Raw genomic sequence first — 71708 nt, 5'->3', positions numbered from 1 at the left:
GTCATTGGTGTGCCTGCTGTCATTTGTGAGTCTGCTGTCCCCGTGTCAGGCGCGTCACCTCCGAGCTCTGGGGTGGCTGCAGGGGCTCTTCTGCACAGCTTGGCAGGAAAGGAAGGGCTGCAGCCCTGGGGGACATGTGGGAGGAGAAGGCTGATAACCTTGAAGGCTGACTTGCCCTTAGTCCAGCCACTAAACAAATGCTGCCACATCTGGGCTGTAGTCATTCGTGCCCCTGCTTTGAGGATTAAGACTGCTGATGGAAAAATGTGTGCTGTGCTTTGTTTGGAAGGCACCCTGCATGTTAAGGTTGTGATGTATAGCCCCCATCCTCCCCTGAAGTGTGTGCCTGGAGTGGTGAACATGCAGAAATGCTCTGGGTGGGGGAAGAGTTCAGGCTCCGTACGGAAAGAGGAGATTTCTAACAATAAACATATTTTGTGTGGGAGTGTGGTGAGTTGTTTGTTTGCTGGATTGTTCACGGGCTTTTAAAACAATTTTTGGTGAAAGATCCTCAGTACACGTCCTCAGTGCACACTGGTCATTGAATGCTTGAGATAAGCTGTCCTGTGGGCAGGATTCAGGAAAAGGGGCTCTCCCAGTGCTCAGAACTGTCCTTGCCATCACCTCATGCAGAAATGAATGCTGATGGCTGCAGTGTGCCCCAGAAAAGTGCAGTTGCAGAAGTTGGGGCATGACAACAGCCTGGCATCTGTGGTGACTCCTAGAGCCCGAGTCCCTGTCTGGGTCAAGCAGTCTGATCCTTCAACCTCTGCAGCAGCTGCATCTGCAAGGCCACTTTTCTGTCCCCTGTTTTCACTTCAGGAACCCTTTCCTCCACTGCTCTGTCTCTTTATTTGCCTCCTGGGATGCCCTTGCGAGCATTTTGAGCATTTTGAACATGTCGTCATCTCTGGAGCTCTGCTTTTCCCTACGTAGATTGGACAGGAATTTGCTTAACGACAATAGCAGCCCTGTCCTTAGCTGCCATGAGTTGTCAGCTGTTGGGGGGAAGGAGAAAATGAGCTATTGTAAGAATGATTCTTTCATGCCAACTGGAACAAAGAGCTTGGGTTGCTTCCCCTTCCCCCTTTGTTTCAGCTTTCTGGTTCTTCCCAGTCTTGGAGACAGCAAGACATTTTCCAAATGTTTTTTGCCTTTAAAGAATGAGGGGCATCAGTCTACCTTGAGGAGAGGAGTTTAGTAAAATTCAGCACAAATCAGACTAATGTCTGCATCTGTTCTTCCAGAGCTTGTTGTGGCAAAGGGAAGCAGTTTTGCCTGCAGAGGCACGGTGGTGTTTGTTTGCACTTTGGTACTGTCTGTGCTCACTTCAGCAGGTATCTCTTTTCCAAAAGACAAGGGACAAACAGAGCTTTGCACTGGAGTGGAAGGACACTGCTGGCTCTGAATGGTACTGCCTGTTGTGAGTCACTTTGAGAACTGCACTGCTGTGCAATTCTCTCCCCTAAATTAGATTTCCTTAAGGTTGCTTTTATTGTTTGGGTCTCTTACCTTTCCCAACCACTGCAGTCAGCACGAATTGCACAACAGTTAAGTGACCCAACAGCCCAGGGAGAGGTATGTGAAACCCTACTGGTGCCTTGAATCATTTGTATTTTTGCAGTCTCTGGCTGGTTTTTTCTAACCCTGCTTTGCCACTGCAATGAGAGCTTGTTCCCGTGCCCAGTTACTGCAGCGCCGCAGCCTTCAGCCAGGCAGGTGGCTGTGGAGGGTGGGGGCAGAGGAAGGCTTAAGGGAAGGTGGTGTGAGCAGCTGGATTGTACTGGATGTGAGCAAGTGAAGGGGTCATTCCCATCATTAGGAGGAATCCAGAGCCTGAAGTTTCTCCAGTCTGGCCTCCACTTGGAGCAAGTTAGAGATGCCACCTTTAGTTAAAGCAGAGGGTGGGGGACAGTGTAGATGAGCACCTGCAACAAAGCTGCTTTAGTGACACAGCTGGTAAGGCAAGAGGAGCTCTGACACAGCTGAAACATTCCCATGTTCAGCTCTGTGTCCATCCTGTTCCAGTGCTCAGCACCTGTGCTCTGGCTGAACGTGCTGAGGCTTTCACTGCTGCATGGGTCCTGCTTGGCTCCCTAATGCCCGGCAGCAGGGACAGGGGTGCCCACAATGGGGTTTACTGGAGGTGTTTCCCAGTTCAGGAAGCAGGAAGGGTTTGGGTTTCTGTGAGCACTGGGGTCACCTGTGCTCTGTTCATCCTGCTGGCACTGCCATCAGGGTGTCTGCTTTTGGGCATTTGTTCCTCACAGTGGTTGGTGCCTGGCAAAAATCACACAGGTGCTTGGGGTGGGAACTAGCCTCCAGCTTCACTGCAAGAAAACTGAGCTCCCATCTCCTTGTGCACTACTGTGAGAAAGCTCCTCAGCAGCAGAATTTGTATTCACAAACAGCTTTGGGGTGTTTGGGGTATTTGTTATACTTCTTTGGAGTTTGTTTCTATTTAAAGAGAAAGAGCATGGTAAATTACAGCTCCAGCTAAGTCCTAACACAGGATACAGCGTAAGTCACACAGCCTGCTGATAGAATCCTGGCATGGGGTCATGCTGAGGATTTGTCAGAGACTCATCATAATTTAGACTTTATCCACTACAGGTTTAGGTCTGACTCCTAAAACTGTAACTTGTACATGTCATGTACTAACATGTACATCCTTTCCTTCCCTGAAGCCTCATTAAATGTACACTCTGCTAAATTGCTTTATGTTTCTGATACAGTTGAGTGACCCCTAGTGCTTAATGGAATTTACCAGGAGAGCTGGAGCTGCAGAGGGTGATGGATATCATCAAACTCCAGGACAGATGAGAGATGCAGCAAATGTGAGCTCAAAATGTGTGCACGTACAGGGGACAAATGGACTCCAGCAGCAGAAATAGTTCCCTAATGCCATATGAGTTACTATGTCACAGGAGCATTAATCAATAAACTTACTCCAGGAATTATTCTGAGGCTGAAGGGCAATCCAATCAACAGCAGAAGGATATTGGTGCTGCCAGAAACAAAGCTGCAAACAGCATAGGAATTCGAGAAAATGCATTCAATGCTGTATTTGTAATGGATTTACATATTTGTATAACTGCAGAGTGAATTAATTTTATTCCCACTGCTTATGATACAAGGAAATCTGGGAAGATAATATTTTCCACTGATGGTGATAATAAATGTGATCTGTACTAAGTAGTTAAAATTTATTTGAGCCAAAATTCCATAAAAATTGGCAAGTCGTGTATGGGCAGTTTTTCCTGAAAACTGGCAAGAAAGTGAGCTCAAGGAGTGTTGATGGAAATCTGCATGTTTATCTACGCTCCTAATGCTGTTGGAAAAAGCCAAGAGGTTTTATACTGGCTTATGTAAAAATATGTAAAATTATGAAACCCTCCAGGAAACTGAAACTATTTCCCCACCACCTTTACATTGCTCAATGCAGCTGCTGTGCCACCCACCTCGTCACTGGGGCCAGGGGGCACGGCCGCTTTGTCACTTTGTCACCCCTGGGTTCCTGTGCGCCAGGGCTGGGCAGGGGGCTCTGGCTGCCTTGGCTCTGCCCTGCAGACCCTGGCACATGGGAATAGCTCCTCAAGGACTCTCTGGATGCTTTTGAGTTGGGAGGCAGGGATATTTCTTCCAAACTCCTGGGAGAATTTTTGTATGTCCAAAACAAGTTGTTTTTCCCTCGTTGTTTGAGAGGGGAAGATTTCAAAACCTTGTGAGTATTTATGTGGATATAAAATCAAAAGTATCTCTTAATATATAGATATATTTACAGCAATATAAAGATATCTCTGACCATACATATTTAGAGATGAGTCTGAAGCCAAATCCACCTTCTAAGCCCCAGACTGGCCCTGTCCCTCTGCAGTCAGCAGACAGGCAGCAGAGCCAGCTGCAGAGATAAGGGGCAGGGTGATTAAACCCTCCTGATCTGGACTCCCATCCCAGCACTCCTGCTGCAGACCTGAGCCTGGTGGCACAGGCAGCCTGCAGCAGCAGGGCAGATAGCTGAGCCACTCCAGCAATCACAGCTGAGCCCTGGAAAATGGAAGGGGTGACTCACATGAGGGAGATGAAAGCCAGCACTAAGTGCTGTGATTATTCTATCAAAACCAGTGCTATAAACATGCAGTTTAAAAAAAAATACATATATATCCCTAGCTAAACAATGCCATCAGGTGACATTAACTGGTGACACTTTCTAATCTGGGATTCTGAACTGGCTGTAAGCTTTGCTTTGCTTTGCTTTGCAGCAGATGGGAGCAGAGGGGTAGCTGTGCTCGCCAGGCTGGGCCCACTGAGGTTCAGAGCCCAAAATGGGGCAGTTTTGGGACCTTGATGGGCTTGGTTTTGTATTGCTTGTAGTTAGAAAGCTGTTGGTGCACTTCTGCACCCACTGCACTGCCACGGCTGGAGCTGTGCTGTCACTGTCACAGGCAAAGCCAGGGTCCTGCTGTGGTTTGGGTCAGCAGCCGTGGCTCTCACAGTTACAGCCACGGCAAAGGCAAAAACTCCAATTGCTGCAGGGTTTGAAGGGTGGAGGAAAGCCCCTCTCCTTGGCTGTGGTGGCTGCACTTGCAGCTCTCCTGGAGCCCTCTGTGCTGTGCAGGAAGGGTCTGTGTGTCACCAGACACTGGCTGTGCCCCTCACAGAGCTCCAGGAGAGAAAAGGAGAGGTTTCTCTCACACCACTGACTCTCTTCAGGAGACCAGGAGAGCTAAACCATAAAAAGTCCTTTTAAATGTCAGGATGATGTAAGGTACCTGTGTCCCACCCTTCTTGGGTGTTCTTGGCTCCACTGTCCTTGACCCCAGTAATTTCAGTACTATTTGTTTTGAGTAATTTTGGGTTTGCTGCTGCATGTCCCTGTGAATAAGAAACAATGTTTCTATTGGCAGCAGTCAGTCCTCCATCCACCCATGTCTCCTCACAAGCACAATAAAAGTGCAGCACAGGCTCTCAGTCCCTGACCTGCCCAGTGAGTTGCACTTTGTCACCCAAGTGCACTGAGAGCAGCATTCCCTCCTCTGAGTGTTTATCCATGCACTGGCAGGAGGTGCAAGGTCTGTGTTTAGGCTTTGAAGGCACCTCAGGACCTGGGTTTGGAGGTTTGCTTGATGCCACTTGTAAATCCAGCTTCTGTAATTTGAGAGCTGCCTGTGTGAAGTCACTGGGAGCTCTGCCATGCTTATTTGGGCATGGCAGCTTCACACTCATAATTTCCTGGGTTTGGGATTCAGTGTTTCTATCCCAACCAGCTTTAAGCAGGGGGAAGAGGATTATTAATAAGGTTAGCTCTCCAGGGCTCGGTGTTTTTTTTTCTTCGCACGTTGCCATTTCTGGGAACTCCACACTGCAAAGCTTTGGACCAAAGGTCTTCTCAGGTTTTAAAAAGCTAGAAGGTTCCTGCAAGTCTGTGGGAGGCATCTTTCTGGCATCCTCATGTGCTTGGCTGCAGCCTTCAAACCTCCTGGGAAATGAGTGAGAGCCCAGCCTTCTGCAGGCAGGGTCAGAATGCCTGCTGGCTTTAAGGTTAAGGGGCTTTTAAATGGCTGAAATGTTTTCTGCCTAGGAAGAATGAGTCTCCCAAGAAGGATGTCTGCTGCAAAGGAGAGGACTGCACTTCCCATAAGCTCCTCCAAAGCCTGGTGGAAGTTCCCTGCTAGATCTGTAAGCACACCCTATCAAGTTCTAAGAAAATATCTCTGAGTTCAGATTTCAGGACCATTTGTTCACCATCATTTGTTTACGCTTCACTGAAATGTTGGATTGCTAAATTCATAACATCTGCTGATGCCACTGGCTGCAAAAGGTAGAAGCTGTCACTTACTAGAGTGTGAACAGACATGTTGGATGACTTTGTGGGATGCCTAGTTTATTTTTCTTTGGTACTGCTCAGCAGGCAATGGTTTTGCAATGCTCCTAGAACCAAAAGCAAGACCAGCCCTTGCATCTCCCTCTTGGCCTAGAAAGGGAAGTGTGGTGCTGCTGCTGACAGGGGAGCACAGCTCTGTGGTAACAGGGGTGCAGGGGGACTAAAAGTCCTCCTGGACTGGGTGTCTGCCCCATGGCATCCTCAATCCCAAGCCCTGGTTTCCTTCTCCTTGATGGGATACTCCCAGTCCATGCTAGAGTAGCTGCTTCCTGGTGCACAACTGTAGCAACATAATTCTAATGTGAGATTCTTGCTTGGGCTGTGCCCTGAACAGAGATTATTATTATTCCAGAATAGAGAAGTATGAAGTTTATACCTCTACAATGTATATAAAAAACACAAATACCTGAACAGAAAATTACTGATGCTGTTTGCAAGTGAAATGAAGTGAGGCTGGAGGAATTGCTTTGTTGTTGTATGCTTACCTAGGTCTTGTTTCCTTTGTTTCCTCCCCTTAAGAAAGGCATAAGAGCCTACACTAGAGAAAAGAACCCTCTGAACTTCTTGTCAGGGTCACACAGTGGTTACATGATAAAAAAGGAATGTATATCCTTGAGCAGACCATGACTTGACCTGGTGAAATGTTAGGGCCTGTGATCCCATGAGAATCAGACAAATTTTGGAATTTGGAATTTTTCCTATGCATCCACATTGTTTTGGTCAGGTGTTCCTTTCACAGTGCTGTTGCTTCCATGTGATCCTGCACAAATCCCCAAATTTCTCTAGTTCTTCCCTCTCCTGCTTGGTGTGAAATACAGCAAAGGTTCATTTATTGCTGCCTTAGAGGGCTGAGAGTGGCTGGTTTGCAGTGTGTGCTGTGATGCCCTGATGAAAGCTGCCATGTAAACCCTGATAGTGCAGCATGCCCACACTGAAAAGCATGCAGCCTGGAGAGCTAGACAAACTTTCTTCTCACTTGCAGAGAAGACAAGTCTTTCAACATGTTTTGGTTTTGGATTTTGATCTTTAACCTCGATACTTATGATGGTTGGAAGAGGGAGAGGGTTGGCAAGAGTGTTTTTGTAGAGATTAAGCAGAGCAGGAGCAGTGGAGCAGCTGGGGGGGGATCCCAGCTCCTTCCTGCACAGCACACCTAGCCCAAGAGCAAAGCCTGTGTCATGTCAGGCAGAAAAGATCTGCCTCCACTTGGCAACACAGCCTGTAACACTAAACTTGCTTTCTTGCTGTTCTTTCTCTCAGCACTGCTGGTATTTTCCTCACCTTCCTATGACAGCTCTGTTCTCCAGACACAGGGGGGTCACCACTGTGTCCTCTTAACAAACTGGAGATGAGGAAGTGATGCCAAAAGTTCATCCTTTAACAGCACTTAAAAATCCTTCTTTACCCCCTTGTGAGAGGGGAGAAAATGATGTGAAGACATTTTGGGGTTTTGTTTTGCCCTTGATTTGCCAAGGTGTAGAAACTACATGAAGCAGCCCAGGGTTTAGTTTCATTTGTTCTGTCCTCTGGTTTCATCATTTTGGAAATGTAAACAATGCACAGAGGATCTTGTTGCAACATCTTCCAATAAGAGCAGCATAAAATCACCCTGGCTACGTGACTCTCTCAGGTCCCTGCTGCCTGTAATATTCCTTCTGATGAAGTAATTCAGAAGTGTATGGGCAAATCAAGAGGTTCTTGATCTCTGCTGGTGCTATAGTGGCATCTACTGTAGGAAAGACCAAGCCTTGGCTCTTTCTGCAGTGGTCACCTGCAGAATGTCCATGCAGGGTTTTGAGTGCAGCTGATACCTTCGTAACTGTGGGGAAGGGCTGGGGAAGGGCTGCTCCTCTCCTTGGCTCCAGGGCAGTTCAGGGTGCACAGGCAGGGTCCATCCCTCCCAGGCTGGCTCCTGGATGTTCAGAGGAATGCTCCCCAGGCATGCTGTGAATGATTTACACCTCCATTCCTCCAAGGCTCTTTCTGGGAGAGGTTTTGCCCGAGTCTCAGCAATTTCCTGGGCAAAGCCCTTCCACTGTAAATCTGGTACGTGGTCTTTGCACCAGCAGTGCTGCAGTCATAAAGCAGTGACAGCTCTCACAATTAATGCCAGCACATGACTGGACTCCTTCAGTCTGAAATAAGTGATTCCATGGTCCTGTGAGGGCCAATATGAGGAAAGAGATTCCAAAATACTGAATACTTGAGGGAATTAGCAAAAAATGCAACCGTTTGTCTTTCAGGTTAATAGCCTGTGTGGATGCTGTCATCCTGCCCCTGGGAACCTGTGGGTTGGCATCAGGGCTCTCTCTGAGCGTGTTGAGAGTAGTTAAAGTATTATTAACACAGGCCACATTCCATGGATGTGCAGTTCTGAGGTGCTGAGGACACCCTTGTTAAAACCTTGGCAGATCATCACAAGCATCTTCCCTGCTTTTGGCCTGAGGGAGGTGTTCCTTTATGGGCTGCATTAGTCAGGAGAAAAACGGGAAGGTTTCAAAACAAAACCAAAGTTCAAACTCTGAGAAAAAAAACCACCCCAAAAACTTTTTAAACTAGGATATTGTTCTGGGGCATGTAGTTGCAGGCATGTGCAAAGGCACAGAGAGTGCTGGGGAAGGTGTGAGCTTTGCTGGGAAGGGAGCTCTCGAGCTTCCAGCATGGCTGACAAGCACTGACTCCTCTGCTAAAGACCTGCACTCTGCCAGGAAGCTTTCCAGCTGAAGTGGACATGTTCCTGCCACTGAGATAAAACAGCTTACTGAACTTCAATGAACTTGCAGAAAGTATCTGAATTAGAGCATTTTTTTGCTCTAAAAGCCTTTTCACCATGCAAGTGAATGGAATGCGTGGGACTTATGACTAATGGCAAGAAACTCCAGAGCAAAATGAGGGCATCACACAGTCAGGAGTCACAAGTCTGTTCCTCAGCACCTGGCCTGCCCAGAAGGCTGCTCAGGGGCTGTCCTCTGGCTGCAGCTGCATGAGGAACCTGCTGAGAAGCGTTCATGTAACAGGTTCTGCCCTCAGGGACTGCAGGAGCACACCAGGAGCGGTGTCCTGGGCAGCCTTACCCTCCCTGTCCCCTCCTGCCAGCACAGGTTAAACAGGTGGATGTTAATCCTCTGGAAAGGGAACAGACAGGACAGCAATTTAGAAAGCATTGTCCAGTTACACTAAAACTTTATCTCTGTTGTGGATTTATTTTGAGCAAGAGTGATGGAGGCTGGTTTAAATAAGAGCATGCTTTAGGTTCCTCTGTACTTTGTAATAAGTGCTTTCAACCCCAGCTCTCATGTATGAAAAAGAAGTCTAAATAAAATGTAATTATAACAAAGTTAGCTTTTCTTCTCACTCCAAAGCTTGGAACATGGTTGTTTTTACAGTTTGTAAAAATTCATAATGTTGTCAGGCTTGGTGAAGCAATACCCACTTCTGTGTAGCTGAGGACCTTCATTCCACACTGTTTTCTTCAGAGGAGGGAATTCCTGTCCTCTGTCAGGACTGCAAAGACTCAAGTGGTCCTTGGAGTTCTCACCAGTTCAAGCAGGGCTGAAGTTTGAATATTGGTGTGGGTTTTATGCCAAAACCTCCTGGTGGTGACAGGGAGAGCAGCAGAACCTGTGGCTCTGCTCTGGTGTTGGTGACAGCCCTGCTTCAAGCAGGAGGCTGGGCTCAGTGACACCCACTGGAGCTGAGCTTTGTGGCAGCCCTGAGGCTCAGCAAGATGCAGAGCCAAGCAGGCAGGGTGCAGAAACAGAAGGAATAATTACAGCAGCATCAGGCCACAAAGGGGTGTTGAGGGGTGGACTTGGGCTCACGTGCCTGTGCAGATGCTGGGGTTTGCCTGCTTGCACCATGCTGAGCTGGAAGTGAAAAGATGCAATGCTCCATCTCAGGAGATATCCAGCCTCCTGGAAATATTTATAGCTGTTAATGTTTCTCTGTTCAGAACAAGCCAAAAATATTGGTGTGCTTTGCATGAGTGTGTTTCTATTCATATTTCCAAAAATGCCTACCTCCTGAATTACCTTCTGCAGGCTACTAGAAAGTGCCAGGGAAGGGCCTTTATACATTTGTATAAATTACATATTTTATATATGTAATAGAAAAACATATAAATACAACATTGTTGATGTTGTATCCGCCATCTGATTTTGAAAAAAAAAAAAAAAAAACAGCACAAACAGAGGAGAAAATGTTTCCTATTTTAAATCTCTTTGATTACTTGCCTATGAGCAGTTGATGAATCCAGTTGGCCTGATGTAAATCTGGGAGGGATTCTTTGGACATAGTACCTAGTGTATTTTTTACTGTTTTAGCTGAAAACAACTCATCTTTCTAATTATCTCTTTGAAAAGATGTCCACTGGCTAAATTCAGCCCAATTTTACATGTGTGTTGGGAGGTGTTAAGAGCAGCCTGAAAACAACACTGTTTGCTCTGAAGAGAAAACTTTCATCAGGGTAAAGGGAAATTATTTGGGATTGATATTGACCTCTAGTTAGTTATTTCTGGAGAGCAAATGAAGTGGGGAAAAATCAATTCTGCCCCACAGCCTGTGAGTAGGGGATAGTCAGCTCAGAAAAACTACAGAACATGGGCTCCCTTGTTCTCTCTGATGCATTTGCAGGGGAACTTGGTGGCTCACCACATGAAGTCTGAGAAGCTTGGTCATCACCCCCATTCTCTTCCCTGGCCCTCAGGTGGGTGCAATGCTGTGCCCCCAACCATTGTCCAGCACCCCATGACCATCCTGGGCCTGGGGGAGGGAACGAGCTGCCCTGCATGGCAAGCAGTGCCACATTTGCAGCTTTCAGCCTGCCAGAGCAGCCAGGGGCAGCACAAATGTCCCCAGCAGCTGTGACACCACTTTGGCAGGGCAGGAAGCCACAGCTCAGCCCAGCCTGGCTGGAGGAAGCCCAGCCCAGGGGAGGAGGGTGCTGGGCTGGCGGGAAGGGATGTGCAAGGAGCAGTGGTCTGAGCAAGGCATGTCCCACAGGAAGCCTAGGGCACTCTCAGAGTGGATTTGTTCAGCCTCTGCCACAGGCAGCCCAGGGACCTGGCTGTTCCCCTGGGGTTTTGCTCAGACAGGGCAGTGGATGCTCAGGGCTCTGCTGGAGCGGAGCTGAGCCCAACAGCTCACAGCTGTTTGACCATCGTGGAAAGCCTAGCTACGGAGAGGAATTTTTCCTTGTTGATTTGTATGATTTTCTTTGGAGAGCAATGGTCCTTTGGGCTCTCTGCTTTTTCACTCATCTGTTTAAAAAGCCCCATTTTGGGACATCCCAATTCCTTCAGCCAAGAAAAGCTGGATTCTGCTCCTGGCTTGCTCAGAAATGGTTGCTCAAGAGCAAAATGAAGCATTCCTGTCAGGAATTGGATGCACAGCATCCAATGTGCTCCTGGGGTCAGAGGAATAGGTCCTAGGCTCGTGGAGAAATCCTCCTCATGGCCGTGCATGACGTCAGGGCAGGAAGGGCCCATCCAGCTCTGCATTCCGACAGCAAACACAGCAGCCAGGTGAAATGTCCAGCAGCAGGCCAGCTTAATACACTTCCTGCTCAGCCTGAGGACAGGATAAATAGCTCCATGATGTCTGCTTCACAAAGCCAAATTGCACACCTCTCTGTATTGCAGAGCTGCTCTGGTTAAGGAACTGTCAACATTTCCCATCTGGATGGATGATTTAGCTGCTTCCCTTCTCATCAGGGCGTTTGACTTACCCAGTTCTGCTGCAAGACTGTTTTTATGGAATATAATTTTCATCCACAGGCTATGTCACCCTTGGGCTTGAAAAAGAAGTTTTAAGCAGTGTTAGAGTGGAAGGATAATGAATATTTAAACACATAATTTTACAAACCCCTGGAGAATAAGAGGAAACTTAGAGGCAGACACACACACAGTCTGGAGATGGCAAACACTCTTCCCTCCTTGCCTTTACTTTTAGAAGGATCCATGGATTGAACTATTACTCATTAGGATCTGCCCCCCAGCTTTGTGCTCCACGCCAGATGCTCAATGTTTGTAGAGAAAGCAAACTTATTGCACTGTGTAATGAGATTTGAATGCAAACATTTAATTAGCATTATCTGTTCAGAAGCACTGTTTAAACACCAGTTAACCTTTCTGTGCCAAAGCTGAATGAAACTTTGAAACTGGAGGTTGGGTTTTGTGTCCTGCTGACCAGTGCCATGGATTGATGTGCTGTTGATACAACCGCTTTCTCGGGTTTCACCCATGGAAGTCTATGATGGAGCAGTAACTTCATTAATTTGGCCCATACTGATTCAGTTGAACGCTAATATTTTGACCTTATTCCCTAGGAAATATTATTCCTGCTGCACAGATTTGGAAAGCATGGCCATCCCTGCGTTCTGAGCCACATTTATGACAAACTTTCAGAAAGATAATATTTCACACGTAAATACGCGAGTGTTGGTTGTTAACACTTTCTGTATTACCACAAATAGGTGAGTCCTCATTGCTCTGTAGCTTTTGGGTGTTCCTTTGTATTTTTCAGCACCCTGAGGTGTACAGTTCTGCCTGCCCTCTAACCCAGGAGGCACAAGAATGTGAGTCCTGTGTGCAGCTGATCTCACCTGGGCTTGACACAGTTGTGAACCTCACGCCCCAGCACAGAGGATAAAGATGCAGAGGTACTTAGGAAAAAACCCTTAAATACAACGGTGTTTAAGCAAAGAGCTCCTTTAATGGCTTTGTGCAGCCAAAGCCCCGTGGTGGATCCAGCAGGCTCTGTTAAGGAGGAGTGTGGAGAAGCTTGGTTACACATTGACTGACCCACATAGTCTAACTCAGTGATCACTGAGGTGGAATCTGCCTGGTTATCTCAAGGAGGAGGAAGAAACTGGGCTAGGAATTGTGTTTTGTGAAAATACAATACAAATTCCTAACCCAGTTTTCAGCTGGGAGAACATGTTATTGTTGAACAATTGATACCACTTCATGGAAGCTTATTTTCTGTGCCTTAAGGGAAATTCAATTAAGTGAACTGCTATTTTAGAACACTGCTCTTTCCTGTCACTGATGAAGCAATAACAGTTGCAGAACATGGGATTTTCTGGGAGTATTGGTTGTTACTCTCATTTATATTAATTTTTCAGCCTCTATTTGAATCTTATCTATAATACCCTCTGAGAGAGCCCACTAGAGACCTGACTGATGTCACAGGTGCCTCCAGGCTGCTGTGTGCTTGCTGCCACAAGGCAAGGAGAAAGGCATGTCCCACAGCTGCAGGAGGCAGTGCTAGAGGTGCTGTGGCCCCAGTGAATAGGGCTGTACATGACAGCAACTGAGCTTTGTGGCATGCTCTACCCATAGGCTCTTGCTGACAGCCAGAGGAGCCTGTTCCTCCACATAGTGAACTGCTTTTGTCACTATCCAGCCCAGAAACCAAAATGTTCAGAGTGGTGCAAGTCCATTGTCTAGTCTTTGCATTTGCTGAGCTGTAATGAGCATGGAAAGGCAGAGATTTGAATCTCACATGACAAGAAGTGTCAGGGTTGGGGATTAATTCTCTGTGAAATAATTTTGGTGATGGGATGCTGCCAGGACGCCTGACTCTGCATTCTTCAGACACCCCAGATTCCCAAACTGCAAGGAGAGGACTGTCTAGGCAAGGAATGCAGCATGAACTTGTAAACTTTTCAGAGATATCTCAGCACCTTAGTGGGATGGTCTCAAGAGCCTGCTGTACCAAAAAGGTGATCCTTCTAGGACTGGGGCCATTTCTAGAATGCTTGGCTTTAGTGAAGGGCACATTTTTATAACTATCTCCTATAAAAGGCTAAATACCAGGTTAATTAGGCTTGACCGTGCTGACAGACTCCTAATTAAATCACCGTGAACAATATCAGTGTTGCATAACTCTATTTCCATCAAAATTGCCAGGAATGAGGATATTTTTGTTGTTCCTTGTAAGAGATGAAGGTCTGACAGCTTGTTGCCATTTCCAATACTGCTGGTTCATTAATTTGCCCATAATTCTGATCTTTCTACTCCATTCCCATCTCTCTTTGGTTCTCTGTTGTGCTTGTTTAGCACTGACATTTTGGCTCATTCCATATCATGCTGTATTGTGCCTTTTCTGTATCCTTGTGTCCCTCCATCCAGCCACAGAGGTACAAATGTGCAGTCCCTCAGCAGGGGTGGGTCCTGCAGAACACCACCTACCACGAGCTTCTATCTGGTGTATGTGGTGTGTCTGGTGTCCAGCACCTGTTTTTTGGGGTTTTTTATTGGAGACTGAGTCCCTGGGCAGAAGTCATTTAAGCAGAGTGGAAATGCAGCCTGAGCCAGGGCTGCTCGGGGATGTTGGCAATCCATGCGACTCCTGGATGCTGATTAATTGCTGTAAGGGTTAAAGGCAATGTAATGCCTGGTCTTGCTGCCAGTCTCCTGCCTGCCTGTCTGTCTGTCTGTCTGTCTGTCTGTCTGTCTGTAAAAGGGGGGCCAGCCATGCCAGCCTTTGAGTCATGCCAGGAGCACAAGCCAGGGCAAAGCCCTCTGTTTGCTGCACAAACCCTGGGAGCAGCTCACTGCTCTCTCCTTTTCAGCTCCTGTGCTTCAAACCACACTGCAGCAGCTCTCAGCAGAGCTGAAGGCAAGAAATGCTCATGTGAGTTTTGGAACTTCAGCCTGCTGAGCTCCTAGCCAGGGACAGCAGCAGTGGATGCCTGTTGTCCCCTCCTGTCACCAGGGATCTGGGGACACCCTGCTTTCCCAGCGGGGAGCAGGCAGCACAAGTCTGGCTTTGCCTGGCCTTGTGCCACCTGTGGGTCCCCTCAGGATCAGGAAATTCCCAGCTGCTCCCCAAGACTGGAAATGGTGCAAGGGGAACTTAACCTGGACATGGGATCTGGCCTGAAATGTCCTCTTCAACTCCAGAAACAGTTCGCTGTCTCTGTCTAAATGTTTTTGTCTATCTCTGCTTAAAAGCTTTAAATAATGTCATGAAAATACTCACACATCCCACACTGCAAAATATATAAACAGAGAGGAGCTGAGCATGTTTAACAAGCTGGAGCACAACCAAAAAAGACTTAAAGCCTGTGATCAGCTTGGTAGCACACAGGAGCCACCAGAGGGTGATCACAAGGACTCAAGTTCTGCTCCCTCTTCTGCTTTCCTATCCCATTGTGCATCCATGACCTCCAAGTTATTCATTTTCTGATGACTTGGGCTCAATCAAGCCTTCAGCTCTTGTTGCTGCCATTTCAGGGAACAAGTTCTCAGGACCTTGAAAGGGCCACCATGTCTTGAAATCCCATTTCTTAGCTGCAGTTCATCTTGTCGGTTCTCTCCCTCTTGCCCCCTTGCTTTGTGCTCATACTCAGCCCTTGTGAGGTAGAATGCAAATAAAAAGGTTTGTGGGAGACTACCAGAAGATTGCAATCTTCTTATCTCTCACTCCAGACTTATCCTGAAATGACTCGTTCTTTCTTCTCTTTTTATTTCACAATATAAGCATTTCACAGAGGAGGTGACATCTTTCAGTGCTTTAGCATTTCATCTCTCTATGTCTTCACATTTTTTTCCACTTTCTCATCTGCATGTTACCAACTTAATTATGCTGCACAATGACTTTAAAAAGGCAAACTCTAACAAAGGCTAAGGAGGATGTTTCTTGGCAGCTGGTCATGGTTTCGCCTTGGGCCCATAACTTTGCCACTCTCCAGTGGGTGCTGAAGCTGCTCTTGTGTTTAAAGATAATTGCTCCAAGCAAGATTATATCATATTTTCTGTCTGTGCTTTCAGGAGGGTTTAATGCTGTATAATCTGCTCACTATAACCACATCTCCAGACAATAGCAGCCTGCAGAATACAGTGTGATAAAGTGTTAGCAAATCTTGTTCGTGCTCACTCCCTGTCATTATATTTAGGTTCTGATGGTTCAAGAGCACACAGAAATTTTATAAAAATGGGGTTTAAATTAAGGGCTGCAGATGTACCCAGTTTTCTTCACACACAGCCAAAGATGACATGGACTCCAGAAGAGGTGCATCATATTTCTCTGAATCAGTCTCTCAAAGCAGCTTAAAAGCTTAATTAAGATCTTTGTATCTAATGATGCATATTGACTAATCATGTTGATGTGACTGAACCAGCCTTCAGTAAAGGCACTGGAGAATAACTGCAGCAGCTACCATCTTCTCCAGGGAATTCCAGGTAAATTTCTGAAGCTCAGCATGTCCTTGCTTTTTATGGCCCATTTTCCACAAGCAGTACCATGATGCTCATTCCAATTGCAGCAGAACAATTTCTTGTGATTTACTTGCTTTTCTCTGAGAATAGGTGGTAGCTGAAGTAGCCAAATTCCATTCAAGATTGAGGAGAAGTGACTTTGCCTCAGTTTCCTGTCTTGTTAAAGATATATCCAATATTTAAAGACTTGGGAAGTTGTGTTTCTTGAAAGACCAGTTCCTTTAAATTCCTGCATACATATTTAATTTCTGAGTGCCACGTGTCAGTTAAGTCCTGAAAACATGGTGAAGACACGTTATTTCCATATGGGTCAGAACCATCTTTTGCAAGACTAGAAAGGATCTGATCTTGTCTCAAATTGTACTCCTGGTTCCTAGAAATACTCTTGCTGGGAGATAAGGAATATGATGTAACCATGGATGTCCCCTGAGTATTCTGGATTGAATGAAATCCTCCTGCTCTACCATGAGAGTGGTCGTAGAATAAAAATTCCAGATGGGCTAATCATAACACAAACATTTACTGAGGTTTCAAGCTGGGACATCTGGGAGAACAGCTATGGAGCAAAATGCAAAAAAGAAAAGGTGCATTTATCGTAACTGGGACCATTTTTACCCCAGAGTGGCCAGGGGAAGTGCTGTCTTCATTTGGCCAGCAATAATTAAAAATGGCAGGAATTCCCAGCCAGTGCCACCTTGGACTTGAAGGTGAGCTCATGAAGGTGAGGGTGGGGGTGAGGAAGGGTCTCCTGGGGAGCCTTGTCCCTGGAGAAGGGCACTGTGGAAATATCTGGTGCTTGGGTGAAGCTTTACAGTGACATTCCCTGTTTGTCTTCATTAATGTTTAAATTTATCTTGTGGGGAATTGAGCCGGCCTTGAGTTTGCTTTATGTGCCATCTACAGGTAGGGGAGTGAGAGAGGCTTCTCCTCCTGCTGAAACCATCCTCATGCTTTGTGTTTAATGTAAACAGTGTGTTTAGAAATGTATTGTCTGTGGCAGACCTGACATCACAACCAAATTCTTTAAAATAAAATGTTCAGGGGGAATCGTGTGTCAGCTGCCCAGCGCTGAAATGTATGGAATGGAATTAAGCAAACCTTTTCTTAATTAAAAAAATGAAAACGGATTCTGAACTTTATCTAAGGGTCACTTTGGGATGATTTTTAGACAGAAAAAATCTTGGCTTTCTGGCAGGACAGCTGTGAGGGAGTGTTCTATTCATTAGAACACAATTTGTCCAAGAAAATACGTTCCAAGTCCTAATCAATTTAGATGAAAACTTGCTGGACAGGGTTCAAGCAGGCCAGTTATGAGTCTTATAAAGCCAAACCCACATGTCTCAGTGGGCAGGAGGCAAGATAATCTTAGCTTACAATGGAATGTTTAAATGTATACAGCTAAGACACTGACATAGGCACAAGGGCTGGTTCTTTTGTGATTTTTTTTTTTTCTCCCATCACAAAGATGGGTTAGAATTTTTAAGAAGGATTGGAATTTTTGAAGAGAGGGAATATCCCTTTAAGATATAATCACTCATGCTGAATGGACTGTGGCCATATCCATCCTTTCTTGAGCATCTATAGAAAGATTTTTGGAAAAGGTCAGCTCCCAAAGCACTGGGAACAGAGGTGTGCCTCTGAATAAGGGTCCTTGGCATCACAGGCTCTTGCAGAGTTTTATAATTTCCAGCTGTATGAGGATATTTTTGTTTAATGAGCTGCTTCAGCAGTGGAAATGGAGCAGTTTGGAGAAGCTGTTGCACAGTGAGCCCCTGGGAAGGTGACAGCATGCACAGCATTGTTCTGCTGTTAAATGCAGGCTCTTTATGATGACACATCACTACCGAGCACAGAAAACCACAGCTCAACACACCCCCAGCCCTCCTGGGGTTAATGGTGACTATTTTAGGGTTTGCTTTTCTGTCATTCACTTAATTTCTCCATTCTTGCAGCTGGTAGCTTTAAAACAATGTATTTGCAGATCCTTGCAAATTCCCATAGGGATGAGATATACAGCCTGAGCAGTCTTTAGCCTGGGGAATATTTCATTTCTTAATCTGAAATAGTTTTCTAACTTGCAGAGTCTCAGCTAAGGTTAATCTCCATCACAAACATGAATCAAGGGTGCTTTTCACAGTAACTCTCAATGCCTGGTAGAAAGCCACAGCAACAAGTTGGTCTCTGAAGCGCCAGTTCACATTCACCTCTTGGCTAGTGGATCCTCTGCTCTCCTGCATCCGTCGCTGGGAAGGGACAAACACAAATTTCTCTTCTCTCCTGACTCTCTTCTGGCACTGGAAGGCCTTCACTGACTTCAGGGGGGAAAAAATTCTTTCTAGTTGTACGTGGCCCTGTCTGCACCACAGGGCAGCCCCTCAATCCCAAACTTGTTACTCACCAGCCTTCTCCTATCCAGGGCCTGAGACCGGAGCCAGGAGCTGTCTTTCCTCATCACGACTCCTGTAATTTCAGGGGGCAGTGAAACACCCCTTCTGCCAGTCCTCCTCCTTCTCCTTTGTCCAACGCCACCACCCTGCACCTGCATCCCCCCCTCTTGACTCAGAGAGGGATTTACCAGCGTGGCTGGGGCTGGATGTGAAGGAGAAGGATCATACAGTATTATTAAGCAACTTGTGGTTAGAGTCACAAACTCTGGAGACTTCTTGACTACTGTAAACGCCAGCGGCTCCTTGTCCCACAGCCTCTTCCTTCCTTCACGCCCCGCTCTGCCAAGTCAGCCACCTGAGACTCTGCTCATTGCTCTTGTTTTCCCTGGCTCTTCTCACTTGTTTACTTTAAAATCTCTTTCCCTCCCCTTCCCTTCATTTGAATTTCTTGCAGGAGGGTCTTGTAAGGACACCTACTTTAATCAGAATTTCCTGTGAATTAATAGGCAGGGTTTTGGGGTTTTTTGAGTTTTACATGTTTTAAAATAAAAATGGGATCATTTCTTCATTGCCCCTTCCCCAAACTATGCTTTCAACAAACCCTCTCCTTACGGAAAGCCGTGGTTTTACAGGCCCAGTTTGAAAGGCAGACTCTGTCCCACAGAGGAAGAGGAGGAGGAGGAGGAGGAGGAGGGGTACTTTGGATGCAGCAGGACAGCCTGTCACCCAAGGGAAAACAGCCGACACGCTGCTGAGGCTGGCTGCATACTTTTGTTTCAGAAAGCACTCCAGACTCAAACCACCTGTGAGTGAGTCTGGCTGGCTGATTTAGTAGGGCCTAGTGCAGGGTGTCCTGTCAAAAGCCACACTTATTTTCACAGAGGCAAATGAATCAGGCTTTATGTGGCAGGGCCACAGCTCGCTGGGACAGGCTCATTAAAGCTTTGTCAAACAAAGTGTAAGCGAGAGGTGCAACATTTCCTTCTCCAAACCCGGAGAATAGACAGGCGTCCTATGGAAAAGTGAGTCATCATCTCTGTGGTACATTCTGTTCATTCTGCTACAATAACATGAGTGTTTGTTTGCTGAGTCCATCAGCATGCAGACCCAAGCTTGATCAGGAGGACGAGCTCCTCGGCCGCTGCCGGGCTCGCGTGTGCGCTGCTGTTTGCTTGCTCGGTTGTATAACAGCACCAGTCATGTCAGCCTGCCATTCCAAGAGGAAATAACAGCACTTCCCTCATTTCTTTCAAATCCATCCCAAATTTCCATAAAAGACATCAAAGCAATTACTCTGCTGCTTCCCGTGCTTTCCAAATGACTCATCATTTAAAGAAACTGCTGGAAAATAAGGCTCAAGCAAGGTTCCTTAATTCCAGGGCTTGAGACTTTTAAGAATCTCATGGAAACAAGTCAAAATAAGAAGCCACAAACCCACCTTCTCATAAAACCCTTCTCCGTGTTTTATATATTTCTCTGCTACCAGTTGGAGTTGGTTTTACAGCTACACTGCCAGGAGATAAAAGCAGGTTGTGAGTCCAGCTCCGCGACTGCAGAAGGTGAATTTGCTGGCCAAATGTGTTCATTGCTGCTGCTGTTGGAAGATGACTTTTAAATAGGATGATGCTTGGCTGCATCTAGAGCTAGCAGTGAAATAAGGGATTGTCTGCTGGAAACAAGGGGACTTCTGGGAAGGAAGTTTCCATGCAGCATGAGTAGCATTTTGGAAATCTGACTCGTGCCCTGTTATAAGAATGGGCAAGGTGTCCACAATTTTAAATGCTCACTGCATTTCTAGGAACTGTAGATGGGCAGGAGGGATTGCTTCTGACTTCACTGGGAAGAGAGTTGGAGATTGGACATGGGTTAGAAATTTGTTGGGCTATAGCTTGAAGCATTTCAGCTATTCCCATGGAATCACTTGCTAATTACAATTGTATGTCTAATGCAGTGCTCAGGTTACTGTCCTGCAAAATCTGAAAGGAAGGGCTGGGGACAATGAGCATCCCTGCCTGGCTCTGACAGGTAGGCATTCCCAGCTTCTGGAGGTACCCTTTAGAGTGCTCATTCTGCTGACTTTTTTCTTCCACCTTTACCCACATGTGGAAGGAACAGTCGCATTGCCATTGCAGACTCTCTCATGCAAAAGGACCATGCACCAAAAAGCTTTGGGGTACCAAACATAAGACTGCAGGTAACTACAGTAGTGGCTACTTCACTCCTCAACCTGAACCTACTTGGGGCACTCATGTTGGAAATAAAAACTCCTTTGCCTTTTTGCTCTGGCAAATATCTGCTGTGGGGTGTCTTTTTGGGGTGTTTTCTGCCTCAATAATTTTTTTTTAAAAATTTCTCTGCAAGTTATCCAATCACTGAAGTCTATTCATCCTTTCCAGTCCTGTATTCCAGGTATTTTTAGCAGCTGAGGAAAACTCTGCATTGTCCCTCCTCAAAGTCTCCTTGTGCCACTTGTGAGGTGGGGAAGTGCTTCAGAGGCATGTGAGACACTCTCAGCATGAACAAGCCAGCTCCAGGAGCCAGTCCAACTCCAGGTTTCCAGAAAGAGCCCAGAGAGGTCTCCCATCCCACAGGGAAGCAGCATCCAAAGGCTCTTCTCACCCACTGCAGTGTCCCAGCTTCTCTCTGTGAGTCAGGCATCACAGGAGGGCTTCTCCTGACCATAAGTGAGATGTTTAATAAACCTGAGGATTTTAATCTTTAGATGTTCACAGCTGTTCACAAAAACATGAAATACACAGTCCAGCATGAGCAGCTGCATGCTGCGAGAAAAAATACATAGCATTGTACTTGATCAGGGGTCAGGATGTCTCCTGATCAAGTGGGTTCTCTGGCAGGAATGAGTGGTTGCCACTGTATTTTTATAGGTAAAATACAAGAGGTTTGCCCGGTAATAGAGCCTGTTGAGTCCAGAGCAGCCTGGCTTCTTGTAACACCCCCTGCATGTCCATGCCTGTGTTGCAGGTGGAAACACCACATTTAAGAAGAGAGGAATGACTTAGAGGTCTTCACAACATAAACTATTCTATGAATCTAAGATCACTGAGTTGAACTGACTTGATTTCTGCTTTTTATCCCTATCAGTGACTGTCTTCTTTCCATTGTGGAAATTATGTGACCACACCACTGAAGGGATTATTTTAATTTTTTTTTTTAAACCTGCTGGTTAGGGGTTTTAAACAGTATTTTTTAATATTTCATGTGTGTGTGTGCTTAGACAAAAGCAGGGGCTGTTGGAAGCTGCAGGTCTTTGCTTTGCTGGCTCCTGGTGAGGCATGGATGCGTAAAGCTGTTTGGTATGTGCTGCTGCAAGAAATACATGTGCAAGCAGGATGAGGTATCTGGGTGCAGGAGCATCTCCCTGGGAGCTCTGTTTGCTTTGCTGACAGTACCATTCCACTGAAGCAGCTCTCAGTTGCTCTCTACCTCGGCTTGTTTATCTGTAAAATGGAAATGGGGAACTTCCTAGAGAACCCAGAGCCATATTTTTAATTATTCATAGCTTTTGCATACTCTTGAGGCGAGTATAAGCTGTAAATCTCTGAAGCTGCATACCAACATTTCTGTGGTTTGAGCATCAGGGGAGCCCCTTTTCCACAGACACCACTGTATTCTCCTGGCTGTGTGCTTCATGGCAAGCCTGTGTTCAGCCCTTGGCATGCAGACCAAGCACTGGGACCCCTGACCCCTTTCTGTGTGCAGAGCCAGGTGTTTTCCTGCTGAGCCTGTCCTGCTGGGGCTGAAGGCTGGAGCTGGGAAGGTGCCTGTGGTGTGTGCTGTGCCTTTGAGGTCCTGAGAGCGGCGTGAGGCACACCTGGGCTCCACAATCTGTGGGGGCATGGGGCAGTGATCCCCTCCCAGCACCAGCACGGCCCTTCCCCAAGCCCCAGCCACACTCTGCCAGGGCCCAGCCCTGCCTGGGCTGTGGGCACACACAGTGCATCCCAAACAGGATGGAAGGTTGCTCAGGTCACCTTGTGCCTCTTGGTAAGCGGCCCTGTGCTTTACCATCAGCTCCCTGGAGGCTGTGACATTTGAGCTTGCACTGGCTGCCCCAGCACGGGGAGGTCAAACAAATTGAATTTCTCTTCTAATTAGCTGTCTGTGGCTTTGATCCATTGGAGGCCTTGTGTGTTTCAGCTGGAAGAAGGCACCGCACGTTCCAGCCCCCTCCCACAGCGGGGAATCAGCGATGCCCTGGCAAACGCGTGTGCTCAGCTGAGAGCCACCGCTGAAGCCTGGCCTCTGTGGAGAAGGATCCCAGCTTCCCTGGGCCTCCCTCTCACAGGAGTCAATTCCCTCCTATTGTCTTTGCAAGCTCTAACAGAACGGTAAGCTGCAGTAAAGAGAGGGGATATGTTCAATTTGAGCGGTGAGATTACGATGTTCCAAATAAAGCCGTATTTATTAATAATTACCTCTCTGCCATGACTTTAAATTCAAGCAGCTGGACAGCCTCTGCTCTTTATTAATTTCCTTGGATCCTTGGCACGAAGCCCTCAATTCCTGTGATGTAATGGTATAAAAAGTTGGCTCCTGACCGAGCTCCCACCCACAAGTTCTAAATTTGGAGCATGGCAAATTTCTGCAGATTCCAGAGACAGGCTATGCTCAAGACGTGCTGATGCCTTCAGTCCCATCCTATTGCACCAAACAACAAGGTTGTGTGCTTTTTATAACGGGGATCATAAATATGACTCAGACGCACATGTTGTCTATGTAAGCACTTGGGGTTGGCTATCACTTTATGGCACTGGGAAGAAGCCAAGCCAAATAAAAATTGTTTTGAGTAAATATTACATTTCTAGAGCATGAATAAGTTTTCTCTGCAGCCAACGTGTCACTAATGGGAATAAAGAAGAAGACGGGGTGGGGGGAAAGCAGCAACTAAATCACCCCTCTGAACACAGACAGTCTGCAGCAAGACCTGTTGTTTGGACTCGTCTGGGGTGTGATATCCCAGATAATAGCAGGTCTCAGCAAGGCCACGAGAGATGGAAATAAAAATAGCTGTATAGCTCAGCGCCGTCCTGCTGCGCCGCTCTCGTTTGGGTGGGATCTCCAGGAGTGGTATGTAAAACAGGCAAGCAGAGAACCCAGTGTCCTCCTCTCCCCCGCTCCCAAATGTGCAGAGGCTCAAGCATGTGGATTGCTCCGTGGAGGTCGGTGTTGCTACTCACATGCTTAGCACAAAGCGTGTGCACATGTCTGCCCGGGATCTGGGCCAGGAGGAAGGATGAGTTTTTCATCCTGCAGTTTTGGGACACCGGGGGACGTCTGCACTGCAGGGGGGCAGCAGAAAATGAGCCCACGTGCAGCTCTGCATCCAGAAGGAAGCAGCTCCCTGGCAGCTCTGTGGGGCAGGGATGTGCCATCCCACCACGGGCACAGGGCTGGTTCCTCACAGCTGCTGGCTCTGCTCCAGCTCCTCCAGCAAGCTGATAAGTCTCAGCATCCCCCAAAATCCCAATTACTCCCACCCTTGAGCAGTACTCAGAGAACAGGTTATGAAGTGCTTCATGTACCTGAAATGCAAAGGGATTTTAAAAAAAAGCTCTTTAGAGTGAGAGTCTAGATTTGAAAATCATTAATGTCTTTTCCATTTTCCTGACGGGCATGTGCATTCCTTCCTGTTGCACCTGTGAGCTTCTAAATGTCAGATAAGAGCTTTCCTGAGCTTTACTGTCTTCTCCTTTTATATAGGCTTCTTTCAGATAGCAGGCAGAAAACCTGGCTTTAAAGGAGGAGCTCAGACAGGAAGCAGCAGTCTTCCAGGAGGATTTCTGAGTCAATCGGGAGAGCAACTTGAGGTGTGAATTTCAAAGATCCCTAAAACCCTTGGCTGCACAGTTGGAGCAGGTGAGCGGGGAGAGCACTCGACATTCCCATATCCCAGCCGTGTCCCTATCGGAAGCTTTTGAAGAGCTTCTGTGTGCAGTGGGCTGGACTGGGGCTTGCAGCTAGAATGTTTGAAGGGCTGTGAGCCCTGCAATAACCACAGCAGCCCTGACGTCAGCAGACCTGCACCTCCAGGGATTAGTGCTGAGAAATCAGGGCCGGTTTGCCCAGCTAAGGCGGTTTTGACTCTTTGAAGGATCTGGGTGATAAGTCCTTTTTCCATGCCTTGAATGCTGCCAGTGGTCATTTTCTGCCAGAAGAGCAGCCCAAACAGTGTACATGGGGCTGGCTCCCTCCCTTTTGTAATGCATTTTACAATTTGGAGAAACTTTTGTAACACAAGAAAGTGTTTTTACATATTAGAGTTTCTAAATTGTTAGAACAGTTGGAAAATCCTAATTGCCTTTAAAAGTCAAGAAAAAAAAAGCAGCAAACATTTTGAATTGCAGAATTAACAAAACTGGGAGCTGAAGTTCAGTTTCCTGGACCAAAAATTTATTCAGGGAGTCCTGTTGTACTTGTGACTTTAAAACAAATACTTGAACCTTCAACAAGGAATTTGCACCTACCCCCAAACTTGCTCTGAGATGCAGAGCTTAAGCTTTGAAAACTCTCCAGAGATGCATTGTTGAGGTTGGTCATGTTTAGATTTACCCCAGCACATTTTCAGGGCTCCACATACACAGGGGAGGGGAAAACCTACCTGGAATTGATGCAGCAGCTTGAATGAGAGATGACAAAAGAGGGCTTGGCTGGAGTGCTGGCCTAATTTCCATGAAACTTTGGGGGTAGCTGAGCGTTGATTAGAGTTAATTAGAGGCTAAAGGCTGCTTCAATTTGTGGTTGTTACCCAAGAGCTCCAAGGAGGTTTTCTGGCTGCCAGGGGTCAGGAATAAAGGTGGAGGAGCTGGAGGTGACACTGCAAGGAGCTGGTGCCACAGAGCTCTGATTGTGCCCTGGTGTAAGTTGGGCTTTGCAGGCCTCACTCAGCAATCTCTGATTTGCACCTGGTGAACACAGGTTCAGAGTATCACTTAAAGAGCCCTCCCTTCAGGGACAGTTTGCTGTTTTGCAGATGTCTGTGTGCTTCTTTAATGGGTAAAGATCACCCATCTTTCATCAGTGCCCAGCAGAGGCACAAGGAGGTTAAGGGACCTGACGAAGGTGATAGTAAGTCAAATTGTTTGGAATTTTGTAGCTCTGAAAGATCATCTTTCTAAAACAGGAAACCCTCTCAGGAGTAGTAGGTTTTCATTAAAACAACAGTTCAAACCTGTCGATCTTGATCTATCAGGAAAAAGAGGAATGTAGAAAATGCGAGAGTTAGCTTAGCCTCCCTTAAACTAAACCACCAGGTTCACGTTCCTATGGAGAAACAAATACCCTGCAGGCATTGTGGTGTCTTTGATTTATTTTTGGAAGTTGAAAACTCTCCCTCTTGGTGTCTGAGCTAAGAAAAAAACAAGGATTTTTTTGGCCAACAAAAGGTTTCTGGAGAAAGAAACCCTCCAGTCCCCCTCCTCAAGGGCTTATGACACGAGCAGTTGAGCTAAGGTAATGCAACTTAGCCTCCCCTACATTTCAAAATTGGGTTAAAGTTCCTAAGTCATTGAGGGAAAATGTTACTCAACAGAGTAATGACTCTCTAACTGGCGTGTCAGGCCTTGCCAGCGGTGGGTGCAGACCCTGCTGTCTGTGCCCCGAGCAGTTCGGGTGCCCAGCGTGTCCCCAGGATGGAGGGGGCACCGCGGCCGCCCGGCTTTGGGTGAATCCCGGGGCTGCGGTGCCCAGCTGTGCCGGCAGCCCGGGCAGCAACTGCCCGCTCCTCTCCCTCCTTGCTCCGGAGGTTTTGGCCGCTGTGGAGTGTGGGTTTGCGGCGAGGCAGCAGCGCTGTGGTGCTGCACGTACACGGGTGACGCGGCCTGGAGCGTGGGGCCGGCCCGCGGTGAAAGCCCGGCGGTGCCGCATCCCCGGCTCTGCCTCCCCGGGCGGGATCCGCACATGTGATTCATTAGGAGCCTGCCGGGCAGGGCCCTGCTCCCCGGGCTCTGCGGGGCCGTGCGGCGGTGTCCGGCTGCCATCTGCTGTCCGGCGCCCGGGGGGGCCGCGCATCCCCCGAGAATCTCCCGAGCACCCCTCGAGCACCTCCCACTCATCCCCCGCTCATTCCGCGTGCATCCCCCGCGCATCCCCCGAGCATCCCCCGAGAATCCCCCGCGCTTCCTCCGATCATCTCCAGAGAATCCCCCGCCACCGCGGCCGGGGACAGCGCGGCCCGAGTGCCATCCCCTGGGCTGCGGCCAAGCCGTGAGCAAGCTCTGCCCAGACTCCCAGGGCCCCCCGCCACGGTATCTCCCGCATTCCTGCGGCAGATCTGGTATTCCTTATTGTTCTCCCCGTCTCTGGGGGAGCAGCTGCCGCTGCCTGGCCGGCCTGCCGGGGCAGGAGCTGGCGGGGCCCTGGGCTGCGGGTCCCACGGCTCGCCGGGGGCTTTGGAAAAATCGTGTCAGTCTTCTCACCCTGCTTCGGCACGTAGGGACTTGGGGCTCGATGAAAATGAGAAAAGAATGGAAAACTGGAAGAGCAGCGAGTGCGGCTCCGCTCCCCTGGAGGTGCTGTGGGCTCAGCAGGCCCGGCCCGGGCTCGGCCTCAGCCGGGAGCTTTCAGTGCCAGCCCGAGTGCAGCACACAGCACCTGGGCCTTGCTGGCAGCCCCGGGGACACCAGGGGCAAGGACTGGTCAGAGGGGGCTGAGGGGCAGAGACAGAGCTGCCCTGGAGCTGGGCAGGGCTGGTCTCTGCTCTGCAGCCAGGGCACAGCTGCTCTGAGCAGCCTGGCCCAGCACATGGTGGAGTTTCCTGGTCCCTTCCCCTCTGACTGGTTCTTGTACCCCATGCCTGCGCCCTTTCTTGAAGTATGATTTCAAGGAATGCACCCTCTGGATTTTCTGCTGCTGGCAGGAAGGATTTGCTGGCTGGAGGTGGCTGAGGGCCACTGCAGGCTGGGCACCTGCCATCCGTAATGGTGACAGCAAGGAGCTTGTGCTGGAGCACGGGCGGGCGGCTCTCCTTCACCACAGGGGCCATGCCCAGCTGTCCTGTGTTGGTTATTTTGGGCAAGCCATCTCCCCAGGAAGCTCCACTAAACAGCAGAGACTCCCCTGGACATGGTGCAGCCCTCACAGGCAGGCAATGGCCACACTAAAGCAAACCAACAAACACAGAAAGTGCCACCTCCATCCCCACAGGGAGCAGTGCCACAACACTCAGCTTTTGGGGGTGTGAGCAGGCTGTACCCTGCTCCCATCATTTCCCACCTCCTGTCTAGGAATAAGCATGGCCACGTGGATGTTTCTTCCAGGGAGGAAAGCCTGGCTGGAGATGGCATGTTCCACCTTCACAAGAGAGATGTGGTGGTTGTCTTCATGGTATGGGGAGAGTAAGCAACCCAAAGCATCACTGGCAAAGGAAATGGTTCTGAGAACACAACCTTGCACTGCTCCAAATGCAAAAAATCAGCCCCAGTGTGAGAGGCACTTTCTGAAAATGTCTAAGCAAAGTGTGACCATAAATAAAATTTTTTAAGTATGGCTTGTTTTGGTTTTTTTTCCTTTTTTTTTTCACTCAGGACTGAAGAACCAGCACCCCAGAGGACCTGCATGTCCCCAGCATGTCCCTTTGAGTCCTGGCTGAGCTGCACAAGCCTCCTCAGAGTGAGAAGAGAAATCTCCATGCTGGAGCAGCCATTGAAACAGCTAATTTGTGTCAACACCAAGTCCAGGCTGCTTTTGAAATTGCCTCATGTCTATGCCTGATCTCTCAATCCCATCTGAGATATCGAGGTGTGCTCAGAAATAGTGCAACAACAGGAGTGACAGCAGGTGAGGAGTGTTTGCATGAGGACATTGTTGTGCCTGGATCCTGTTAAAGGCACAGCAAGCACCTCTATTAATTAGCAATTACTTTAACAACTGTGTGCAAAGCTGGTGTAGATCAAGCCCCTTTGGTGGGCAGAAGAGTGATGTGAGCTGTGAGAACACTGAGTAAGGTAGAAAGGGTTTTTTTGGTTTTATTCACTAAGGGATTGATAGCCTACTCAGTAAAGGCTTATGGGGGAGAGTGAGTGCATTTGTGCTGGAGATTGTGATTTCTTTTTTCCTTGTTATCAATATTTTGTCCAGTATACATGGGCTTTCCTCTGACCCTGCTGCTCATATCATTTTACATTTCCTCTGTCAATTAGGCTAAAATATGAGAAAAAAGGCAAGAGAAGGACTCCTGTAAAGTGGTTCTCCTAGGGCTGTGCACACAGGTGTTAAAAACTGCCTCATTGAATCTCCCTCTCAAGGCCTTTCAGGATGTTGAACTGTTTTGCATTGCACCATTCCAATTTTAATTTCTTCTGGAGGTGAGATGCAGCTACATTTGCCAAACATCATTTCATCTTATGTGTTAAAACAACCACTGGCCTTTCCTTTTTTTTTAAAGGATGGTACTTTTGGCACACCCAGGAAGCCAGTCCATAGGACAGAGCTTTTCTTCACTTTTGAGTGTAGCCTCACATTTCTTTTCACAGAGAAAAGCAAGGCACAGTTCTTCCCAAGAATATTTCTGGGTTTCACATTGTCTGAATATCAGAGAAAGAAAACACAATTCTTATCATTTGCTGTGCCTGTGTTTGTGCAAAAGTAGAATGCAACATGGAGATTGTTTACCCAAAGTCATGGTGTTTTGTTTCCTTGACCTATCAGTGCCAAGAGTGTGTGTTGGGACTGTTGGGTGACAGTCACAAGATTCAGTGCAGTGTGTGCAGTTGGTGTGCAGAGCTGAGTGCTTGGCAGGTTCAGCTTTAGATGTATAGAATAATATAGTATAATAAAGTAATTAACTAGCCTTCTATTTTCAATGGAGTCCTCCATATCATCCCTCCTTTGTGAGGGCCCTCACAGCACAGCTATATTTGAATCCTGCCATTTCCAGGTAGTTGGAGTTCATTGTGAGAGTAAGTGTGGAAGCCACAAAGTTTCTATTTGTATTTTATATATATATATATATATATATATAATTTTTTTTATTTTATATATTAAAATTTATTTTATATTTATTTATATCTATTTTATTTTATTTTGTCCCTCACGGTCACATGAATGAGCTGATATCCTCTCCCCACACACGCCCACCCCGTTCGTGGCTGGAAGGGGCGAGCCCGAGTCCCGCTCCCAAAGGGGAGTACGTGATGCTGAGCACGTCCTCGGCTCGGCCCCGCTCCTGCAGCCTCGGGGCGCGCCCACAGCACCTGGGCAGAGGCGGTGTGCAGGGAAGGAACCTCCCTCGCACGTTTTTCCTTGTTCTGCTTTCAGAGAAGCCGCTCGGCAGCCCGAGCTGCGCCTGCAGATGCGAGATTGCGGGATGCTGCATCCCACTGCGCACATTGTCCACGGGTTGTTCGGAAAATATGTCTGAATTAGCTCACAGCCCCGTAGTAACAGCAACAACAACAAAAGATCCATTTTTCCCAGGCTGACGGGATGTCTGTGGGCACGCTGAGCTAGCAGAGGAACTCCGGGCTCCTGGAGCAGGGTCAGGGCTGCGGTGGCCAGGGCAGGGAGGCGGTGGCGGTGCGGCAGCCGCGGCGTTTTTCCCAGGGTGGCTGTCCCGGGACACCGCCACGGCCGGGAGCACCGCGGGATCACCATCGAGGGACGCTGGGCTGCTCCACCACGAGGTGGCAGCCGGAGCCCAGCGATGAGGCAGCCCCGGGGCCGGCCCGGAGCGCTCCCGCTGTCCCCGCTCGGTGTCCCGGCGTGGGCAGCCGGGTGGGCGGCGCGGGGGCTGCCACAGTGACCCCAAATGATTTGTTAAACAAACAAAAAAAACCCACCCCAAAAAAGCCAAACAAAAACCCCCAAACAACAAAAATGCAAAAAAACAAAACAAAGGCAGAGACAAAATTCTCAAGTCACGAGACTAGGAAAGCCCCTAAAAATCTTGTTAAGTGTGAAAGGAATTTGCCATTCTCAGAGGACAAGTGCACGGCACACCTGCCGCCCTTCAGCACCGCTTCCTTTGGGAACAAATCATGACCTCTCGCCCCAAGGCAGCTGAAAGGCCTTGTGGATATCCCCTTCCTGGCCCTGCACCGGTTTGCTCAGAAATTACTTACAAACTGCTTCGCATATTTGAGATAAAAATCAGAGCAGTTATTTTCTGTTCGGTTTCACTGAGAGGGATGGTGGAGCTCCTGTTCCAGGTGTCCTGCGTGACTGAGACACAGCACCACAGGACGGCTAGGGTTGGAAGGGACCTCAATGATCACCTGCTTCCAATCTCTCTACCATTAACAGGGCTTCTTTTGGACCTCAATGATCACCTGCTTCCAATTCCCCTGCCAATAACAGGACCAAACAGGTGCTTCTTTTGGACCTTAATGGTCACCTGCTTCCAATTCCCCACCTTCCCAGGATACAGATTCTGTCCCAAGACACTGTTCCCCATAGAGGCTTAGCTTTTGTGGCTGCTCATGCAGGACCGTGAAACAGGAGTAACATGAGCTGCTGGAAGCCAGCCTGTTACAGTTTGGGAATGTGTGATCCAGTGAGCACGGCTCATAAATCAGCCCCATAAAATGGTCACAGGGAAAAGAAAACAAAAACAAACAAAAACCCTAAACAAAACCCCATCCTGTTTGTAGAGGGAACAGCACGGTACTGGGGCTGTGGTTTGCAGGACTGTTCCAGCAGCAGCAAGTAAATGAAACCTCAGTCTGGCAGAGAAAAACAAGTGCACAGCTTTCCCTTGGCCTCTGTGTAAGCCTGAGGTGTAGTTAGGGCTTCTTGGGCAGAGCAGTGGCATCCCTAACCCCAGAGTTCAGCGGGATATCCTGACCAGGAGCAGGCTCGTTGCTTTGTGGGAGCAGGAGATGCCGGCACAGCAGGATGCAGATTTCCATGCCCCGGCAGTGACTCATTGCTCTGGGCTCCCTTGGGATGCTGCTCAGTGCCGCTCTAAGGGGCTCATTCTCAAGTGGTATTTTTGCTCGGCTTGCAAATGGTTTAATTTTTAAGCCAACCACACCCCCCAGCTTTACCGAGCAAGGCTTCACACAAAGCTTTTTTGATTTGCCAGAGCAAGCAGAAACGACGAAACTAAAAGGAACGTTATCTCATTTCCTCTTCTGCCAGACAGACAGACAGACAGATAGGGCTGACACATTGTGAGGGGCTGCTGTGTGTCTGCCCCTACAGCTCCCTGCTGAGCCTGCTCTGCCCTTGCCCCATCCTGCAGCAAGGAGTACTGAATATGAACATTTAAGAGCAGGAGTGCTGCTAAAACAAAGGCTGTTTGTGTTACCGTGTGACCACTGCCTTTATTATGCCTTTAACATCCCATTGATCCGACCATTAAACTTCCTCCACACAACAGTCACTGGATTTTGAACTCCAACAGGCCAAAAGAAACCCAGCAATAAGACATCCATTAATTCCAAAATGTAAATGACTTTATATTACTTTATTAAACAGCCATTTCTAAAGAACAGTAAAAAATATGATTACATGCAGCATTTGGTGTTCTTAAAAAAACATTGTCCAAAATAAAGACTGTTAGAAAAATTAAACAAGTTTAGCCCCAATACCCCTTCTGCTCTCCACATAAGATGTTTGGTAGTTACAAATACTATTCCAGCTCCTTTAGCAAAGTTTAGCCTTGTGTACATTAGTAATTCTGTTACAGGTGGGTGGGTTTTTTATTCACATTGCTTCTGTAAATGTGATCAATTTAAAAAAATGCACTGTTATCAAGTTTAAGGAACTACTGTTTTCCTGTACAGTGAGTATAAATAGGAAGATCCTGGATTTTCCTGCCATTCTAATCAGCACTCCATTTACTGAAACATTAAAGATTTCAATTAGTACAAAAATACAACCAGAGAATAAATGTCTGCAAAGATTCAGTATTTGAGTGAGTTCTTAGTTAATAGGCAAATAAAATGCTATTCATGACTTCCAAATCTGGACACCACTTCTGTACAGCTTCTGCTCTTCCAAGACCCAAGTATCACAGTGCTGCACAGCAAGGCACTGCTTATCCTCCTGAAAAATTCACTTATTTACTACAAATAATTTAACATGTAGCTGAACTAACAAGCAGGTGAGGGATGGATGGCCGGGGTACAGTCAAAGCCGCTCACAAGCCACACCAGTGGGCACCTGCTCCTCGAGGGGGCATCTCAAAATGTCTGTACAAGCTGGCAGGAATCCTGTTTTACTGAGCAATGCTGCTGTGGGAGAGCTGCAAAGCAAAGTCACAGCCTTGTTCCTTTCCCCTACAAAAACAAATAACTGGCTTTGTCCCAGGAGAGAATGGTAAGGCACAACAGCAGGCTCTTTGGGAAGCCTTGGTACTAGAAAGAGTGAAGTTATTTTATTGACAGGAATTACTTTTTTTTTTTTTCTAAAGCAGTATCACTACACATTTATCACTTTTATTTAAAGAACATTTCTTCTTACATTTTTTAATCTGGCCTCCAATTAAAAGTAAGACAGTGCTCCATCTAAAAATGGTGGGATGTTATAATCAGATTTCCTGCACAAACACAGCCTTGACACAAAAGCTATCTGCCCTGTGTGTGCTACTACCTTCCATTGATCTGCTTCAGAAATCTGAGCCAAAACTTCATCTTTCATACTATGAAGAGAACTCTCAAGGCTTAATTTAGCTCTTCTCAGGTATAAGACAGTACAGAAACTGTCTTGCATAACTACTTTTTCCAAATGTCTTACAGCAGTGTTTTCTACATACCTATCTCCAGTTCTTTTGTTTGGATTCCTGCAAAGAGAGGGAAACAGGACACCAAATCCAAGCAGGCAGCAGGCACCCAGTGATGGCAGCCCCCCCTTGCCAAGGGAAGCACTATGCAGAGAGCAACAGAGGGACAGCAAAAGTAAATGGAGGAAAGAAAGGTAATGCTCCATCTCAGAGTTGGACACAACCTCCAGGACTGATTTACCTTGGGCTGAAATGACACTAAACTGAACCAGCAGAACAACTGCTTCCCTGACCTTCTGGAATGAAAGTGATGCTGCCTGACTGGTTAGCTGCTGTCAGATACAGGCTACTATAGGAACAACTCTGTCTGTCACAAGCTATGTTTCAATACAAACTTTCAGTTGCAAAGTCTTGGAAAAGTGAGGGAAAACAGCACTCCTGTCAGACTCCACCACTGGAACGGCTGAGCTCTGAGCAGACCCTCCAGCGTGGCAAACAGCATTTCATGAGCAGAGAGGCCCAACCTGCTGAGCAAACTAAACTCTGTAAGCAAGAGGCTGCTCTGTGCAAAGCAGAACGAGGGAGGTGGGCTCCTGTTCCGGGCCATGTGTCAGCTGCCACTGTCACTCTGAAGTGGAAGTGGCTTTCTTCCCTTTCCAGCTCCTTTGTCTCTCCTCCAGTTCTGCTTCAGTGAAGGCAGCTGGGCCCCAGTTTGTGATTAAGTGAGGATTCTTGGAGCCTGGAAGACAGAGAGCAAGACCTGAGACAGGCAGTTCTGACAGGGACATCACACTCCCGCAATGCAGTGTTCAGGCTGATCCTTGCTTTGTTTTAAACATAAAAGAAACAAACAATAATGATAATAAAATCATTATAGTAGGGCCAATAGAGGGAAAGACTTGGAAGCTCCCATCAGCAGTTGTCACAAAGGCTGGTACTTAGAGGCTGCTATGAACCAGTAAACTACAGGAAAAGGCAGACTTCAGTAAGCCACCAAGTGGTATCAGTGCATGAGACAGAATAAATACATATTTTTGTAACTCTTCTGCTGATAACTCACCTGGCTCTATTAGTCGAATCAATCCCTCATGATGAGCTACTTTATCTTTCCAACTCTTGGTGTTGTTAGCTGCTGTTTCCAACTTCTTCTTAACCTCCTAAAATAAGACAGAGCCCACTTGAAAACAACAGCTTTACTCTGTTTTTATATGAAGATACAACACCTTTCAAACCAAAAGCCAGAACCATGCTAATTCCCCCAGCTCTCTGTTTAATGTGGAACCATCCTAAGTAATTTGGTCATCACCACACTCCACAAAAAAAAAAAAAAAGTTGACAAACCAGAATCCTAAAATAACAAGGTTTTACAATATTGTGTAGCTGTGTAATGAAGCTAGTCTTCATTCTTCAGCCTAGACTGGTCTTTTGGGCAATTCTAAATGGAAGGCTAGAATTTATGTTTAATTATTTCTAAAATAATTGTTTCGTGGATTTGTTTTTTGTGGTTTATATGTCTACTGCATTCAGCAATTCCTCTGGAGTAGTAAATGATGCTTCACATACAAAAAGCCTGAGATGTCACCTAAAAAAGAGCCAAGTACTGGCCAGAAGCAATCTTGTAATGCTGTGAGATGTAACACCACCCTGGGAAGTTGTAAAGTGGCCACAGCCACCTCAGCTGGGCCCTTGCTTGCAGTGAGTGCAGCACTTGTGTTCTGTGCCAGGCGAGACAGGCTTGTCCTTCAGAGCTCACCCCATAAACACCCTCCCCTGCTAAACACAAACCCAGCCAGGCTTTCTTTCCTGACCTAAATAAATGCAGGATCAACACACTCTCTAGCCCTGGGAAGTGTGCAGCACTTCAGCCTCTGTACTTGCTGGACTCTGGCTCTTATTTCTTCCATGAACAGCTACTGACCTTCCCCAGAAACACTCAGTGGAGCAGAGAGCAGGCCTGGCTTTATGGGACTCAAGGCTGCACACTGAGAATCTGAGCTAATTCCTACCTATCCTTAACTTCCATCCAGGGCTGAAATACATTTTGGAGGAGTAGGTGCCTACAGTAACACATTGACTTTTCATCTGCAGAAGACAATGCAGTGCCATGACATAATCCAAACACTGCGAGAATTACTACATCAGAAGCAAAATGCACCCAGCTATGGCAGCAGTGGGACTGCATATGAAGTGAGACTGCAGTAGAAAACAAATGTACACAGAGTATTTCAGGATGTGACTGAGCTGGCCTGCATGCAAATTGTGACAAAAATAAATAAAAGAGGTTCAGAGGTGTGTCTGAAACAGATCCTCTTCTTCAAATGTATCTACTGGGCTAGAAATAGAGTAAAAACTAGAAACAAAACCAACAAAAACAAAAACTCAACCAACCCAACTATCCTACCTCTTATAACTTTTGTGCCATGCTAACCCTTAAAGAAGTATAATACTGAAGAGCTTCAAATTCAATCTATGGATAGGGATGAGAGGTTGATGACCAGAGCAGCTCACCTCATACTGCTCAAGGGCCTCCTTCCTTTCCAACTCAAGTTGTTTCAGTTGCTCCATGGCCACTTGAAGAGCCTGTTCCTTCATCATTCTCTGGTTTTCCAGCTCTTGCTTCTCTGCTTCTGTCATCTGAATGGTCTGTTGCTGCTGCAAATGCCATTTTTCCAGTTCAGCTCTCTTTGCTGTCTCCTCTTCCAGCAATCTGCAACGGGGATTGTGATGTTAACTGCACTTTAACATGAGTTGTATCCATGCATGGAAGCCAAATAATTAATTTTTTCTTTCGGGGAAAGAGAATATAGTTTTTTAAAAAGCTTGGGAAGCAGGGGAAAAGTGATTGTTAGTTGGCTTGCCTTCAGTGTCATGCCAGCAGTGCAGGCAGTCTGACTGTTACAAAGGGCCATTCAGAAAATGTAGTCAATAATGCAAATACACAACACAGAGCCCCAGAAGAAACAGGCATGCATAAGTTATCTTCATTGTCTTAGGAGGACTGAGTATATCAAGGAAAAAACCACACTCCACAAAGCCCCTGTAAGAGGAAATTTAACCCTTTATCCTTACAGTTTAAACCTGTGATAAAATACAGCAGAAAGCCATTTATACAGATACTGCTTTATAAAATAAACAGCTGAAAAGCCTGTACAGAGTGATCTCTGTTTTTCATATGCTGACATGCACAACACCTGGAAAAATGACTGCACCTGCTTTTCCAAAACTGCTGAGCTTGCCCTCTGCTAAAGGCTAATCAGACATATTTTAAAAATCATAAACAGCAGCTTCAGCCTTCATATGTTAAGGAAAAATAAAATCTGCACTGTGTTTGGACTTGAATGTAGTTCCCCATTCCAAGAGGCAAGCAGTCATTAGTAGCAGGGCACAGACACCCACTATTGGCAGGGGGACAAACACTTTTCCACCTGGTCAAAGCCATACCTGGCCTGAAGTTTCCTCACAGTCTCCTCATCCTGACGTGCCTGTTTCTCATCCTCCAGTGCCTCCTGGAGCTGCTTGTACATTTCTTCCAGTTCACGTACTCTTTGTAAATACTGTTCCAGTTCAGATGATTTCTGAGCAACCTGCTCTTCCATTTTTTGCCTTACCTAGCAGCACAAATTTGCGACACATAAACTACCATTCAACTCAGTTTTCCAATTTTTAAAGGAATTGCCAGCTTTCCCTCAGGCCATGTTTTCAGAGACAAACCTCTTCCTGCTGACTGCAGAGCAGAACTGATAAAATTGAGGCTAGATCTGCAGATGTAGAACTAAGAGCATTTTAAAAAATAATTAATAACACAGGCCACTTATATTGACCTACTTCCTGCAACACAGGACTTCTACAGGGATTCAAACCTAATTTTAGTCAGCTTGATCTTGTTGCTTAGTTTACAGATACACAAGTGAAGGAAGAGAAAGGTTGTGGAGAGGCCAGACATGAAAGTCAGGCTGCTTTAAAGGCACTGTTTTCACTCCCCCTTTGACAGCAGTGTATCTCACACACTTCTGTCTCTGGATGATGGCACAGGATGGATAAAGGGGGTTGGAATGTCCTGCCCCATTGGTCTGCAGGCTGCTCCCCTCAGCTGACCCAAATCCCAGTGACCCAGAAAGGGATTGTAATCAGGAATTCATGCTCTGCCCATAAAGCAGCACTATGTGCATTCATGTACTGAGATGTCCCATCACATCACTTTGTCTACCTCTTTTCCCCAGCTAACAGAACAACCTGAGACAGCCCCTGAAGCCTGAAAATCAGTTCTTTGGAGAATCCTCAGTGTAGTTGAATAGTAACAGTATTGTAAAGCAGCAATATTTTTTAGTTTTTATATTTGTGTGTGTGTATAATTGTAAAAAAACACACAGCATTAAAAAGCAACAGCTCTAGGAACACATAAAATGCATTTTGATTATGCCTGATTCATTTTGCTTATCCATACAGCAAGTACTGGCCTCAGGTCCTCCATCTCTGAAAACTCCAAGGGGAACTTCAGTTTGCATTTATCCTTCAAACAGTCTATTTCTTTCCCAATTTTCCAATCATATTTAAATCTTGAATGCTGCACAAATTGTAACCAAGCTGTTCCAGTATTTGAATTCATCAGTAAAAGTATTTTATTCCTACATCTCAAATAAATGCAACACAGATTCCATTCTCCAGGCTCCTGCAAAACCTGTGGAATCCTTTCAGTGGCTGCCTGTGAGGGAGGTCCTTGCTGAACACATGGCTGCCTATGTGGAATAGCAGCAAAACCCCTCGTGCACTTCTCACCATTTTTTCTCTCTCCAGTTCCAGACTGAAGCGATCTTGTAACTCAAGTTGAGTCTGAAGCCTTTTCTTCTCCTCCTCAGCAGCACGAGCAGCTGCTGCTTCCAGTTGCTGGAAGAGAAGGGTGGGGGGTAGGGGGAAGAAAACAAGGAAGAAAACAAATTGTCAAAACTAAATTATTTTAAGGGAATGGAACTTTATCTAAAAATTTTTGGTTCTTAAAAAAATGGAGGAAGCCTTCAAAAGCATCAAGGCACCAGTTTGGATTTTTTAATGTCTGAGATTATTCACAACCTATAAATATAATTTACTATCTTGATTGTTTACAAGACAATTTAAATTTACCAATGAAAAGGCAATTACCTGGCTATCTCCAAGTTTCCTGAGTCCTGCTTTGCTCAAGTGATAGAAATCACTGTATTTCCTCCTCTACCTCAATAGGATAGAAAACTATCATGAAAAACCACATTTCAAGCAGGAGTGCATAGGACTTCCAATAGGGAAAACATGCCAGCAAGCACAGAGTTCATACAGAAACAGAAATGAGAAGCACTGAATTGCCATGGGAAAGCAGAAGTGTCAGGAACTTTGACTAGAATAAGTGATTGTGCTATTGTGAATCATCCCTCTAACATCCCCGAAACTGCCAAGTAAGGTAAATAAAATCCTGGTCCATAATCATCACTTGAAATTAGGAGGAACTTTAGGTAAGGCCTGGGAAAGAGCTGCTGATACCTTTCCACCTTCTTGCATCTTATTTTACTTTTGCTGCATCTTGATTTCACACATGGTCCCAGTTTTTCCTTTCGTCAAGATTTCAATCCTCACAAGATTAGAAATCTTCAAGTACCAGCCTAAACTTTACCAGTAGTGAAAACAAAACCATTCTTTCACAAAATTTTCCTAAGAAACTTATCTGATGCTGTTTTTAATATGCTGGGCTGTGGAAATAGCTTCCACAGACCTTTAGTAAGAGCAGGGCACAACAAAAAGATGACAGGGACCTGTTGGAGCAAGCCCAGAGGAGGTGACACAGGGACAGAGAAGCTGTGGATGCCTCATCCCTGGAGTGTTCAAGGCCAGGCTGGATGGGCCTTGGAGCACCCTGGTGTAGTGGAAGGTGCCTCTGCCCACAGCAGGGGGACTGGAACTGGAGGATCTTTAAGGTCCCTTCCAAACCAAACCTTTCTGTGATTCTGTCATGCTCCTGAAGGTACCACTTTGAAACCACACTCCCTCACCAACCTAGATGAACCAATGAGATGCTCCAATGATTAAAACTGCCAAGCTACAACTTTCACTCTTTTACATGCTTGTAGTACCACTCTGGTCTCAGATGAGAAGTGAAGGAGAAGGTTCAGGTTTCTGGGTTTATGTTGCAGAACACAGCACAGAACTGCTCTCCTTTGCAAGGATTAAATGATGCCAGTGTTTGAGAAGCAGCATTCTTCCTCTGCCAGGGCATTCAAAAGCATGTCATTGTAATCAAATCCAAGATACCTATTTAAGTGAAATCTCCTCTAGATTTCCTTCCCCACTCTGAAATTAAACAAACATTGCCAATACTGAGCTGAGAGGGTGAATGAGCAGAGTCACAGGCAAGGGTGGGTGTCACAGACATTTTATGAAAAATCCTTTCCTTAGGATTTTTTCTCCTGAGAAGCTGAGAGGCCTCAAGAGCAAAATGTAACCAATGATTATCTGCTGCTGTGGAATGCAACAGGTGGGTCTGTGATTGGTCTCATGTTGTTGTTTCTAATTAATGGCCAATCACACTCAGCTGGCTCAGAATCTCCAAGAGTCACGAGCTTTTGTTATCATTCCTTTTTCTATTCCTTGCCAGCCTTCTGATGAAATTCTTTCTTCTATTCTTTTAGTATAGTTTTAATATAATATATATATCATAAAATAATAAATCAGCCTTCTGAAACATGGAGTCAAATTCTTGTCTCTTCCTTCATCCTGGGACCCCTGCAAACCACCACAGGTGGGTGCCAGGCCATGGCCAGAGAGCCAGCAAGAAAATTATCTTTGTCCACTCAGTATCAGCAATTCCCTGCTTCATCCACAAAACCATTCCCAGCAGGTAAGGTTACTGGGAACTGTGCACTTCAGGGAAAAGCCACAAGTGTTGGAGGGGGGAGAGAACAGGAACACACCATTCCAGCAGGCACAGAGTCCCCAAAGGCCATGCAAGACCCCAAACTGAAACAAAAAGGGTCACACGTCTTGTGCATGCTCTCACACAAGGAAAAACTTACCTTCCTGTCTGTTCAATGTGCACATGTCAAAATTCCAGTAAAAAATATGAAAAAAATCTATTTTAGACAAAAGCATTTATTCTTTTGGAATACTCTACTGCAGGAGCTACCAGAATACAGACCAGTCCCAGAGTGCACTTTGGCAGATGCTACATAAATGGTGGCTCGCTGCCATCAGCAGCAAATCAACTTCTGAGCTTCCCAGAACAATCCAGTTTCCTGAAGCATTTACAAAGCCCTTTCCTTGAAGAACAGTTTTCTAACTAATCAAACCCTTTCAGTTCCTCCAACAATGTGCCTTTCCCCTAGTTCCACCTAGGCAAAGTGCAGTAGTTCATGTCACAGCCTAAGACACCTTCCTTGAGAAATCATTTTAATCCAGCCCACTTCAAAAGATGCTTCTGGCCACAACTCTCTTTAGTTTACCCACTGTGATTTTTATGAAACTCCCTGGACCCTGCCAAGATCCTCCTGCTCCTTTGGGGCTGCTCTCATGTTGTGTTCCTCCCTAAATATTTTCCATGCACTAAACAATGCAGAAATCCAACCTTATTATTTCTGTTAATGGGTACATTACTTAACAGTAGAAGGTAACATAGGCTATCCTTTATTGACTATTTTGCATTCTGAATCTTAAACACATGGCAGACTACAGGTGCCAAAATTAAATTTAAAGATGGTTTTCCACTGTCAGACTCCATTTAAGACAAACAGAATAATACCTACATCAGGATTGTCAGTGCAAGACCAATTTTAAAAAAGACAAATTTCTCCTTGCAACAAATTGTGACAATGACAAGACTTTAAAATTGTGGGTTTTAAAAATTTTGTTAGCTTTCTAGACTTAAAACCCTAAATGCCCTCACAATATTTATAGCTGCAAAGATCACTGAAGTGTTTCCTAAGGGCTTAAACTGATGGGTTTTATTTATGAAAAACTCAAGCATTGATACAGATTTGTCCTAAATGGGAATGCAAAAAACTTACATTAATTTAGGGAGGTAGTGGAGACATGTAGAGTAAACAAAGGAAGACCTGGACTGCTCTAGCAGCAGGGACTCAGCAGCCAAAATGTAAGGCAGCAAGTGGGGAGGGCTTGAATTAGAATATTGAGCTGTTCAAGACACACCCCACACTAAAAGTAAGAAAAGCCATATTTTGTTTTTAAAAATAGAAGCTACAGAAATTCATCTGTGAGAAGAGTTCCCATAAACATACAAATACCATAACAAAACTTGGGGTAAACTATAGAAGAAAATCTTCATAGCAAGCCCCATGTTTGACATATGTGTCTGTCAGAAAAAGAAAACAAAAAGCCCAAAAGCAACTGAAAATATTGGTCTCTCCTGTCTGCAGACACCATCCACAGAGCTGGCAGGTTCTTTTTCACCAGACTGCTTAGTACAGGGGTTTGAAACAAGCACAGCTGCCCTGGAGGAGTCTGCTCCATGTGCCTGAACAGCACAGAGATGCCCAGCCCAGCCACAGGCACTGAGCTTTGGGCCCAGCCTAGCCACAGGCACTGAGCTTTGGGCCCAGCCTAGCCACAGGCACTGAGCTTTGGGCCCAGCCTAGCCACAGGCACTGAGCTTTGGGCCCAGCCCAGCCACAGGCACTGAGCTCCAGGCTGGAGCCCCGGCACTCCGCTCCCACCTTGCGCACGGTCTCCAGCTCCTTCTGCTTGTTCTCGTTGGCCGCCTGCAGCTCCCTCATCTGCCGCTCCAGCTCCTCCTGCTCCGCCTGCAGCTTCTGGCGCAGCTCCTTGCGCTTCTGCCGCGCCTCCTTGTGCGGGGGAGCGCTGCCCGCCCGCAGCAGGCTCACCGTGCTCTGGATGGCTGCAGGGACAGAGGGAACCGGGAAGGACAGTGCTCAACTCTCTGGGTAGACTCTGCAGTGCTGTGCTCTGCTGGCTGGGGGGTTGGGGATTTTTCAATGGGTTTTTAAATCAGAAGCACTGCTGTCAGTTGTCCTAATTCTCATCAGGCTGGCTGTCAGCACAAAGGTGTGCTGACAGAAGTGAAAGGCACTTAGCTCTCAGGGCTGGCTGTGTGCCACAAGGATAAGTCTAACGCAATTGACATAATGCAATTCCACTGCACTATGTCAATTCCAATATTGATTTGTAACAGGCTATGGACATAGGAGTCACTCATACACCCGGCTGCAACAAAAAACCCAACACTTGAGGATTTCTTACTACCTAGACTCAGTGACTTACCAAGGAGTAAAGTGTTACCTGTCTTCCCTAGAGCCAACCTTAAACCCTGAATTCTTACAGATACTCCAAGGGAAAACTTCTCCCAGTAAGACAGTATGTCTCATTCACTTACATACAGTGACAAAATATTTAAGAAAGCAAAGCTGAGGAGTGGCAGATGATTTTGGTATTTTATTCACATACCACAACCATGAAAAAAAAGTCTCCTTTTGAATCATTCATCATACACCTGACTTTGGTGCAATAAACACATGCTGCAGGTAAAGAAGGAAGTGCAAATGAAAGCCCACAGCTCCAAATATTTAACTGCTGCACATTCTTCAATGGCATTGGCAACAACAGCTTTGCAAGGGCTTCTACCTCACTCTGCAGATGGATGTACCCTTCACATAGCTGGGAAGGTCTCACAGGAGGGGGACTGTGGGAATAGAAAAGCAAGCCCTAATTCCCAGCTTTACCCTCAGCTCACCAAACCATGCTACTTCAAGCAGCACTGTACAACCAAAGCCAGTATTTTACAGTGCCAAAATGAACAAGGTTTCCCCTTCTCCCCAAAAGCAATGATTTACAAAACTGCTTCCCTTCCCCATCCCTAGAAGTACAGTCAATATAAAAAACAACAATAACAACCATTTCATTTTGGTTATGGCTGCCTGAATGGAGGCACCTACATGACTGATTTCCCTTATGCGGATCCCGAGTCTCAGACCCCTTAAAGATCCCAAAACAGATGTGCCCAAAACAGAGATAGCAAAAAATCACAAGACTATGAATTTCAAATTTGAACAAAGCACTGCTGTAAGAATTCCACTGACCTTAACTTTCACATAACTAGCACTTTTGAAACCTCACCTTGAATCCATTCCTGCTTCTTCTTTTTATCAGAGGCACTGATCTCAAAGGTTTTATCAAGACACTTGATGAGGAAAAGGCATTTCTTTCCATCTTTGTCAGGCAAGGCCTAGAACGGGTAACAATAAAGATTAGCTTTGCAAACACTGAAATCTAAGTTATAAAGTCAAATAGCATTTATGCACTTATGTGTCACAGAGATACAAATACCAGCACTAAGAGCATTTATTAAAAGGGTGTTTATGAGCTGGTGTCATATGAAGTAAAAAAGCTCTGTTAAAAGATACCAGGAGTCAATCCCACACACAAAAAAGGATTCACTCTGATCTTTAGAAACATACACTGTTTTTGGAGTGCTTTTACCTCTACACAACAGTTGCCATCCAATATGATGTCTCCCTTCTTTTCCTTTAAATCTTCACTTACATAGTAGGAAATAATATTGGGTTTTAGCACAAACCATCGTTCCATCCAGTTTTTCCGCTTGTGACCCTTTTTCAGCATGTAGCCCTGTTAAAAGCAAGAGAGCAGCTGAAATGCCTGTCCTCTGTTGAACCATCTGGTCTTTTGGTTATGTAAAGATGTAAAGACCCAACAAAGCCCACAGAAAAGTTACCTCATAGCCCCAAACAATTTCAAAGTTAGTCAGTATTTCAGTTGTACCTTCCATTTCTGTAATCATATTCCCCAAATACTTACATACTCTTGTCTGACAGTTAACTTCCAAAAAAGTCAAATCACAGATAAAACTGAAACACCAACATCAATATAAACTATGAACAAGTCATATAGTAAGTATACTTTGTATCCAGAGAATTCCAGATTAAGAGGATGGCTTTAATCTACTTTAATCTATAACTGGTGTGTGTGTGTGTATATATATATATATATCTCAAATGTGCTTGTATTAAATATATATATATAAAAAGAAATGTGCTGTGGCATATTGAATCCAAAGATATCTTTCTCTACAGGTCTGAGGGGTAAGAAAACATTCAGAACAGTTGAAGAAGCTTTCTTGTTTAAAAAACAAACCAAACCAAGGAAAAACCCAAGCCACCCCTACACATAGAGCTTATCTGTGCTCAGCTTCTCCAGCCACTGAAACGTGTCCAGAGCCAAGGCCGTGCCTATTCCCAGGTGCCATCCCACTCCTCTGCTCCACACCAGGAATGCACAGCTTTGTCTGCCACCCCCACACTCGGGGCTGAGATCTGGCTGGTTGCAAGGTCATGTGAAGGACTCCCGCAGCTTCAATCTTTCATGCTTTGCACAGTCTAAGTCATAGCCAGGGTTTTTTTTCCTTTCCTGAATTACCAAATTTGCTTTCAAAGCCAAGTCAGACTAATACTTTCCCCTCAAATTTCTGCAACATATTTACCTATTATTTCAGTATCAGCTGCCTCTCACCTTCCAAGAACCCATTGAGAGCTCTTGAAAAGCAGGAGCTTTTTCACTCCAACCATCACACAAAAGAAACGTCTTTCAGAACATTAAATACCACAAATTTAACTATTGCTGCTACCCTCTGTAAGCCTTACAGATCCAGGATGTGTTTAGAAGGGTAGCACGATGCTTGGTTATGAGACCATGTGTCATCAATTAATACCTTGAAGCAATTATGTGATTACTGCAATAAACAGGACAATTCTGTGAGGATAAGGTGTGAGGATACTGAAATCACACAGAACTCTGCCCTCCACCAGGCCAGTAAGTGTCCAAACTGCCCAGGAGGCACAGGGCCAAATCTTGACACAAACTATTTTTAAGTGCCAAGGATCCATTCAAAGGCACTCAGACATCCTTGAGAAAGAAGCCCAGGAGAGGAAAGAAGGAGACACAAAACAATCAACAACCAAAAAAAAAAGGTGTGGGGGAAGACACACAACGCAATATCAAAACTGAAAAGAAATCAGATTTCCTCACAAGTTTCAAGTAGGATTGAACGGACACTGGTTAATTTATTTTCATGGTACCAAACAGCAGAATGACTTCATTTTGCCCTCAACTGACTTTACGTGTGTGTGTCACCAGCCCTCATCTCCAACAGGCAACCAGCAGTTAACAAAAATAGACTTTTGCATTGTTCTGTGGGTATTCTGAAATAATTTCCTGTGCCAAGACCTTCTGATGGTTTCTTCAGAACAGCTTAGGAAAGCCTGCCAAGACATCCTTTGTTTCTCTCCTCACCAAGAAATCAAAGATTAAAAAAATTCTCTTGTCAGGTAAAAATCAATTTTAAAGAGCTGTCTAGGTAAACTCTGCTGTGACCCCTCAAGTCCCTGTGGTACTTCAAATTCCCATGAAAGAAATGCAGTTTTTAAAGGCACTCCTAAACTGATAATCCAGTCACTGGAAACCTGAAGAAAGAAGTTTGCTAAGAATACAAAGGCCAGCATGATTTCTGGAGTCAGAGTGCAGGTAAATAAGTTGTCAGTCATGTAGCCTGCTAAGCAGAACAAGAAGGGACAGCCCTCTGGAGCTCTTGCACACCTTTCTGCCCTGCTGAAGTGGGGCACTTGAGAAGCCAAAATACCCTGGTCCAGACCCCCTTGTTTAAATATAGAGGTTGTGTCCAGCACAGCTGCCTTTCCTACAGCATAACTGAAACTACAGAATAGCATTTCCAAAGACTGAAGAGCTGTAAACAGAACTGAGAGCATGATGCAGCTATTTTGTGAACTAACAAGCAGCTGGTACTAGTGTAAAAAAGGTAATATTTCAAGTCAGAGCCCACTTCTTTCACTTTCTAAAAGCAAGCTCTCCCAAGAAGCAACTCATTCATAATACTGCTACAATTACAACAATCTGAACAACAGGACAATTTCTTTTATAAAAATAAGCTCATATTAAAGAACCCTTACAGATAATTTACCAAATTTCCTCCTGTTCATCATTCAATAGGATAAAGAAATTTGAGCACAAATTGAACATTTTCTAACTAAAGCAATAAACAAGTCTACTTTAAAACATTGGTTCTCTGTGGTTCTTACCTGCTTGAGTACATCTAGAATGAGCTCATTAAAGACCTCACTGATTGCCATGGACACTGTCTGTCTGTCCATTCCTTTACTGAACTGCCCACTCCCGATGAGCTCGATCAGCTCCCACGCCGAGAGTCCCTCTCGACTGGTGTTGAGAGCAACCTTGTAATGGTCAAACTGCTCCTGCTGCCAGCCTGCTCCCATGGCTTCCGTGATCTTCTTCAGTAAATATTCAATCTGTGCAGAAACACAAGCAGAAATCCATCATTTGCAGAAAAACACATTTGCAAGTGTTTGAGAGCTGTAAAGGAAGCTTCTCCAGAGACTCCCATTACCGCAAGTTTCCCATGCTCACATGTAGGTCCCCAAACGTAGGTGGTTCAATTAACAAAGGTTTTAAACTCCTGTCCCAGCTGAACTCTTCACTGCCAAGCCCATCCCTCAGCTACTCTCCTCACATGAAAACAAAGAATTGAACCTGACAGCCTCATTTAATATTTCAGATTCCTACAGAACACATGGGACCTTCCCTGCAACAGCTTCCAAACTGTGAATGACTGAAGGGTGAGAAAGCAAGAAGCTTCAGAAAGTATTTTGTAAGAAAAAAGCAAACAAATAACAAAAAAAAAAAAAAAAATAAGAAAAGAAGGCTGTTTGGACTAGAAGTAAAATGAAAAATGACCATGGTATGATTTACACCTGACCCCTCTTCTCTAGCTCTCAAGAACTCCATCCCTGGACACAATACTGACAGTTGTATCAAAAGAAATAAAAGAAATCTTTCACATCTGCTTTTGTTTCCCAAATAAATTCTCCTTGTCCTTCCATCTTTCATCACTCTGCAAGCATTACCATGCACAGGACAGCAACACCAGTAACACCAGTCAAAACAAACACAAGAATGAAAAAGAAGCAAAGAAGGCTGGGGCTCTTTAGTCTGTTTTTTTTTTTTTTTCTGTTGGTTTTAAACTCATCAATGTTCATTTGCATTATTTTAAAGTAAACCCACCTGCAGCTTTGAGGACATGCAAAATGCTTTTAATGACTCTCTAAATGAAATAATAGGTGAGGCCCTTCCTGCGACAGCTCAGAGATCTGAGTCTAATAGCTGGTCTAATAGGCTTTTGAGTCCCTATGCAAGAGATCTGGGAGTACAAAGAAATAAAGAAGTGTTTTTGTCCCCCACACATTTCACCACAAGGACTCCCAGGTCTCAATATATTGTGGCTGCTGTTTCTCCTCCAACAGTCAAATCCCTTCCTTTCTCCCATGCCTGCGGTCAGGAAACACAAGTGTGCAGTAGCACAGTAAATCCCAAATCCCCAGAGGGATGTGCTTTTCCCACTATTTCAGCTCAGTGACTCTTGGTGTCACAGCCCCTGCTCCAGGGCATGTGGTAATGCTGCAGCAAAAGGAGAAGCTGCAAAGCTGCTGCAGCACCAGGAGGAAGGTTCTGCTCCTCTGAATGAGCTGGAAGTGCACACACCTCCAAGTTGTGCCTGGCACATCCTCCTCAAGTCTCTCTTAGGAGAAGACAGCCCAGCCAGGCACAGAATGTGCCTCCAGAAATTGTGGAGAGCATTGTTTTTCAGGTCAGCCTTACCAAGACAGTTCAGTAAGTTTTAGCTCCTCGTGCAGTTCTTACCAGCAAAGATATGGTCAAACAGAGGCCTCTGCAGAAGTGGCATTCCAATTCAGTCTTTAAAATAAGCTTTGCTGATTTCCACTCTCCAAAATCCTTACGTCAAAAAGACAATTCAAGGTTTTCAAGCATTGACTACCATAAATCCTCAGTATTCAGTTACTGGCAGGAAGCAGCTTACTTCCTACTCCAGACATGTTTTATAGGAAAAAAAAAAAAAACCCAACCCAAAAAAAGCCTTCACAGAGTGCAAGAACAGGAGCACTGAAAAGCTGTTTCAAACCTCCAAAAACCTTGATTTTTTTACCCATGTTCAAAACACATTCTGCCTATCTGCTCATTCCCTTTGAGCAGCATCAGTCCTGAACAATGATCCTGGACTTTAACTGGAAAGAAAGCTAAAATAATTCAGACTTCATTAGGTAGATAACATATCTGCCAAAATGCTACAAATAGTAATTAAAAAAAAAAAAAGAACTCCAACTATTAAATTCATTGTTCCAGAATTTCACAACCTCTTACACTGCTTGAGGCATGGCAACTTAAGGCCTCAAACTCTCAAATTCCTTTGGTTAATTATCTAAAAGTATCAGGTCTCACCTGCAGACAATGGAACACACACACAAAGAGCACACCAGAATAATTTTTTCCCATCTTTGCTCAAGCCATATAAGTAAAATGTGGATCAAACTAATGGTCTGGAAATGATGCAATGCAGAACTCTTGGCTAGTACATGTTATCATAGAATACACTAAAAATAAGTCAACACATTGTTTCCTTTACTGTCATTTGTACACATTTTATCTTTTTTTGGTTCATAGATTAGATTTAACCATTTAAGTCTGTCAACCCTCACCTACAAGTCACTTACATGAATACAAATATCCTACAACCTCACCAAAGTACATAAAATACTCATTATTTTGAACTACATTAACTCTTCTTAACTGAAAAATGACCTGTGCATGTTGCAATTCAATTTCTAAAATTAAAAAAAAAATTAAAGGTTTATCTTGAATTCAGTCACATACATGGCTAACCAAAGTTGCCAGAAAAGGTTTATCTGATCTATCTGCTCAACAGCAACAGTGACTTTTGCACAGTATGAAAATGGAAGTATGAGGTAAATACAAAGAAATAAGTTGCAGCAGTGTGAAAGCAAATAGCAACCACCCATTAGGTGCTCAAATGAGGAACCCCTGAGAGCAAATGACATTTCCCCTCCTCCACAGAGACATGTCAACCCAGCAAATAACTGACAAATTAAGTCTCCTGTCTCAAACATAAACTACTCTTGTGGCTAAAAATCAAAAGTGAAGAAACATTTGCTGCTATTTTAACAGGGCCTTGCTTTCAGGTCAAAAGTATGCAAAATACAGGTGCAAAAATACCAGGGAGTTGTTAACACTACACACACCAGTAGGGACCCACACTACCAAAACCAGCTTCCATCTCAAACTTTTCAGCCAGAATTTTGCCAAGAGAAATCAAACAGTAACAAAGAACAGAGCTCTAACACGAATCTGTTTGGGAGCTTGTTTCAGAGGGCGCTTTATTTTCCCCATGTTTCAGTGCCTATTTGCTTTTCTCTTCCAGGTACTCCTGCTTCCACGGGGACTGAAGCATCAGATTTTTCACAAATATTTCTGATTATATGAGTGGGTCTCTTAGAATGAGAAAAAGAATGCCAAGGAGGCCTTCATGCCCAGCAGAGCACAGCAGACAAGGCTATTCTGGTTCACACTATTCAAATAAGGTTTGTGATATTAACAGAGCAGATGTTAAAAGTCCACTCACATTGCACAAAATTCTGTGGGAATGTATGTTACTGGGCCACAACCTTAAAAGCAGTCATAGCCCCTCTCAAAGTCATCATCAACTCATTTTCTTCATCCCATCAGAACATCACTTACTTTTAAGTCAATAATTGTTTCTTCCTTTCCACCAGCAAAACTGTATTCATTATCCAGTGTAAGCCACTACCTGCTTTCTTTTTTTTTTAATATTTAATCAGTGTTAAGTGATGTATAGTAAACGGGAACTCAAGAAACAACCTGCTGTGTGAGCTGAAAACTACTTCATGCAGCAGCCAAGGAAGAAGGCAGTGAAATGGGAATAGCAAGTCCTCCTAACCAAGTGACTAAAAATATTCCTAACCACTGTCATCAAGTTTTAGAGATCATGAGTCAATTAAAACCCCACACAAGCAGCTTTCATTCTCTTTATATCAGTTTCAATGTCATTTCTGAAGGGCCAAGGGTCAATTCCCAGTATTTCATTCATTCTTTCAGTTTCTGGTACTAGAATGCACAAGGAAGCAAACATGGCCATACAAACACACTCCAAAAGAATCACCACTGGATCAGATTCTCACCTCCCCAGGCTAAGAAAACATCACCTCATTCTGACATGCACAAAAAGCCACGTAAGAGTTACTCATCTTAGGAGGATTAGAAATGCCATCTGTTAATAAATTTGAAGAATACAGGACAAGTGAAAAATGACTGTACAATTTTTCCTCACTAAGCCAAAAGCAGAAAATATGTTTGGTTTATTTGAAACAAACTGTGAACACTGGATTACAACACTGAGTATGCAGCTTGCAGTGTGTGTATCTCTGAGTTTCACCACGAAGAATGGCCCAGAAACACAACTAACCACACACCACAGCTCTCAACGATAAAGCATTCCCAAGGCTGCAGTCACATGTCCAGAAATAAGAAAGGGGAAGTGCCTGAAAACCTTTTTATGAAACAGAAAATGTCTGGTTAAAAATTACCAAGACACACAAATGAGTTTGTAACAACTAAGAGGTGACTTGTAAGGAAAGCTCATGACAAAGAGAAATATTTCTCCTCTTATGGATTCAGTTCTCTCCACCTTTTTTCCTTCTCATGGAAGAGGTAATGCCAGCAAGAGCTGAAGGAAACACACACTTGGATGTCTGCATCTCAGATGATCTAATGGAAAATCTGGCTGTGGGGAGGGGAAGGAGCTCCCAGGCAGTCCCTGCTTTCTGCCTTGGCACATGAGCACCTTTGCAAAGTAGACATTCATGGATCTCTGCTCCTTCCCAGCTCTTCCAAGGGCTCTCAGCTGCCCACCAGTAGGCAGCAGAAGGAACACTGGAGTGCAAAGCCATTCCCAGCTGTGCCCACTGCCCCCTGTAACCATCTGTAACCATCTCCTGTCTCTGTTGTCACCTGACTTCTCCCTGTAACACAGAGGGATCCTCTCAAGTTTGAAGTCACATTCCAAAACTGCACACCCCACCCCAATCCCTTCCCCACACTGGATTTACAGACCTTATCTCCCTCAAGTGCAGGGCTGGCATCCCTCCTTCCAGGGCAGGTGAGGAGCACAGGCCAGTCCTGCCTCTGGCTTTCAGCCTGGCCTCTGCTGAACAAGCAGCTTCTGGCCCTTGCACCACCGCTCCACTGCTTTCAGATGCTCTCCTGGTAGCTCCTTTCCTCACTTTGCTCTGCCTAAAGCTCTTCTCAGCCTGCATCTCTGAATCCTTTCCAAAGTAGCCTCTTCTCCCTTCTCTGGATGAGCTGCAGCCATTCCCCACATGCTGCCCATTGAACCCTTGGGCAGGGAATCAAGACTTACACTTTGTAGTACTACACTTTGTAGCTGGGGGTAACAGCCCTGCCACATTCAGCTGTCCAAAAGGAAAGGCCCAGCACAGCAGCAGCAGTGCAAAAGTACATGACATGGGCAAGAAGGAAAGACAGTGGCTTCAATATTTAGTCAGCATAGTGCAAATAAGGTGAAACTGCACTCAAGCAGGAGGCTTTTCCAGATATGAGAAATGACATCTATGAAGTGACAGCAGAAACCACTTATCTCATTTTAAAAATTGCAAAAAAAAAGGGAAAAAAAAAAAAAAAAGGAGGAAATTCAGACTCCCAAGCATGTTTCAAAGAGCAGCTGCTCCAAGGAGGAAGAAAAGGCATCCTTACAGCCACATGAAGTTGTGTTAATACATTCAATGGAGACAAAAAGAAGTCTTGTAATTTTCAAGATAGTATGCAAAAAGCTTCAAGGGATCACCCTTCCAAACTGAAAGCATGTGGCAAGTTTCTCAGTTATTTATAAAGTGGAAAAGAAACAAACAAAAAAACCAAAACAAAAGCCAACAAGTGGAAGGGAGGCAGGAGGGGGAACAGCTGGATCCCACACAAACAGCTGGATCTCTGAGCCAGAACTGCAGTGGATGGTGTGTTGCAATACTCTCAGCCAAGGATTAGAGCAGGGCAGGGCAGGAGAGCCTGCTCCCTGGGTGGGAAGGGTAGTCACACATGAGAGGTTTACACTGCCCTCAGCAAAACATCAACAGCACAAACAGCTAGGCTTCCATCCCCCTCCTCCTCTCCTTCACTTCACAGAAATCCCCTCACTGTACACATGACCTGCAAGGCATTTTGTAAAAAAAGGCAGATACAAAACATCTGAGAAAAAGCAAAACTGGCTGAAACTGAGACTTTGCATTTTTACTTTGGGAATTTTGTGCAGAGAGCAGATGAGTAAATGGGAAATTTTCCAGAAGTACAGAGAACCTGATGCAGGAGCAGTGCAAAGCAGAAAGGAGTGAGTTCAACAGGCAGCATTCCTGCGGTGGCTGATTACATTACCTGTGTGGTCTGAGGGAAGGTGGAGTGAATACAGGCATTGTATATGATAAGAACAGAGCAGCCTTTCTTTATCAGTCAGGCTCTGTAGGCTTTCTTTAAACATATTGCATAATTTAAATCTTGCTGTAATCAAGGAGATGCAGACACAGATCCACAATCAGAGTTTTTAAAATAATCCAAGTAGAAGAGCAGTTCAGGTTAACCTGGACATGAAGGATAGGAAGGAAAGCAAACAACAGCACATACAAAATCTGGGAATCAGGAAATTCTCAGCTCAGTGCTGACTCTGCAGCACATCTGCCAACATTACCTGGCAGCAGCCACAGAAGGCAGCACCAATCTGGGGCTTCCTTGGTGGAGAAGAAGTGGGGAGCAACACCCCAGAACTGGCAGGGCTGAAGCTTTTAACCATGCCAGCAATGCAGGAGATGTGAAATGTCTGCCCACAGGTAAGCCAGGCTGCACAGCAGGACACACTGCCAAACCAGAGACATGGATTGCAATCCCAGTTTTGGCATCTTTTAGTGGCTCTGACCTACCAAGCCAAATATAGCAGCACTAAGAAAGGAGGTGTCTTAGCTTTTATAACCATGATCCCTGCTTCCCAGAACCAACAGAAACAAATGGGACAGCAAGCAAGAAGACTGTCTCATTTCTCATGGGAATACAGCATGCCAGGTAGGGCCTTGGCATGGGCCAGTCTGGCAAAAACTAGAAATGTGAAGAGTGAAAGTGTCCTGCTAAAAAGTGAGTGAGAAAGCAAAACTGAAGAGTTTATTTTGATAGGAGAGCTATCTGTACTGGAGGGTTTGGCACAACACCTTGGAGTCCAACAGTTATGTTGTGAGTAGCATGTTAATCAGACTGTTTTGATCCCTGGCTGTTCAACACTTGCAAATATTTATTATTCCATCCTCCAGTGCTGAACTGCAAACCCCTGAGATTTGCATACACAGTTTTGCAAGGGGTTATTTATGCCAACAGTTCTGATCTTTCTGCTCCTTTCCCCACCCATCCCAAAGGGGAGAATAGTGGAGATACCAAAATCTTGCTCTAGGGTTAAAATACCTATTTGAGTGCTGCCAATACTTGTTCAGTATAAAGAGATCTCTCTGGTGTTATTCCCTCTGACATTTCAAGCAAGAGTGTTCAGTGGCTGGCTGGTTTTATCAGAAACAGACACCACCAGAAAATTTTGTATTGTCCTGTCAGGAGAGTGACATGAGACTGAAGACTCATCTTGCAAGTCACAATAACAAAGAACATGAGGGCATTTTTTTTCAGAATCACATGGACCTTGTAAAACTGTAACTACCTATAAGCAAGTGCAGTGATTAAAGATCACATCCATGCATATCCTGTTTATCCTGTTTAGTCCAGCCTGCTTAAATGACAGACACACAGAGCTATCAATATCTCAAGTATCCTGTGGAAATCCCCATATATCCACCCTGGAAGAAGACAGAGAAATGCATCCTTGGCCTTACAATAAATAGTAAAAGAGGGGAATAAAACTTTTAAATTAAACAATATTTCCTCTTAAATCTCTAGAAAGTATCACATTTAAACCAGTTCAACTGAGACATTTGGCAAACTGGAGTTAAAGAGCTTAAATTTTTGTTTCTTACCTCCTCAGGTACAATGATTAAAGGGTATTTGTCCTCTGACAAGAAGTTAAAAATAACCCACACTTTAAATGCATCTTCATCACTAATCAGCAAAGGACTTTTAGAGAGGTTCTTTTTAGCACAGAGAGTCCAGCACATCCTGTTGAATTCAACTTTGTCAAAGTTCCCTTGAACCTAAAGAGAAGAAATTGAAGAACAACAAATTGATATGCACAAATGGCACAGAATAGCAGACAGACAGGTTTCATCATACAAAAAGCAGCAAGAAAATTGCAGTTTGCATGAAACACCAAGGCCCAAAAAGAGCACTGTAACAACCTAGCCTGACTTCCTGCATGGGGTAAAATAAGGAATTCCTCCTAGCAAAAACTGACATCCAACCTCCAATTTCTGGTTGAGTTAATTACACTCTGACTCCATGGAAAGGAGGCTACAGTGCACTCTGTGTTTCCTCTGGCACATTAGCTTCAAAACCACCTCCAGAACTCAGTTCCAGCTGCCCTCCTATTGCACTGGCTTACTGAGATTTTATATAGCAAATTTGGAAACCAGCATAGCCAAATCCACATGTGGATATGCTAAAAGCAATATTGGAGCAACAACTGGGAAGGACCCTTAGTATGTTTTTTACTTCACATTACTCAAACTAACTCTTCAAAAGTATTCATAAACACAGAATAATTTTGTTTCCTCAAATGCTAATCCACTTAAAATCTTTGCTTTTTCTCTTTGCTTGCAAACATTCACCTCATTGATACAAAAATGCCTCTTGTTTTCATTATCCTTTATCATATCTAACAGCTGCATCTACAGATCTGTGAATTATTTATACAGGTAAGAGCTCTCATTTACTGTTTTATTTTCAAACCCTTGTTTAAGTTATACATTAAACCTATTTATTATCTCCCTATAACTTAGCAATGCTATTTCTTTACCAATGTGTTACTGATTAAAGCATGTTGGGCACTGTAATGGAAGCCCCTTTGAGATTCTGGAAGACACATCTAAGGAACAGGTTGTTGTACCTCTTGTGGTAGGGAGATCAGTAATGGTCAGTGGTTTTTTTAAAGATAAGCCAAACCACAGATCTCAGGTGCCTCAAGAGCACCAGTGCAAACTGTCTGATTTCCTGCCCAGTCGGCAAGCAGTCAAATACAGTGACCACACCACACTGGCTCAGTCAGTGGCAGACATGGGAAGTCGATGAACTGATGTGAGTGGAGGGGAAAAAGAGGGGAAAAATGATAAAAAAATAAATACAGAAGTAAACAAGAAACCAACCTGATGACAAGAATAGTCTCCAGGCATAAGAGTGAGATATCAACAAAAATCATAGACTTTACATGCTTGCAGAGGCCACAGCTGTCCTTTGAATGAGGTGGCAGCTGTAGGAGCCAGAGCTGCTCCAGCCACAAGCTCAGCATCTGTCTTGTTTGCACAAGAAACACAGATCTTGACTGAAACACCAACTGAATGGACAAACACCCTCTGGATGGAGGGCTAGAAGTCAGGATTCCTTCTCTGTTCTATTCACCAGCTTCACTCCTTGGCTACTCTTGCCTGTGCTTTTTCTGTGTCTTCTCCACCTTGCCCAATGAACCAGGACTTCTCTTCTAGAAGTGCTTTTCCCGCCTTGACAGTGAGCAGTTCCACCCAGGAAATGCCCTGGTGGTGCATGGGTTCTGCTACCACAGCAAAGCAGGAGTGCAGCCCCTCAGACACCCGCAGCACGTCCCTGCCACCAGGACTGTTCACCAGCTGAGCAGGAGGTTTCAGAACCATCTTACCACAGGGGAAGAGGTCCCACAGTGCCAGCAATCCCACTTTAGACATGTAAACCCTTTTTTTCAGAATCCAGATTTGGTTCTGAAAAGGACTTTGTGGGGCCCACATGTCATACAGAACAGAGACACTGTTTAGGAATTATTCAGGACAATAATTACATCAGCACACAAGCCCTGGCTCTCCAAAATAACAGTTCCAAAAATATAACAAGCATTGGTAGTGTAACTTGCACTCATGAAGTTGCCTGGAAGATGAGATAACCTGAGGTTTGAACAATGTCTCCTCTCACCAGGACTGTTCCCTGCTCTGAATAAGGCCTGCTGTAAAATGACACCACTGCCATCACTGAAAGGGAAACATTTCCAATTGGGATTTAAAGGCAGACATTGTAAATAACAGAACATGCTAAAATATGGTTAAGGAACCAAGTAAAACAAATTATGAAGACACTATACCGGCAAATCACAGCTCCCTCCTGAAAGAGACATTTAGAGGTTTTGTTTCTGACACAAGAAAATTCTAGACAGATGAATTTGCTGAGTAACAAGATGCATAACACTGGAAATCATCAATCAGACAGTACTAATTACTCAAATCATTTACTGAAATTACCTATGTGAATAAAGGAAATTAGTTGTAGCAAATGTACCTCACTTAACTACCTTGTCCTTCTTCACAACTGTCCCTTTCTTATGATTCCTTGGTTCTATATAAGGAAGCTTTATTGCAGAATAAGTTAGCACCAAAAAAAATATTAAGTATTACAACTGCATTTAAGAGTACAAGTTATTTCCAAAGGTTACAAAGTCCTCTCAATAAAATTCTAAGTCACAGCTATACAACTATTTTAAAAGAAATTTAAGAAATCATCCATAAAATATTTATGAATGTCTTAGAGCAAATATCTTAAGATCAAAAAACCTTTCTTGAGCCAGTGGCTCTTGCTTGAATCAATTAATTAATTCACTGTATGGAAACTGAGAACTTCCTGTGTATCTGGGGTATAAAGCATCACTCTTTTTTAGTAGCTTTACTGACTAGAATATACTAAGAGCAAATTTTCTACTATCACCCCATCTAAAATAACAGATTAGGCCTTGGAAAAATAAAGAAGGAGTTTCTTGTTTGCTTTTTTTGTTTGTTTGTTTTAAACAAAGGAGACACGCAATGAATCAGTGACTTCATCCCACTGCATGTTGTCTTTTGGCACTGATGTAAACTCATCTCTAAAAGAAGAGAAGTCACAGACAAGGTTTTTCCTGTCCAAAAAGACAGCCTTCTGTCCAAACAACTTCACTAATTTTCTTATTTACAAGCATTTAGTCAAGATCAAATAACATCAAGTTATAGATAATTTAATCTTGTTCCTTAACACTTTCATCTTTTAAGATTAACTGATGATATGGATATATCAGGCAATCACTGGAAGCCAGATCAGTATATGAATAAAACAAACCAAGAAATTATACAGTCATGCTCTTCCCTTTCATACCTACTTACTTACATAGCCAGGTCTGTAATTTTAATATAAAAGTGTTACTTAAATGCCATTTTGCTCTTCATTTCCATAACTATTCTCCCTAGAAACACCCTTTAACAATAAAGCATTTTTATATTTGAAAAAGCCATACGTATCTCTTTTGGGTTCTCTTTACTTAATGGCTTCCTACTGTCTACAAAGAGCATTAACCCACTGTGGTTCAGCCTCTCCCACTGTAATCCTTTGGTCAAAATAATATAGGCCTATTCTTTTATCCTAGAATTTGAAAAAAAAGACTGCTTGGTCTCCACAGGATCTCAGACAGCCAAGATGAAGCAGAAAGGCTATCACAACTTCTTTGGGACAAAGCAGGATTCTTCAGCATCAAACAACCAAGACATTAAAGAGTTACCTTGACGTGTAACAAAGGCCAACAACTCCCACACATCAAACAGGACACTTGGCATGTCTCTCATACTCTTTGGGTGGGAGAGAAACACAGACTAGAGAGGCAGAGAAGCTGATAAACTAGATAGAAGCTGATAAGCTAGATAGAAGCTGCCAGACTGCATTATATATATCACATTTTCCACCACTACTAAATGGAGGAGCAGAAATCAGCAAATGGGGCTGAGGAGTTTGCATCATCTGCAGTTGCTGCACTGGACTTCTCGGCAGTGTCAGTTCAGGACTTCTTCACATGATGAAAGAGAGCAAACAGCTCTGCATCTCTGCAGCCACAACATCAAAGTTTGAGGGTTTCTGGGGCTGGCCCTCAAGTGTACAAGAAATCAGTGGTGTTGAAGCTGCTGTTTCCACCATCATGTGAGCTGCTTTCATTACCCAGCCCAGTAGGTGAACAGAGTAGGTGAACAGAGAAAAAAAGCAGGAAGATCACTGTTTGGGGCTTCCTCACTTTCCAACCCAGTGAGCACCTATTTTACAACATGATGGAGAGGAGAGGGAGAGCCTTGCTGGCTTTCCAGAGTTTCTCCTGAAACAAGGCACAACAGAAGACTGACTAATGCTCAGACAGGAAAGGAAAGAACTTGCAAGGCAGAACTTCACAACACACCCTAATGTCACCCACTGTAACCTTCTGAAGGGATCTACTTATTAACGTACTTTGTGACACAGTGAAGATATTTTTACCCTTTCTGTTTGCAAATGAGTCTGTGACAATCATCTGTTGTAGCTGCAGTATAATGTGGGACAACCCACAGCTCCCAGACACTTTCAGATAAATTCAGGCTGAAGTGCTTTATTGTCACAGCACATGTCACAGTTGAGACAGCCACAATTCACAGAGCATCACCACACAATTTCAGAAGGCTACAAGCCTCTGCCCTTCTTGTTCTTTAGCACAACCTTTCATACCCCTCAAGTTCATGCACTGCACCTGTGAGCCCTCTGCTCCCTTTGGTGACTGGTCAGTAACCCCTCAGCACTCCCTGGCTCATCACCTCCAACACTGCTCACCTGCCTTTCACAGCTGCAGCCCATTGGGGATGGGGCTCAGCCCCACTCCCAATTCCCACAAACTGTGTGCCTACTCTTTATTAATATGAGCACAGTTCTGCATGAACACCGTTAGGCAAGGGCCAGATGTAACAGGAAATACAAGATGTGGAGAGCAGTGCACCCTTCCATTTTTAGGCACAGGCTCCCCAGAGTAGCCACACCATGGGGACCCCACAGACACACTCCCAACCAGTGTCTCCACACCAGCAGCAGCCTCCTGCAGGCACCAGCTACCACAAAGACACTCTAACAACAAAAGCTGATACAAGAAAGTACGAGAATTCAAAACTTACCTTTTCCAAGATGAATTTGTTTAGGTAAGGCATGTAACCCTGATTGGAAACTGGTCCTTCGTCATCGTCCCTAAAGTGCTCTTCCAAGGCCACTGGATCATGGGGAACATTTAACACTGTGCACAAGTTGTGAGAAAGGACCTGAGGACAAAAGAGAAACCAGTGACACTGCTGTCAGCTTTAACCATGGTGGGTTCCCTCCAGAGCAGACCTGTGACTCCAAAACCATGTGCAAAGTGACACTTTGATGTCACCACAAGTTCTGCCCCACAAAGTTTTGCAAAACATAACTAAAAAATCCTCACTTGATGGTTTCAGAGAGCTGACTGTTACAGAAGCAATGTGAGCAGAGAGGTCCAGCCCTAGAGAGCTACAAATGCAGCTACACAAGCTCCCCTTTGTACATATATCCCCATGCAGCTGAAAACCAGGAGAGGCATGCAGGAACACCAGAATAATAATTGCAGAGTGAAGTCAGACAGCCATCAAAACAACCACAAACACCTAGCTCTTGAAACTATAAATATTTATTTCTAGTGAAAATGAGTAACAAAGAAAACAATTTAATATGTAGCTTTAGTTTACAAAGAAAAGACTATTCAGATTAAAGCATTAACTATGGATTTCTTTCATCTGCTTGCTTTTGGGCTGCTTCTCAACCCTGACCCCATGGCTCAGCTGCAAAGGAAAGTAATGTTACAGAAAGAGGAAGGGTTTAGGTGTGCTTCTCAAATTTTTATTTTAAAAAGCTATTTGCATGAAGTATGTCACGAACTCGACACCCACTAACACTCATGTCTGTTCTTGAGAAATGACCTTCAAGAAGAGACTACACACTTGACTAATTTTAAGGAAGTACTGAATTACTAAAAACAAACTAGCCAGCACACCTCAAGCTCTTCAGCCCTAGCTGAGCTTTGCAAGCACTGACCAACACCTCAGTACCAACAGGAAGGCAGAGCCTGGCCAGGAGGGATTCCTGTGCCACCAGCACTTCCCAAAAAACAGCAAAGCACCATCATCCCTCCCCCTGGCGGTTCACACTGTCTGGGGTCAGGTCACACCTGTGACAGGCTGCCCACATCACCCCTTGGCATGATGCAGAGCTGAGCTTCTGGAGATGATGTACCACCAACATGAGCTGGGTTAAGGATTTAGTATTACACACCCTGGCACAGTTTGCACAGAAAAAAATGCAAAAAAGGCAAAAAAATACAGCTAAAAAAATTACACAAAGGTAAAACAGATCACATCTTTTCAAAAAGGTATGCTTTTATTTTTGCCATTATTTTTTAATCGACAACTACATGGAATGAAGTGCAACTGACTTTTGTGGGTTTTATATAGAATTTTTAAAAAATACCAAAATGATGCAAAGGGAAAACAGTAAAAAAAACCAAATGTGCAGAAAACTTATAAGCATGTCTATTTAGGTGAGTAGACATAAAAGATCCTCAAAGATGAAGTAGTTGTAAAAGAAGAAGTGAAAGTCTGAAGTTGTCAAAGCCTAGGAAATCAAACCAAAGCTACACACTTAAAATGTCTGGGCTTTCCCCCACCCACCTACCCCCAAGAAAGAAGAAAATGTACATTTACTATTCTGATGCATTTAAAGAAGACAGCAGAATCTAAGTGTTAGTTAGCAGGAAATATTACAAAGATGGCCCAAGATGTATATTCAGTTCAGAGGAGCATTCCTTTCTATATACCTCCAAAGTTAAACTTGCTTTCAGAAAAGGAGACATTTCCACGAGAAATACATATTTTCACAGATGTATGCTAACACGAAGGCATCAGAGCCAACATCAGAGCTAACATTCTAAGGTCTAGAATTTTATAAAGAGTTAAACAACAGCATCAGCCATAGCACAACAAAAGCTGCACTTCCCAAAGCAGCAAAAGAACATTTAGAAGTTATCACACTTCACACCACTCTCCATCAACACTTCAATCCATCCTTGTCTCTAACCAGATCAAATATTTGAGTCCATGTGATTTACATATGGGGTTGGGGGAATGTACTATCATGTGTGCTTCCCCTTCTATTTAAGACTTCTGCTGTTATTTATAGAAGCCTGAGGGATTCTTGAATTTCTGAGAGAGAGAGAGATGATCATTGTTTTCCAACCACACTGGAGTTGCTAATACTATAACTAAAAAAATACTCAGCTAACAAAAATATTCTGAAAGCATGACTGATTTCAGCTTACTACCAAAGTAAATTAAAAAGTCTTGATAAAATACTTTCTTATCGTGTGCTTTCTACATATTTGTCTTCTCCTTTTTTTGGTGTGCTTGGGTTGACAGAAACCTAGGTGCTTTCCACATCAAGTGACCAACTTACCAGGAAAGAATTCCACTTTCAATGATTTTCTAAGATGTGCCTTATCTGCCATCTCTCTGGTGCCCAGGGCTCTTTTCATAACTCAGGAAATTCCTCGGTGCCTGCCAAAGCTGCCGCTCTCTAACGCGGCCAAGCGCCAGCTGAATTCTTCACGTGCAGGGTAAGCCAGAAAAATTCTGCCCCGAGGTCTCCTTTGCTTTGGTTTTGTTCTCTCAAATCACATTATCTGGACCTGAAGATACTCTATGTTAATTAACCATTTTAAAAAACCCCAACAAGCAGCTGAGCACCAGACTAATTGGGGTACAAAAGAATCTCCTTGCCTTGCAGAAGCTGCATCAAGCATGAGGAAGTTTTGCAGCAGTCAGGATTATTCCCCCAGTGCCCACAGGGCTGCTAGGCAGCTTTCTCCTTCTGCATTTATCATGCTCTGGATGCCACATTTAACAATTTACCTTCGTGCCAAGGCCAGTTCTTGCCCCAGCCCACAGACTCATCTCTGCTGCAGCACACGGGCACAGTGGGGTCCCCAAACTGGGGTCTGAGACAGCACAGGCAGCCTGCAGGGGGTTCATGACACCAGTGCACTCCAGGTACAACAACTCCTTCACTTTCAAGGGAAAATTGTTAAGAAAGATGCCTGATGGCATCCCATCTTTCCCTGGGAACACTGGAAGTGTTCTGTTCCAAATACAAATACAAGCAAGCTGAATGCCAAAGGTCATCACAGACTTTGGATTTACTTTATTATGCCCTGTTTCATGCTGCTTTACCTTCAGGTCTACTCTGCCAGAGCTGCTCCCCTCTTGGGTTCCCTTCTTCCAAAACTTTCAGCACCTGTTGAATTGTTACCATCTGAGTAGTTTCATTTAACCAGGTCCCAGAAAAGTGATCTGCATTTCTACAGAGAGAGGGAGAAATGCTAGACTACTTACTGCTCAGTGACAAAAATTTGGCCCAGATAACAATGGGAGCCTTACCAAGGCAGACTAATCCTGCAGCAGCCATTGTCAGCTTCTTGGTAGTTTTCTCTTTTTATTTTCCATCTTTCAGGGGGGTCCTCCCACTCCCCTGTCTCTTTTTCAGATTTTAAGATGTTGGCATCCCAGATCCCGACAGCTCCATTCAGTGGCTTTGTGTGAATTCATTCCAAGACATTCTTGGCTCATCTCTCCCTAACATCCATGTCAGCAGCCAGCCAGCCAGCCAAAATAAGGCTACTCACAAGCACTTTCCCTTTTTCTTTTATGACCAGTGCTAAAAGTAGCATCATATGAGCTCCTCGTCACAAGCACCAGGTCATTTCATCCAGGGCACACCGTACACACACCACATCCTGCATCACCACATCCCCAAGGTCCAGCTTCCTTATCCACTCAGGCAGCACATACCCCACCTGGAGCCTCATTATTCAACATCAGGTTTTCTGAAGCAGCCTCTTTCCCAGCTGGATGAGTGTATTCCAGCCCAGGTTCCTGACACTTGTGTCCTTCATCCACATCAGCTCCCGTTCCTTCATTTGCTCCTTTCATCCCTGGGCACTTGCATACCCCTCATCACCATTTTCAACAACTTCACTCTTTCTTTTGCCTTCATTATCTGCACAATCCCCCTTGGCCTCCAGTCACACCCTGGTGTCAGCCTGCACCTGCCCAAGGAGCCACAGCCTTTCTGTCCTGGGGCTCCCAGCCCTTAGGAAGAGCTCTATGTAAACATACTCCCTGTACTGCAACTTTCTTCTACATCTTCCCTGACAAAAGAGAATCACAGAATCCATTAGGCTGAAAAAGACCTCTGAGATCGTCAAGTTCACCCTATGACAGAACAGCACCACGTCAACCAGACCATGGCACTGAGTGCCACATCCAGTCTTTCTTTAGACACCTCCACGGACTCCATCACCTCCCTGGGCAGCCCATTCCAATATCTAATCAGCCCTTCTGTGGAAAGATTCTTCCTAATGTCCAACCTGAACCTCCTTAAGGTTGCAGCTTAAGTTTTTGTCCTCTTGCTGGTTGCCTGGAAGAAAAGACAAGCTACAAGCCACTTGGCTACAAGTTCTCTTCAGGCAGTTGTGGAGTGGTAAGGTCACTGCTGAACCTCCTTTTCTCCAGGCTAAACACCTCCAGCTCCCTCAGCTGCTCCTCACAGGACTTGTGCTCCAGACACTTCACCACCTTTGCTGCCCCTCTCTGGACTTGCTCCAGCACCTCAATGTCCTTCCCAAAGTGAGGGGCCCAGAACTGGACACAGCACTTGAGGTGTGGCCTCACCATGCCCAGCACAGGGGACAATCCCTGCCCTGCTCCTGCTGGGCACACCATTGCTGATCCAGGCCAGGATGCCACTGGCTGCCTTGGCCACCTGGGCACAGGCTGGCTCAAGGCTAAACAGGCTGCTGATCCACTGGGAGCTGCTCCTCTCAAGCACAGCCTCATGGCCCTGTCATTTCCTCAGGCTCCCTGTTTTAGTCTAGGCTAAAAGGCTGCCTGGGCTTTCCTGGCACAACAGCATCCCTCCCTCACGCCTCAGCGACAGCACTGCTACCATAACTCACACACTGTGAGCCCTGCTGACAGCCCCGGAGCAGGACCCTGTCCCTGAGTCACAGTGAGTAATTTCCTACTGCCCTGCACCGCTGCACAAAGCCAATTGTCCCACGGGGTCCTGCCCACTCGGCCAGGCTCCCACCCTGCCCCTGCCTCACTGCATTGTTCAAGGTCTTCCTCTGTGCTCAGACCTCCCCTCTCACCCCTGATTACACCATTCTTCCTCTTCCCACAGGCCACCAACTTCTCATCTAGGGGAAAAGCAAAGGCAAGAGGTACAACAAGCCTCTAACACTCCAGAAATGAGAACAGGTATGGATTTTCTAAGCCTGACAAGTAGTTTTGGTCACCCAAAGTTATAACACAGGCCTGAGTGAGACAGTATTTACACATGTGGCTCACCATCCACATTCTGCAGATAGCATCCAGGAGTCCAAGACCCCAGGACTTAGAAAACAAACCCCAATGCAGCATGGAAGACAAGAACACCAAAATAAACCCACTGCCTAAGCAGAGACAAGTCACAAAGCAACAAGTGGAAGAGCTTCCAGAGAGGGGGTAAAAACTAATTGGTGGATTTTTCCAAGATCCAATCATACCGACACACACTACTAGCAATTTTGCTGTCAGGTGGAACCATATGTAAAACTACAGAGTTTCAAGACCCAGATGAAAAGTGAATTAACAAGTTAATTTTAAAACTGCAGGTTGTAAGACTGACAAAATCCAATCTAAAGGAAGCAATTTGGATGTAGCTCGTGCTGGAATCACAGCAGCAGCTGTAACTGTGTACACAGAACTTACACTTTGAACATGCCAAAAAACACACTGGCAAAACAATGACTGTGTCCAGCTTTAAAGCTGTAATTTAAGAACAGAATACACAAATGTTTCAGCTGATGTAGAAAAAAAGACTAAGAGCTGCAGCCAACATAACAGTAGAATTTCTGAAGACTACCAGTTGAAAAAAAAAAAAGTAGAAAAACCCAAACAAACGAACAAAAAAATCAGTGCATACTGGAAGCAGACAATATTCAAAATTACACTGAGGACTGATTTGACTGTCTCCTCTCTCAGCAGCTGAGAACATATACAGAAGATACAAATGGATAGAAGACATCTCATGACATCCTTACTATTCCAAGGAAGTCTCATTTTTGCCCTCAAGCATTTGCTGTTTCTCCAGACTACAAAACAGACCAAACTGACTCACCTCCATCCATCTGCTCTAGATCTACTGAAAACAAATGTGTGATGCAAACCCTTTGCAGCAGGGCCTCAACCACAGAACACACACACACACATATTTATTTTTCTCATAGTATTTAAAGTTAATTATTTATTTTTATGGAAGGATCAAAGGTCACTTCTAGGCAGAGTAACTAAAAATCACTTCCTCTAACAACCAAACGTATTATCCTTAGGAATTTCCCTGAAATGTGATGGCACCACCTTATACTGGATTACAGAAACCAAAGACCCATGGCCAGTAGGTTTTCTTACTAAGAAGGGAAGTGTTCAGCAGGTTACAACACTGCCATTCTCACAAAACAAAAAGGTTTTCATAATTTTTTAAAAACAGCCATTCCACTCAATTATCAAGCATATTTTTCTAATGTCACAGATCTCTACTAACCTGTTGGTCTCCAAGCATTATCAGTGCTCCATTTTACAGGAGTGCTGTATCTTCCTCATGCTGATGAGAAACACTTCATTGGGAAATACCTTCTAAGGACAACACAGTCCTATCTCTATCACACAGGAACTTCTCTTTTGCTGTCCTGCCTGCCCTTTTTGACCATGTGGGGCTACTGCCACCCTGCACACCTTTCCTCCCCAGCAGGACCATCAGTCTGACACCACATTCAGCATTTGCCACAAAAAGTCTATGTAAGAACACCCTCTACTCCCTCCTGAAAACTAACTCTTGGTGGCCACAGGAGAAGGTGGCAGCCTCATTTCAGACTTGTTTCTGCACTCCCAGATCCTCCACCTGACACTCCCCACAGGAATAATTATGGATATTGATTGAATATTAATTATTTCCACAGGAATTAATAATTCTGTGGGAATTAATTAATTATGTCTGTGACATAATTATGTCACAGACAGAACTGCACAAACACACAAAGCCCTGCTTTTTTTGATGACACTGTACCAGCCTACCAGCACACTGGCAGCTTCTGTAGCCACTTTTTTCAGGGCAGCACCTGAGTGTAGGAATGTGCCCTTTGTTGTCAGAGTGACAAAATTATCTTTTGTCTCCTTAAAAAAGAAAAAAGCTCAGAAGTTTCTCTCCTCAGTTAGGTAAAAAGACACCTCATAGGACCTTAGGGACTTCACCTCAAATTTAAGGATTTAAGGATAGCCAATTAGAAGCCAAAAAGTCCTGCCTAAGCAATTTACTAGAAAAAGAAGACAACAAAGGAACTAATCACTTTTGTGAGGTGTTTTACCAGGAGCAAGAGCCTCTTACACTTAGCTTGGTTTTTCTCTGTAATGAGCTTTGTTATTTTGCCTTTTAATAAAAACTTTTCTGTTTCCAACACTGCCACAGAAGCCATCCTGCTGATTTTATACCATATGAAGTAGTGAGCTATCTCGGGTGTGATATAGATCTCCCAGAGTTTATAAGAGACCATTAGCTCAAAGAGACCATTCTATCACCTGAGGTTTTGCACTGGCCTGCACCATGACATCTGCAGACATCCTCAGGTGCGTGCACAGAGCACACCAGGTGTGGTGGGCAGCATGACAGGAAAACAGGATTCCTATAAAAAGCAGGACGATAAAAACAAAAAAAAAGCTTCTCTGCAACCTGCTTTGGTTTGTCCTGCAAGGCTGAACACAAACACTTGCTTTCATTGACACCCCTGTGAAGAACCCAGGGCCTGCACACATTTCAGCTGGAGCTGACAGCCAGGTCTGGCGTCTGGCCCGATTCCTGCCCCGCCGTCACTTCTGGCCGAGTCCGGCTCTATCTCACTGCCCCATCACCCCAGCAGAAGAAAAGGAGAAGAGGAACAGGCTGCTGGCAGCACGCTCTGGACCCTCATTACATAATGCTAAAAATAAAGTCCGTGAGCGACCACAGCCACGCCAGGGAACAGCACCCAGAGCACGGGCACTGCGGCTGGTGGAGTGAATCGCACGAAAGGCACAAGCCTCGGCTGATCGCTGCTGCCCACGCAGCCCCAGCGCCGAGCACAAGGACCCACAGTCTCCAGTGTCAACAGGTGTTGCGTTCTTATTCAAAATATTTATTTAGCCAGATTCCTGCTATTATTCCCAGGCCAAGACGGTCCCATAAAGCAGGGCCAAGACGGGACTGGATTCAGCGAGCTGCCTGAGAGCTCTTTTAAGAGCACAAACACTACTTCAGCGTATAAGCTAAGGAAAGAATGGCACAGTTGGAGCCTCTTGACTAATTCTCCTGTTTATATCCAAATAAGAGGGCACTGTGGAACCTCTCTCTCCCCTTGGCAAGCTGTGAATTTCACTTGGACGCAGCCAATCCCTATAGATGGGACCTTGTGGCTACCCCACAAAAGATTTTGGCCAGAAAGGGTAGCAAGGACATGCGGTTGAAAGCGGACCAGAAGCACAACAAGGGTTTGTGCGCTGACATCCCGGGGAGGACGGAGCGGAATGAAAATCAGCCTGCCCGGGCTCCAGGACGGCTCCGCGCCAGCCGCCTGCAGGACGGGGGTGGCCGGGGCCCGCGGGGACAGCGATGCCGTGGCACGAACGGCGGGGAGACCGCGATTTACAGCGCTCCAAAGAGAGCCCCAAAGCGAGCGCCGTGTGCCCCCAGCGCGGCCGCCGCCGGCAGGTCCCAGCCCGCGCCCCGTGCCCGCGGCGCCAGCGCTCGGCGGGCACCGACCCCTCGCACCCCACCGGACCGGCCGCCCCCCGCTTGCCTTCAGCTGGGACTTGGAGACCTTCCCGCTGCGGTCGAGGTCGAGGGCGGTGAAGGCGTGCCAGATGGACTTGAGCAGCTCCTCCTTGAGCCCCACCATGGCCGGCCCGCTCCCGGCCCGCGCCCGCCGCCGCCGCTGTGCCCCGGCCTGCGCCGGCCCCGGGGGCGCGGCCCGGCCCCGCTGGCGCCGCCCCGGCAGCCGCGTCCCGCCCCGGCGGCCCAGGAACCCGGGGGGGCGGCCCGCGCCCCTTAGCGCCGCCCGGCCCTGCGGCTCAGCGTCCTCCGGCCCGCCAGGCTTCCTCTGCTGCCCCAGGTCTGCCTTTTATTCGTACTAGGAAATGCGCTCGGTTAAATGGCCAAGTGCTGCATCCTGTCCCTTTCAGTTTATTTCTGATGACTCGGTGTAACATGGGTGCATAAATTAACATTGGTCGCTTTCGTGTTCTTCAGCACAGTTAAAACACTGTTCAGGGTTTTCACCTCAGATGAGATGGTAAATAAAACAATAAGAAATTGTCATTGTGACATGCTACTGGACAGATAAATTAACATTGGTCGCAGTAAATAAAACTAAAAAATTGTCATTGTGACATGCTGCTGGATAAATAAAATAAGCACTACATGGTAATGCAGGCTGTCATGAATATGTCAGTGAGCCTGATACTGTTCTGTCTTTCCAAATAATTCCCCCCTAGAAAAAACTGTGGGTTTTTGAAGGACAGGAACACAGTTGAGTCTGTGAATGGAATTTATGAAAGCCTCAGGTCCAATGTTCCCAGCAGGGTGTACCTCACAGTAAGGAGAGCAGCTTTCCTCCCGGATTTTTTCTGCCCCACAAACAGCTGGGAAGGAAGGCTGCGCACAGTGGAGAGAGCGCAGTGCAATCCCAGTGCAGGGGAGAGCTAAAAACACCTCCTGCTCCACTGCCTCCAGAGCTGAAGCCAGGCAAAACGTGACCAAGAGGAAGGAGTTGTGTTGTTGGAAGTTTTTTTGAGAGTTGTGGGGTGTTAGGGGTAGGTTTTTTGTGTTAAGTCTTCTTTAAAGCTGTGGGATGGGAATAAGCTCTGGTGAGGGCAGCAGCTGTGCAAGGACTTCAACAGAGATTATTAAATAAATTTATGCATAATTTCTTCTGCATGTTATAGGAAAAGCAAATTATTATTTATGATGTATGTGCTGTGATCTCAATGGTCTTTTTTCCATGTCAAAACTTAGGACTCCCTATAGTTTTGGCTAAGTGCTGTGTTAGTTGTTCTGCTTGGCCAAAAATACCTTTTCAGACTGGCTTTGGGGAAAGAAATGGAATGGCCTTTTTGTACATCTTGATGGATGTCTTCAGCATTTCAGTCTGAGGAGCAAATACTATAAATCATTTCAGCATATAAATATAAAATATAAATCATGTCAGCAGCACAGCCAGAATCCAAACCCCAAATGCACTGGAGCCCTAGGCCCAAAGAGGAGCCACACACTGAGAGCATCTTTGTGAGCTCACCCTGCAGAAAAGGACAATGGGGAACAAGCAAGGGATGATGGGCATGGTCTTAGATGGTGCAGAACTCTTTAACACTTACTGACTGACAGAGGCTGAGAAATAGGACTCCTGCATGCACTATTTCCTGCAATTGATAGAAAATTTCACACTTTTCTGTCTCTCTGTAACCCACGTACATTGCTCTGAGCACTGAGACTGTCATTCATTCACAGAACACAGCCCATGATCACTTGAGGGTTTTATTTTCATGGATTTCACACAGAACCATTAAAGTCCCAACTCAAGACGCATAATAAACAGCAGGGGAAAAAATTAGCTTTTAATCTTCAGTCAATTGCATCATCAGAACAAAAATAGCACTCCAAGTGAAATAGTTCTGGCAGGTACAGTTTGACAACTGTTTTATACCAGGTGGCGCTGATTCCAGTAAGAAAGGCACTCAGATTCTAAAGTGTCACTTAAAATACCATTTATTGCAGCCAACATTATAATGGAGAGAACAGTGTAGATAACCTTACATTCCTTCAGGAACCCTGGGCTGTCCAGCATCAACCAGGTGCAGCACGTCGCACACATCCTGCCCGTGGAAAATTGACACCATTCTGGTCATTCAAGCTATTACAGGAGTGTTGTACAAGAAGACAACTCTGTACATTGTTTGATGGCCATACATAAAACGTGTTCACACCAGAACCCTTTGCTGCCATTTTCAGATGAAGTGCAGGGCATGCAGGGGTTGTCATTGCAGGTACCACGTAGGACCTGCCCCAATAATCCCGTGGGACAATCAGACGGGGAAATTTGTCCCCTGTGGGCCTGGAGGCCAGGCTGGACAGACAGCACAGCTCAGCACAGGCTCGGTAGTCACAGGCCTAACTTGCATGGACCACTGATCCTCTGGGTGCAGCAGGGCAGGTGAGCAGGCAGCAAAGCCCACTGTAGGAAGTATTGCTAATTCTCATAGGTGATAAATCATAAGATTGGTTTTCTCTGTGTGATGGAGACTATAATCATCCACAGATTTTTATTCTTTAGAGATATCTTTTAGAGATGTTATGGCCTCCCAGTAGCACAGTCAGTTGCCCAACACAATCTGCCTTATTCACTGAGCATACTCTAACAGCCTTTTCCCCCTCCTTTTTCCCAACCTTTTGCTCCATAGTTTATTCAGGACTTTGGAATCCACAGATAATTATTTATGCTCTTTCCTCAAGATGAATACTCTGAACTAAATTATTAACATAAAAAATTATTTTGATAACATTTCCTAATGAATCTGATTTGCTAACATTACAGCTGTTACTATTACAGAAACATCTGCCATCTTAAAATACATTAACATTTCCCCAATTAGAAGACAGCTATTCCACTTAAGAAGGGAAAAGACAACTTTTATACATGCAGATGAGTTGGTAGCTGAGCACTCACAAGGTCACAGTAAACACAGGAGACCCTTCCTAAAGTGCATTAAAATGCAGTTAGATTCAGTGCAAAGTCACTAAAGAAAAGCAATTAATGTAGTTCACACATCAATCTTCTAATGGCAGGGACTTAATCTCTGCTTTGAACAGAGTTCAGTGATTTTTTGGCAGTTTGGATTTTTGGTAAAAACAATAGGGTGGAAAAACAAAATGCAAACTAAATGCTCCACAAATGGTAAAAAACAATTAAACCCCACCACACCCACACATATAAAAACCAACCAACAACAAAAAAACCCCAAACAACCAATGAGTCAAACAAACAAGAAACATACAGAAAAAATAAACAGAAAAACAAACAGAAAAAAAAAAACTACACTAAAACCCTGTGTACTGCTTTTCATTTTCTCTTCCTTCTTTTTGCTGGCTTCTGTTACTCCTGATTTAAATGACATGCTAAAATCCTTTGCCAGAACAGGATTTGTTTTCCACCCAGAATATAAATAGTCCCATTCAGGTCACTAGGTTAGCAGTCCATGCTTAAATGTTTCATTAAAATGAGTGGTTTACACAAGTCTCAGCTGCTCCAGCACTTGGTAGGTTAATCAAGAGGATGCTTACAAGTTGTGCATAAACCTAGTACATGATTTTATATAGCCATACTCATATTTAAATCCTCAGTGTTTTTATAGGATTGAGCTAACTGAGCAAAACCAGTTAAAGTGAAGATC

The 71708-nt window shown here is 45.1% G+C and overlaps 1 protein-coding gene across 1 annotated transcript; it reads right to left on the bottom strand.

Moving 5' to 3' along the window:
• Positions 1–31902: 31902 nt before the first annotated feature.
• Positions 31903–68203, bottom strand: SWAP70 (switching B cell complex subunit SWAP70). Its single transcript, XM_058027151.1, has 12 exons — positions 68063–68203; positions 59250–59390; positions 54171–54344; positions 46272–46499; positions 43642–43788; positions 43279–43387; positions 41862–42043; positions 37951–38058; positions 36616–36782; positions 35683–35881; positions 34235–34331; positions 31903–33913 (listed from the first exon to the last, which is right to left on the bottom strand). The coding sequence occupies exons 1-12, from the start codon at positions 68159–68161 to the stop codon at positions 33798–33800; spliced, it is 1767 nt and encodes a 588-aa protein (XP_057883134.1). The 5' UTR covers positions 68162–68203; the 3' UTR covers positions 31903–33797.
• Between the last annotated feature and the right edge of the window lie 3505 nt (positions 68204–71708).

Source organism: Melospiza georgiana, chromosome 6, assembly GCF_028018845.1.
Source record: "Melospiza georgiana isolate bMelGeo1 chromosome 6, bMelGeo1.pri, whole genome shotgun sequence".
Classification (NCBI taxonomy): domain Eukaryota; kingdom Metazoa; phylum Chordata; class Aves; order Passeriformes; family Passerellidae; genus Melospiza; species Melospiza georgiana.
The sequence above is the reverse complement of the archived record's forward strand: the minus strand, read 5'-3'. Positions and strand labels throughout refer to the sequence as shown.

Coding starts and splice junctions, on each gene's coding strand:
- SWAP70 (XM_058027151.1), bottom strand. CDS start 68,161: ATGGTGGGGCTCAAGGAGGAGCTGCTCAAGTCCATCTGGCACGCCTTC. Junction 54,345..59,249: donor ACAAATTCATCTTGGAAAAG/GTAAGTTTTGAA, acceptor TCTTCTCTTTAG/GTTCAAGGGAACTTTGACAA. Junction 46,500..54,170: donor TAATCATTGTACCTGAGGAG/GTAAGAAACAAA, acceptor GTTTCTGCACAG/ATTGAATATTTACTGAAGAA.